This window comes from Papio anubis, chromosome 9 (assembly GCF_008728515.1).
Source record: "Papio anubis isolate 15944 chromosome 9, Panubis1.0, whole genome shotgun sequence".
Lineage (NCBI taxonomy): Eukaryota > Metazoa > Chordata > Mammalia > Primates > Cercopithecidae > Papio > Papio anubis.
In genome coordinates, this window is record NC_044984.1 from 10,149,669 (window position 1) to 10,221,757 (window position 72,089).

Below are 72,089 nucleotides of genomic sequence, written 5' to 3' on the forward strand. Positions count from 1 at the left end.
AGAAATATAATGATAATTAATCATTAATCAGGCCGCTTTTTGGCCCCCTTCCTTGTAATCGATAGTCAGTAGCATTAGACACTGACTATTTGCATCCCCATTGTTCCTATAGATAGGGTTCCTGACATTAGAATCATAAGGCTTTTGTCCAAGAATTACTGAAGATGTTTTTCAGACCCCAATGCCAGCGAAACAGCTAAGCTAACCAGTTTGAATACCACCCCCCTACACCCAGAGAAGCCAAAGCAGCTTGAGAATGCAGTTTCTTCCTGTGTCCCATGACTTCACCCTGAACTCTGACCTATCAATGATCTCCACACTGTGGCTCACTCCAAAACCTTTAAAGTCCTTAGCCCCAAACTACCTGGGGAGACAGGTTTGAGGTGTCCTCCTGTTTTCCTCGTTAGGCAGCCCTACGATTACACCTCTTTCTTTGTTGCAACTTGGTATCTTGGTGCATTGACTTGCCATGTGCATTGGTGAAAGGCCTATTATAGTTACATAAGTTAGAAGACCGCCCCTTTTCTTTCTTTCCTTCTTTCTTTCTTCTTTCTTTTTTCTTCTACAAAATGACCAATGCAAAAGTATTTATTAATACCTTTTATCTGGTTAAAAGGTTAATAGCTATTGTTTGGTTAAAGGCTGTTAGGTAGAAAAAACTTAAATAAGCAGAGTAGAGGATTGTCCCGGTTCTTTCTTTTCTTTTTTCTTTCTTCTTTTTTTTTCCACAAAATGACCAATGAAAAAGTATTTATTAATACATTTTACCTGGTTAAAAGTTAGTAACTATTGTCTGGTTAAAGGCTGTTAGGTAGAAAGAAACTTAAGCAGAAAGATAGATTGTATGATGATCAAAACTATTTTAAAAGTTTAATATTACAAAATAGCTATTTTATGCATATATGTCTAGATACAAGAATGGACAAATTAACAACCTATTATATTCTCTCTCTCTCTCTTTTTTTTTTTTTTCCCCGAGATGGGGTCTTGCTCTGTCATCCAGGCTGGAGTGCAATGACGCAATCTTAGCTCACTGCAACCTCTGCTTCCCAGGTTTAAGCGGTTCTCCTGCTTTAGCCTCCCGAGTAGCAGGGATTACAGGCGCGTGCCACTATGCCCAGCTAATTTTTGTATTTTTAGTAGAGGTGGAGTTTCACCATGTTGTCTAGGCTGGTCTCGAACTCCTGACCTCAGGTGACCTGCCCGCCCCGGTCTCCCAAAGTGCTGGGATTACAGGTGTGAGCCACTGCTTCTGGCCTATTTTTTCTCTTTTTAAAAGCTACCTAAAGTGAAGGAAGTCATGAACTCCTTGGATTTCCCCTCCAACAATCCCTCTCCATTCAGATATGCCCTTCGTGGCTCTTCTAGTCCACAAACCGGCATCCAGCCCCAGTAAAGATGAAAAAAAGAGTAGATACTTGAAGTACTGGCCTTCCTCTGAGTTCTTGGCCGTTTCTCATACTTGATGCAGTGGGAAGGGCGTGTGACCCAAAGACAGGTTCTGGGTACTTGCATTCTGTAGTTGAGTGTACAAGAGATGTTCCTACATTTCAGTCTATTTGGGTATTCATGTCTGCTTTATTGCTAGTTCTGTAAACCGAAATAACTCATGCATCCACATCCTGGCCCATAAAGACAATCACCAAATATTACTGATGCCTACAAAATCTGGGGAAAGTAAGAATGTCTCTCCTATTGATTTCATAAAAACAGTCAGAATCCTGGCAGGAACAGATGGCACACTTTACCTAGGAAACTTGAGAGGTGTTTAATAAAACAATGTTTGCAAAGTGAAGCTTAAAGGAGCCGAAAAGAAAGAGTGAAGTGTCCTGGGGCTAGCAAGAGCTCAGGAGCTGTCCCATCCCTTTGCTTGAGAAGCCTGGGGAAGGTGTGATGACCAGGATCAGGAGGTGTTGACTGTAGCGAGGGGGCCACCTTGGGAACTTGCCTGAAGTCACATGTCATCAGGGAGATAGGCACAAAGACTGGCTAGCTTGACGCATAGCAAGCTGTTGTAATCTTTGGACCATGAAACCTGCACAGCAGAAGTAACCACCTTTGAGTGCTAATAAAATCAAATCTGCCCCTAGGGTTTTAAACTTGTCATGGTCCATGAAATTTGTTTTTTTTTTTCCTTCTAATTTAAATCCTGTAGGGGCTTCATGTATCCTTTACCATAGATGAGATCTGGATACGAAATTAAGCCAAAAGAGATAGAGTACATTGAAATCTGTGAATTACAGAAGTTTGCAAAGACATTAACAAATATCTATGAAGTTGAATTAGTCTTAGGGGAAAAAAATCAATGATAAAATAATAAAATTAGAAGGAACCTGTGGTGATCATCTACTTGTATTACAAACCCCCACACTTATTTTTTCCTAAGAAGGTTTCAGTGACTATTTCTAGTAAGATGTGTCATATTGATTCACACAAAGATGAGATTTCATAAATATGTACCACAAGATAAATATGGCAATCACTTATACAGCAATGGAAACTTGAGCTTAAAATTCCATCTTCCGTCCCAGGATGCCTCAGTTGTCCCATAGTTTTAATTTTATGCAAGCTACCACGAATCTTTCTTTGACACTGTGCCAGTGTTTTCATTCAGGCTTCCCTGAACATTGGCAGCTATCAGCTATGAAACAGTGATTCCAGATGAACCAGTGTATGAAAGGTTGTAGCGTACTCTGAGAATTTAAGAACCTAAATTTGAGAAACACTGCCTTGGCCAGTTTCAGAAGATGCCAGTTCTCAGCCAGTACGGGGTCTCAGTAAAGCTAAGTGATTATCCTTGACACTAGACGCAGAAGTAGTACCCTTCTTATTATAGTCTGTAGGAAGTATAGACTTTCTACAGGCAGATCAAAGTCCAGCATCCAAGTCTGTACACAGATGTGCACATCTGTGAGTTCACTTGCCCTGAGTCCTGGGGATGAGGTAGGTATTCAGGAAATGACTCCAGTTCATCTGTCTCTGGCTCCTATTATATATATTTGTTTGCTCTGTAGTAATTAGGCAAGGAAGGAGGACTGTTAAAGCTCAAAGAGATTATTTTGTTCCAGAAAATTCGTTTTATAATTTAAAGTAAGAAATATATCTTTCATGATGGAGGATCAGATGTTTAAAAATAGTAAATCAGAAAACAAGTCACCATGAGGGTGTCGATTCCAAGTATAGAAAGGATGCATTGCTTTACATTAACTGGCAGAATAGGAGTCCACAGCTTGTTTCCTCCAGGGGATATTTTGAATTGTAAAATCTGAAAAAAAAATAGATGTGATATGTAAAGAAAGTTGTAAGAAATGCTTCTTTCATCACAAAAGACTGCTTCCTCTTTGGTGAGACGGTACAGTGGTGTGACAAGAAACGTAAACTCTGGAGATAGAGTGAATTAAAACTTAGTGGTTATGTTCCCTTGGCAAATCACTCAAACCTTCTGTGCCTTGGTTTTCTGATTTATAAAGTGAGGATAATAACAGTAGTTGCTTGGTGGGGCAGCTGTTAAGATTATACGAGTTCACACATATGAACACTTAGTACCTGGTACATGATGAGTACCCTATACGTGTTTTCTGTTTTTATTATTTCTACCATCCGACTCAGTACATATAATCAAGTGTATATAAAATTTATTGTTCCTGTTCGTTTAGAAGTCTACCTCCACTAATTATACTGAGAGTTCCTCGTAGGAATAAGCACTGATGGTATATTTGGAGGAATAAAAAATCTATAACTTTGCTGCTCAGGAAGAAAAAGGTAGTCAGGATTAGAGACATAGCTCTGGAATAATAAATAATAATAGCTATCATTTATTGAATACTTATAATATGCCAAACAGTTCTAAACGCTTCACGTATATTATCTCATTTGATTTTCATAATGACCCTGATGATGAGTTACTTTATTATGCTCGTTTTGTAGAGGAAAACTGGCTCACAGACAGGTGAAGTAACTGCCCAAGGTCACACAAGCAGGATGCCACAGTGCTAGAATTTGAGCGGCCCTGTGGCTCCAATCTGCAATCACAGTTGTCATTATATTATCATAATATTGATGTTTTATAGAATAGGCTGAAATTCAGCCAGTACAACAGAGTGTGACCAGACTGGTTGTCTATTTGGTTGATACCCTGTTCTGATTTAGTTGGTGCTTGGATGATATCAGTTGTTAAATAGATTATGACTATTACTCCTGATTATAAGTTGAAGCTGTGACAATAAATGAAGTCTCCTGGGAAGTGTATTATGAGTAAACTAATATTTAAGCACCAAGAAAGCAAAGATAATGTTTGTTTTTTCCCCTTCCATATTCTCAGTTCCTAGAGAAGACTATTTTTACTCAATCTATTGAATGAATGAATGATTAACAGATGATAACCTTGTAAAATATCTCTATTTAGGGCTGGACAGAGTAAAAGAAACCTAGAGAAGAAAAATAAGAAGACAAGATAGAGGACAATATATGTTATGCATGTCAAGGAGTTTTAAGAATAATGTCGGCCAGGTGCGGTGGTTCACATCTGTAATCCCAGCACTTTGGGAGGTCAAGGCGGGCGAATCACCTGAGGTTAGGAATTCAATACCAGCCTGGCCAACATAGTGAAACCCTGTCTCTACTAAAAATACAAAATTAGCAGGGCACAGTGGTGCATGCCTGTAATCCCAGCTACTTGGGAGGCTGAGGCAGGAGAATCTTTTGAACCTGGGAGGAGGTTGCAGTGAGCTGAGATCACGCCATTGCACTCCAAGCTGGGTGACAAGAGTGAAATTCCATCTCAAAAAATAAAATAAAATAAAATAAAGAAGAATAGTGTCGTCAAACACATGGATGCTACAAATAGGTAAAGGAAGATAACGATAGAAGAGAACCCATGAGTGTCTTTAGCAAAGGATTTCCAAAGGAGTGAGGAGCAGAAGACAAGGACATAGACTAAAGAGTATACACTATTATTATTGAGAAACTTGGCAGAGAAGAAAAGAACACACGTGCCGAGCACAGTAGCTCATCCCTGTAATCCCAGCACGTTGGGAGGCTGAGGCAGGCGGATTGCTTGAGCCCAGGAGTTCAAGACCATTCTGGATAACATGGGGGAGACCCTGTCCCTAAAAAATATATATATTTTTAATTAGTTGGGTGTACCTGTCCCTAAAAATATATATATATTTTTAATTAGCTGGGTGTGGTGGTGCACTCCTGTGGTCCTAGCTACTCAGGAGGCTGAGGTGGGAGGATCACTTGAGCCCAGGAGGTCGAGGCCACAGTAAACGGTGATCGCACCACTGTACTCCAGCCTGAACGACAGCGAGACTCTGTCTCAAAAAAACAACAAAACAATAGAAGAGGACACATGTGAGTAACACATACCTGGAGAATAGAGGGAAGATGATCTTTTTTATCTGGTTTTTAAAGTTCCATTAGTGACAGTTTGAAAATTCTAATAGATCTTAGGAACTCCACAAAATTCTTCTAAAGTTCACCTGATAGAAGAAACATGTAGCCAACACCAAAAAAAATTCTGTAACAGAAGAGCAGTGATGGAGCTTACCTTTTAGTTACTTGGCCTCCTCATTTCCGTGTTTCTCCTCTACCTCAGCTGGGACTCCCTTGGTCACACACTTGCATTTGTTATCGATTGTAACTACTTTGCTTTCCAAATAGTTAATCCATCCTGTGTCTGACAATAACATACTTATTTTAATTTTATTTTTTTTAAGATGGAGTCTTGCTCTGTTGCCCAGGCTGGAGTGCAGTGGCATGATCTTGGTTTACTGCAACCTCTACTTCCTGGGTTCAAGCGATTCTCCTGCCACAGCCTCCCAAGTAGCCGGGACAGGCATGTGCCACCATACCTGGCTAATTTTTTGTATTTTTAGTAGAGACAAGGTTTCACCATGTTAGCCAGGATGGTCTTGAACTCCTGACCTCATGGTCCGCCTGCCTCAGCCTCCCAAAGTGCTGGGATTACAGGCGTGAGCCACCGCGCCTGGCCTCTAATAACACTATTCTTTAGCTTGTTTGTTTAAGCACACACACTCCACTTATTTGATGACCTTATCAAGATGGCTGGTTCAATACCTTTCTGGCTTTTCCCAACATACCAGCCCTCTCCTTTCTCCATTTTCCTTCTTATCCAGCTCAGAGACTCCTTCCTACCCGAAGCTGGTTTCCTGTCAATCTTTTCATTGATTCCACCTGCCAAAATTCTAAACCTGGCTAGCCCTAACCATCAGCATTCTCCATGCCTGCACCTGAGCAGCTGAGCGCTAGAGACAGTCACACAATAGATCAGAGACTATAAAATTATAACCACTATGGGCTCACTGCTGTAATTCTAACACTTTGGTAAGCCAAGGCAGGAGGATTGCTTGAGGACAGGAGTTTGAGACCAGCCTGGACAACAACAACAACAACCACCACCACCACAACAACAACAACAAATGAGCCAGGTGCATGCCTGTGGTCCCATCTACTTGGGAGCTGAGGCAAGAGGATCCCTTGAGCCCAGGAGGATAAGGCTGCAGTGAGCCATAATTGTACCACTGCACTCCACCCTGGGCAACAGAGTGAGATCCATCTCTTAAAAAAAATTAAGACCACTATAAACTTATAACCAACATCCCAAATGGACTCATAACTCTAGAGTATAGTAAATCTGCTCTAGGCCAGGCTCTGTAATCTCAGCACTTTGGGAGGCCAAGGCAGGTGGGTTACTTGAGGTCAGGGGTTTGAGACTAGCCTGGTCAACATGGTGAAACTCCGTCTTCACTAAAAATGCAAAAATTAGCTGGGTGCATGCCTATAATCCCAGCTACTCAGGAGGCTGAAGCAGAAGAATCGCTTGAACCCAGCAGGTGGAGGTTGCAGTGAGCTGAGATTGCACCGCTGCACTCCAGCCTGGACAACAGAGCAAGGCTCTGTCTCAAACAAACAAACAAAAAGATCTGCTCTATTTATCTTGTCAGCTCACTCTCCCAGCCCCAAGTGGCTGGAGATGGAGATGAATAAGTGTACTTATTTATTATTTATTTACTTATTTATTTAGAGACAGAGTTTGCTCTGTCACCCAGGCTGGAGTACAGTGGCATGATCACAAATCACTGTAGCTTCAAACTCTGGGGCTCAGGTGTTCCTCTCGCCTCAGGATCTCAATCAAGTAGCTGAGACTACAGGCATATGCCACCACACTTGGCTAATTAAAAAAATTTTTTTTTGTAGAGACAGAGTCTCACTATGTTGTCCAGGCTAGTGGTCTCAAACTCCCAGGCTCAGGTGATCCTTCCAAGGCTGGTCTGGAACTCCTAGATTCAGACAATCCTCCCGCCTCGTTCTCACATAATGCTGGGATTACAGGAGTGGGCCATTGAGCCTGGTCCACAACTTCTTAAAGTTTCTTTTTCTTTTTCCTTTTTTTTTTTTTTTGAGATGGAGTCTAGCTTTGTCACCCAGACTGGAGTGCAGTAGCACGATCTCGGCTCACTGCAACCTCCGCCTCCTGGGTTCAAGCGATTCTCCTGCCTCAGCCTCCTGAGTAGCTGGGATTACAGGCATGCACCACCCCACCCGGCTATTTTTTTTGTATTTTTAATAGAGATGGAGTTTCACCATGTTGCCCAGGTTAGTCTCAAACTCCTGTCTCAAACCATCCTCCTGCCTCAGCCTCCTAAAGTACTGGGTTATAGGAATGAGCCAACATGCCTGGCCCACTTGTGATATTTTAATACAGTCATATAAAGTGTAAAGATAAAACAGGGGAATTGGGATATCCATCACCTTAAATAATAATTTTTTCTTTATGCTAGGAACATTTGAATTATTCTCTGCTAGCTATTTTAAAATGTACAATAGAGTATTGTTAACTGCAGTCACCAGACTGATCTATCAAACACTAGATCTTGTTTCTATCTAACTAAATATTTGTACCCTTTAAGTAGCCTCTCTTCATCTCATCCTCCTTCCTACCCCTCCCAGCCTCCAGTAACCATCATTCTACTCTCTATCTTCATCAGAGCCACTTTTTTAGCACCCACATATGAGCAAAAACATGTGATGTTTGTCTTTCTGTGCTTGGCTTATTTTATGTAACGTAATGACCTCCAGTTCCATCCATGTTGCTGCAGTTGCAGGATTTTGTTCTGTTTCATGGTTTAATAATATACATTTCACTTTTCTAATTTCAAATTTTTAAATTTTTTAGAGACAGGGTCTTGCTATGTTGCCCAGGCTGGTTTCAAACTCCTTGCCTCAAGCGATTTTCCCACCTTGGCCTCCCAAAGTGATGAGATTACAGGTGTGAACCACTGAGCTCAGCCCATGTACCACATTTTCTTGATCTATTGATGGACACTGTCCAAATTCCATTTTCATTTCTCCCTAGACATGCAGCTGGACTACATTTCTTAGTCTTCCTTAGAGTTAGTTGGAGCCACATGACTGATTTTTGGTTAGCAGTGATGGCAGTGGCTGCTGCCATCACACTGTCTGCAGCAGGGGCTGCACACTCCAGGGAGCCTGTGGAAGCCACGCCCCCTTCTGAGTTGAGGCCAGAGTTTCCCGGGTGTCGCTGCAGCTGCCAGAATGGTGGCTGCAGACCTAGGCCTCCTGCTCTAAGGAGCCCCACCTCCTAGGCCAGGCTGCAGCTGTTCAAACTGCCGCTGTTCAAACTGCCGCTGTGGATCTGAGCCTCCCTGTGCTCTTGGAGGGGGCCCGGAGCAGACAGGATCTGCTCTCCCAGGTGAAGCTGCAGCTGACCCTCCCATGGCTGCAGACCTGGGCCTTCTGATCCACAGAACAAGCAGGAGCTGGGGACAAGTGGGACCCCCACCCCTTCTGAGCTGGTGGGGTGGGAGCTCCCCGGGTGCCTCTGCAGCCACCCTCCCAGGCGCCGGACCAGGCATCTCTGCAGCCTGCACCCTTGGGGCCTGGGAAGACCCCCTATCCCTGCAGGATTAGGGGTATCTGCTTCCACTGCCTGGCCTCTCTTCTTGCCCATCACCTGCTTCGATCTCAGCGTGGGACTGCAGGTGAGCCAGGGACCATAAATGGCAGTGGGGAGGTGGATAGATTCCTGGGTGGAAGGGGGCTGCCCCAGTAAGGTCCCTCCTTCAGGCCAGGGAAGCCTTGAACGCTGGGGGCCCTGTTGCCAGTCCCACAGACTGGAGCAGAGACCTGTGGTGTCTCCTCTGGGCCCACCCATGGCCAGCCATGGACCAATCGACAGGCACTTCCTCCCCTCTGAGGTCCATAAAAGCCTAGGGCTCAGCCAGAGTAGAGCAGAGGGCAGAGAAAATCCCTGGGCTCAGCCAGTGAAGGGCAGAGGACAGAGGACTGAGAGAGACTGGACAACCAGCTGCAAAGAGGAGCTACCTTCTCTGTGAGAGCTTCAGAGACCTGCAGAGACATTGAATAACCTGCCTGCAGAGAGCAGTCACCCTCTCCAAGGTCTCCGCTCTGCTGAGAACAGCAGACAATGGGGCAACCAGTGGGCAGAGAGGGGTTATCCTCTTCGGAGCCTCCTCTCTGCTGAGAGCTGAACACTGGATTGGATGATCTGCTTACAAAGAGGAGCAACCCATTGTAGATTTCCTCTGAGCTGTGGTAACATTCAATAAAGCTCTTCTTCACCTTGTTCACCTTCCACTTGTCTGCATAGGCAGGACTTGGCACCATTGGCAGTGACATTGACATTGTAACATTTTGGGGGCTCATCTGGGATCTGCAAAAGGGTGAGTAAAAGTAGAACTGCTTTCTGTCCTTTCTTTTGGAGTCTCTAAACTCCACAATAGTCAAAATAAAAGAAAAATACTGGGTTTCTGTCAGCCAGTTAACAGCAACTAGCGGAGTTGCAGAACTTAAGACATGAAGGACAGGCTTGCTGAGGAGGGATACTGTCAATTCCTCATCAACCTCAGGTATTGGGAATGTTGACTTTGTTCTAATCCAGTTTCCCTTCATGGAGGTCTAGCCATCACGTGGGACTGGAAGGAGGTCCTGGGGCAACTGAGGGTATCTGGCCAAGGCTACACTTCAGTGTTATTCAAAGGCCCCTGGACTAACTCCAGTCCCCAACTGCCCATTAGGGTGTCAGTCTAGGACCTCCAGTCTTTCCTATTGTTCTTTTCTTTCTTTCATGGGTATCATGGTTCCTATCTCTTTTATATACAGTGTTAAATGTAAAGGATGTTGTTGCAAGCCAGAGATGTTACTGGGTAGAAAGAGCATTTGGCTTGGTCATCGAAAGTATAAAATGAAAGGTTAAGAGTAGCACAGATGTAGCAAAGTGTGCCTTGGTATCTGTATGTAAATTTGTGGTGAAAATGTTCTTGTAATTTACTTGGTTGCCAGCTTAGTGCCAAGCACTTTGAGGCACAGAAGAGAAGCATTGCCTCAGGAAGGAAGCTTTTCTGTAAACATGAGGGCAAAGGGTCCTAGGTCCCTTACGTGCAGGCCTTCTTTGCCTTGCATGTTAACCCGGATCTTTGCCAACATTGTAAGATTGATTCAGCCCTCCTAGTGGTCACCTCAGGAGAGGCTACAAGGGGCAATCCTGGGGAAATAGGGAAGCAAGCCCCAGAGGTACCTCTAGGTACGTCTAGAAATCCTCATTTTAGGCAGGTGCCAGTCTCACTCCTGCCCCTACAACAGATGCCTGGTGGATATGGCCCCATTAAGATCCAGGTGCCCTTTTCAGGATTTATTGCAAACTAAGGGGGATCTTGGCAGGTTTTCAGATGTCCCTAATAGGTATGTAGAAGCTTTCCAGAAAGTAACCCAAGTAACATGGAAGGATGCCATATTGCTTTTGAATCAAACCCTAACCACTGCTGAAAAGCAGGCCGCCCTGCAAGCAGCAGAGAATTTTGCAAGGGATGAGCTTTATGTCTTATATGGGTCCAGGGAAGAAGATGAGACGTATTTAATTGGAAGAATAGCAGTACTACTGGAGGATCCTAAATGGGACCCCAGTGACAAAATGGGAGAATAGAGGAGGAAACTCTTTCAGGTGTTCATATTGGAGGGCTTGCGAGGGACTGAGGCTAGGCCTCTTGATTGCACTGGGCTATCCATGGTAGACCTGGGATTGGATGGGAGTCCCACTGTCTTCCTGGAAAGGCTAAAAGGGGTCTTGGTAAAACACCCTCCTCTAGCTCCTGATTCAGTAGAGGGACAGATAGTCCTAGGGGATGACTTTATTAATCAGGTAGCCCCTGATATCAGGAGGAAGTTGCAGAAACAGGCCATAGAACCAGGCTGTACTTTAGAAGACCTCCTGAAAGTGTCCACCTTGGTCTTTTACAATAGGGATCAGGAGGCCCAAGAGAGGTAAAAGAGACACAAGAAAAATGCAGAGGCTAATAGCCTCCTTACAGGCTCACAAATCCCAGAGTCCCCGAGATACGCCGGCTAACTGCTATAAATGTGGTGAGCCAGGGCACTTTAGGAGGGTTTGTCTGGACAGCAGGGGGAGGCCACCTCAATTCTGTCCAGGTTGCAATGGGGACCATGGAGGGCAGACAGTCACTGAAGACATGGGTCGCCAGGTCTGGGGCCAATCTCACAAATCGTCCAACAGGACTGATAGGACCTGGCCCTCCCCTCCCCAGCTCCAGTGGTTCAGGCTGCCATTGCCGTCCAGGAGCCCTGGGTGATTCTGGGGATCGGGGGAAGGAGGATGGACTCCTCCTGGACTCGAGTAAGCCTTTCAGTTCTCCTCTCCAATCTAGGGCCCTCTTCTCTTAGCACAACCATGAGGGATGACTCAGGAAACCCAGCCTCTTAGTTGTCACCATATTAGGCCAGGTCCCTAATTCCTGGGACTCCCTTTCTCTCCCTTATTTGAGGAGGACCTGCCTTTACAGCTTCACTTGTTGTGATAGTGGGGCAATGGAGGAGCAGCCCCTGCCAGTTGCCAGCTGCAATTTGGCGAGGGCCATCTAGGATTAATTTAATGGGTTCATACACCCTCCGGAGGCACCTTTTTGTCCCAAGCCTTAGTTTGAAGCCCTGGAATGGAACACTAGACCTGAGGCAGATGTAAAAGCAGGAGTTGAGGGGCACAGTGCAGATGAGCATGACTGATTCCAGCTGATTGGACCCTCCTGCTTCATGGATGAAGATCATGCTCGCATCCATGGCACAGATAAGGTCTAGGGAACTCAAAAGTTACCAACAACAGCAGGAGGCTTAGACATGGCTAAGGTGAATGCAAATATTCCTGTTAGCTATGCCTCCCCGCTTCATGGGTGAAGGTTGCACTTGCACTCATGGTCGGCACCTGCACAAGTCTCTGGGACTTGGGGATATAAGATTAGAAGAAGAAAAAGAGATGTCTCTTTTCTGTCCAGGTACCCTGGGTATTTTCTGGGAAGAGAGAGGAACAAAGGGATGCATTTTTCCCCTTTTCCCAGGTAGGTAACAAATCAATCATTTTCAGCCTGCACTCCTTGAGTGCATCCTAAATCACTGGAACTCCTTTGACCCTCAGACTCTGGAGAAAGAAAAAAGCTTTTTCCTCTTCACAAGACTTCAGGGTCAATAGTGCTCTGTCGCTCAGGGTAAGGGAATCCAGAAGCCTGACATGCTACCAAAAGGATACAAGGTCTTACCAGTTGGACTTCTGGCTTCTCTCTGCAAACTGGTTGTGGGAATGATTGCAGGAATGATAAAAATCACTGTATTCTCTGCCTCTCCATGAGTTCAGTTGGCTATTTGTTATGGCTGAAGTTGGATAACAAGAGACTCAAAAAGACTTCTTAAAGGAGCACTGTGGTTAAAAGTTAGCTTAATTAAAAGTAGATGTCCATGGGTATCCAAGCTATCCTTATATTTAAAAGGCCTTTGTCTTTTCTCTTCATACATCTTGTTTTTCTACTCAATTGACTGAATTATTTTTCTCCATTTTGTCTTACTTATTGCACATATGAGGGGCTCCAGGATGGCTTCTGGTGGCCTGGGCCTCCTTGGGAAAAAGAGGAGGCACCACTGACCCATTTTGGGAAAAAAACCCTGTTTTCCTCATGGAGCCCTGGGGATTAGGAGCCAATGGATCCCTCTCAAAATCTGTTTTTGTCTTCCAGCTATGCCTACTCATTAGGCTTTAGAAACTGCATGTTTTCCTGGTCCTGGTTCTTGAAGGGCCCCAATCCAGGGCCAGCAATGCAATTAGGAGATTGGCACAAAAATAATCTTACAACTACTGGAGCTCTTTGTGTTTGTCTGTTTAGATATATATGTGTTATGTGTATCATGTTTATACAAAGAAAGAGCTCTAACTGATTGACTTAAAGAAAATAAGCACTTAGATCAAATATTTTGAAAGAAAAATAAAGCTGTAATGTCCTTTAGTTCATGGCTATCACTCTAGTGGAACAGGCAGCATGGGAATGCATGGCCTTATAAAGCTCATAGTAGGTCATTGTCTCTGGAGGGAAAACATAAAGGGGCACTGGGGCCCACTTAAGGTCAGAGACGTCTGACACTCTTAAGATGGAATCCCAAAGGGGGATACCCCGGGGCATCCTCTAGACCTCAACCACTCCAAAGGGGATACCCTAGGCAGAGGTTCTGAGATCTGGTACTAAACTCTCCTTAGAATTTTCTCTTGCATTTGCAATACTGTTCGGCCCCAACATTGTATGGAATCTGGAGTTTACTGTTGAATGGGAAAGTGCATATTTTCAGGCTTTTGTGCTGCTGTTCTAAGCATGGGTCCTGGTTAATGTGTGATGCTCTCCTTTGGTGCTGTTTGGTCCCAATGTTCTTTGGAGTCTGGGGATGTTTACCTTTAAAAATCAAACTGCCATGGAAAGTGCTTCATCAGAAATTTTAGTTCATTACCTTCATTGAATTATCTACTGGGGCAAACAAAGTAAAACCAATGAGCTTGTACTGTAATCTCATAGCTAGGGTTCCAAGCTATTAAATCTTAGTGTATATACATCTAGATGTGTTTATTTGTATGTAGAATTATTATTATATGCTGTGTCTACTAAATTGGCTTATAAGTAAAAGAGAGCTCATAAATTAAGTAGATGAGTCTAAACAATTTCAAATTCACATGACTTGAGTATAACTTAAATAAATAAGCTGGTTTTAAAATTATTGTTAAAATCAAAATAGAAATGCCTTCAGAATTGTCAGCATACATTTTTCTCTGGATTTTATATTTGTCTACTGTGAGAAACACACATTCACCCGTCCAAACCCAAAGAATGGACTTGGAAACATGAAGAACAGCAGAAACGAGACTTTTAATGGCGGTCTTGCAACATTGGGTGTAGGCAGGCAAAGGTTCAAACAAGTTATGAAAGGTTTGTAAAAATTAATCTTGAAAAAGAAATTCTGTGTGAACATATTGACTAAATTCAAAAGTGTATTAATTGAACATTGAAATAAAATCACAACAAGGGTTTCTTGAGGCACTGACATGCTCTTTAACAAAAATTTGTATTGGGAGGCAGAGGCAGGCAGATCACGAGGTCAGGAGTTCGAGATCAGCCTGACCAACATAGTGAAACCCCGTCTCTACTAAAAATACAAAAATTAGCCAGGTATGGTGGCACACATTTGTAGTCCCAGCTACTCAGGAGGCTGAGGCAGAAGAATCACTTGAACCCAGGAAGTGGAAGCTGCAGTGAGCTGAGATTGCACCACTGCACTCCAACGTGGGCAACAGAGTGAGACTTTGTCTCAAAAAAAAAAAAAATTATAAAGGGTTATAAAGCATTTGTAGGAATCTCAGCTCATGGTCAAACCGATTAAGATTGGGTGAATTTGTCTGTAAAGTTTTATTTTTAAAAATTGAGGTTTATGTTAATAGTCTAATGCAAAAGTGAAAGTTGGCTTTCTCTTGAACAAGATTTTTGTGCAATGAAAGATTATTGTTTGCTTTGTGAATAAACTACTGACAAAAGAAGGGAAGGACAAGAAACAGATTGGTTGGAAAAGTAGATCTTACCTTTTAGTGAATAAAAGGTCTTCCTTTGAGTCATTTAAATGGATGACTTAAGGTAACCTGAAATTCTATTAACTATTTTAAGGCTTTAACATATTTGATAGGCACCCCAAAGTCAAATTCCAGCTTCAAAGTTGTCTTTTCTGGTCCCTAACTTTTGAATGCTACAGAGGGCTCCTGGAGCATCCAAAGAGGTAAACAGGATTATCTGACATATTTAGTTACACAGGGTTGTTGAGATAAGGTGGAGTTTGATCTTCAGGTTATATTTGAGTGAATGATGTTAATATGTGTTCCAAAATGGTATGAGATTTCTGAAATTCTGGTGTTTGGGTATGTGTTATCAATCATAATTAGGATTATTGTGTTAGGTTATTTTAGACCATGGAGGTGACCAAATTTCTTTTGTCAATTGTGTTTTGATGGACCATCCTAGGATATTTTGACATTCAGAGACAATTGTTGTCTTACTTTGATCCTCTTCAAGAGATGGGTTGTAGTCCCTCAGTGCAGATTTCTGATAACTTTGGAGATTGTCGAAATGAGTTGACTGGAAGACTGAAGTAATCTTGTTTGACTTTTTGCTTGGAACATTGTTGATCCTTTTATTTTGTTTTTCAGAATCAATGAAGATTTGCTTTTGAACTATTTGTAGCTTTTGACAATTGTAGGGGTGAACTAACCAGTGATCTCTGACTACAGCTCAGAAGAAACACAAAGAATGGGCTGACAAACTACAAATGATCATGGAAATGGAGCCTTGGATGATGGCTCCCTTTTACTGGAGACCCTTAGATAGGTCTCTGAGAGAGACCTGACCATCATTTTCCCAAAACAACACCCCTTGTCAGCATGAAGCGGTTAAGAGCAGTCATCATCTCTATCCTAATGGTAATTATGTGTACCTCTTCAGAGGGGGATGGATGGCAGTGGCTGCTGCCATCACACCACCTGCAGCAAGAGCTGCACACTCCATGAAGCTGGTTGGAGCCTTGCCTCTTCTGAGTCAGGGGCAGGAGCTTTCCAGGTGTCACGGTAGCCCAAACTGTGGCTGCAGACCCAGGCCTCCTGCGCTACGGAGCAGGAAGGAGCCGTACCCTCCTGGGTGCGGCTGCAGCTGCCCAAGCTGCGCTGTGGATCTGAGCCTCCCTATGCTCTTAGAAGGGGCCAGGAGCAGGCAGTATCTGCCCTCCCAGATGTAGCTGCAGCCACCCAACCCACAGCTACAGACCTGGGCCTCCCACTCCATGGAGCAGGCAGGAGCCCAAACAAAGAAACCTCTGGTTTATGGGCACCCAATTTACTTTGTGGAATTTGTAGGATAATTACCCAGAACTAGCATATTGATCCAAATTTTTACATTACCAATCCTGTTTTGTTTCTTCAGAGCTGCAGGAGATCACTGTTTGATTCACAGTAATAAGCAGGGTTAGTCTAAAATATAGGCGCAAAAAAAAAAAAAAAAACAAACCGACAATAAACAAAAAGCAAAAAAACTTAAAACAACCAGTGAGACTAGAATTTAACGCCAAATGTATGATAAGTTTTGGAGCATAATTTTTCTCTCTCGAGTCCTCATTTTCAGTAAAACTGTGTTGCTTGTAGAATAAACTTTAGTTTTATACTTGATCTGATTATTTGAATAAAGAACAGCAAGAATAATTATCCTTCCCACAGGCTTTTAAATTGGCTTTGATGGAACTCCATTCCACTAGGAATCTTAGATAAGACTTTTTAAAGCTAAGCCCAGTCATGGGTTTGTACCTTCAAGTACCTGTGAGTTGGATAACCTTCTCTCTTCCTGAAGTCCCAAGCACATAGGGTTTCTGGGCCTATAAGAAAGTGGCATTCTTTACTCACTGCAGTTTAGGAATCCTGTACAGAGATTTTGTATGAGGCCAGTCTTCCCCAAAGGGCTTTTATTGGCTCTGCAAATTCAGCTTGATTCCTTAAAGGGAAACACACCCTTCTAGTCAAAGCCTTGGTAAAACAACCAGTTCTCCAATTGTGTCCTGTTGCAAAAAAAAAAAAAAAAAAAAAAAAGGATTCTTATTGCACTGATGCAAATAATTATATTGCCATAAGTTAAGAATACTCACAAATAGTTTCCAAATTTTAGAGGTAGCAGACAGTGAGAAACAAATATGCTTCCAATTTTGTTCACAGGAGTATACCTTACTTAATTGTTAAACGCTGTAGATAGCTTATGAGAAAAGTTTCCTTGACTTTGAAGAACAAAGCAAGGATTAGCAATGTTTTCAGGAAAAAAAATCACTTCAGACTTCTATTAGTGTAGTTCATGCAATTAACTCCTGTTTGACATTCATAAACATTTCAGCTCTTCATGAGTCCTGTACATTTCCTCTCTATTCCAATGTTATAGTCTTCGAAAGCTATTAGAAATCTGCATTTGAGAACACCTGTTAAAGTCTTACAGCTTAATTATAAACCATCTTTTGATAAAGAACAAAGCAAGACAACAATTGTCTGAAAATGACAAAACTTTCAGTGTAGTTACAGTTAAAAACATGACTGACAAAGATATTTGGTTATTTCTGTGGTTTTCAATAACTTCAACCTTAATTATGATTGATAGCAGATACTTAGACACCAGAATTTTAGACATCCTGCACAATTTTGGAACATATATTAATATTATTCACTAAAATATAACCTGAAGATTAAACATCATTTTGGCAATCTGATGTACCTAAACATGTTAAATAATCCTGTTTACCGCCTCTGGATGTTTCAGAGGCTTTCTGAACCATCTAGGAAGCCAGGCATCAGAAAAGACAATTTCAAAACTAAAGTTTGATTTTGGGAAGCCTGTTAAATAATATCAAGGTTTAAAACTCTTGATGTTATGAAATAGAATTTCAGATTACCATAAGTAATTTATTTTGCTCTAATGTTGACTCAAAAATTTTAAAAAGGCAAAAACCTTTCTTTGCCTTTACTATTACATGAAAATCCTGTTCAAAGCTGAATTTTACCCTTGCATTAGTTTATTATTGTTAATCACAATTTTTTAATGAAACCTCATAGACAGTTCCATCTAATTTTAGCCAATTTGACCATGAGATGAAATTTTTATAAACCTTTTATAATCCTTTTATTAAAGGGCAGACTAGCATCTTAAGACAATCATGCTATGCTTTTATTTCAATGCTCAATTTATGAAAAGACCATATAATACCCTTTTGAATTTAGTTAATGTTTACATATGGGATTTTTTTCAAGATTAATTTTTACAGTCTTTCCACAACTTGCTTAAACCTTTAGCTTTCTCTTATCTAATTTAAGGCAATCCTTTATCCGTAGGCAAAATTCACTTTTCTATGCCTTGTAATCTTTTATTTAAACACATTTTACTGTTTTTACATACCTCACATGTAAATCTATTTTTAGTAGTTTGAATTACATGTTATAATGGTAACTTTTAGCAATTTTTAACTAGTGTAAAACCTGATGAGTTGTTTTAATTATGTACTAGACACAGATAAACTCTGACTTTTTCCAGCATAGTTAGAGGTGTGATTAATTTCGTATGTCCCCAGGCCTTACCAAATTGTAAAGCAGGCAGTTTACAACCTTGAAACATTTAGCAAACCTAGGAGCCTCAAAATAAAAGGAAAGAGTTGGGGTCTGCTCCTGTACTCACCCTTCTGACAATCCCAGATGTGGCCCCAAAATGAAGTAGCGTTGTTGTTTGGGGTACACACCCGAGGTTTGTTGTCTCACATCAAAGGAATCGAGGATGCAAATACACGAGTAGTGAGTTTAAGAGCAGAGGTTTTATAGGTGAAAGAAAGAGAAAAGAGAATAACTCTCTCTCCTGCAGAGACGGGCGCCTGAGTGGGTCTTCCAGTTCTGTGGTGAAATGTACTTCCAGTTCTGTGGTGAAATTCACGAGGTTTTATAGATGAGGTTGAGAATGCAGTGTCTGATTTACATAGGACCCAGAGATTGACCGGACTAGGTGTGCCATTTACATAGTGGGTGAGGAAGCTGGCCATTCCACCCTAATCTTTCATTATGTAGATGGGGGTCTCTACCTGGCTGGTTAACGGTCAGTGTTTATTTGATGTGACATGGCTTACGCAAGAATTTTTCTTGTGACTTTTAACTGTGTTTCTTCTATATGCAAATAGATTAATTCAGTAAACTACTAAGAGTTTATTAAGATAATTGGAATTAAAATCATAGTATTGTTGAGCTTGAACACTTTCTTAATCAGTGGCTGCTTTTAGGCAATGTTTGGGCTAAAAAAATGATGCCCCAAAATATGGCACTTTGGCATGCTGAGCACTTTGAATGAAAATATTAAGGACTGAGAACCTGCCTCAGAATCAAGGCTTTTGTGACCTTTCCTGTCTCCCTTCCTCCCAGTGCAGGGTGGGAATTTTTTCTGAAATTCCCTAATCTGCCTTAATACTAGACCTACCAAAGAGAAAACAATTGCCTTCCATCCTTCTCCCTGAATTTGTATTATCCATCTCAGGTAGAAGATTGAGGAATGTAACTACACCTGGGTGGACTTTATCACATGATATTATCAGTTCTCTGGTCCCATTTAGTTTCCGAAGACAATCATTTACCAGCTATTGTCTGCTCTTCAGATTCATTCAATTCTCCTAAAACTTATTTACTACCCCTCAAAAATGCCTACATTCTGGCATCACCTCCACCCCTATTAAGAGGGTACTATTTAAGCTTCAGCCATCTGGCCCTTCTTTGAGTCTCATATTTTGTATGGCTTCCATGCTTATGCACATTAATACATTTATATACTTTAATTTCCTGTTAATCAGCCTATTTTCAGTTCATTTCAGCAGATTCCAACCTTCAGAGGGGAGAAAAAATTCTCTTCACCTTTACTGCAATCAGTGAGATTTATTTACTCTTTAGATAAGAGTGTTTTCTATTTCTAAAGAGTTGTTCCTCGTTAGATTAATATTTAAATTGATACTGAGATTAATTATTCTTTAAGTAAATAACCAAAATTTTATTCTGGATAACCAGTTGATAACAGGCTTTAATGGCATTTCACCTCCGTTTAAATATCTTCTCACTATTTTGCTACAGAGACAAATTTGTTCATTAAAATTGACCAGGAGTAGCTTGCCAGATTTTGGGGTTTTTATCTAAAGTTCTCTTTCTGAACATGTTCCAGCTAATTCATTATGCAGAAGACAAAAGGAATTAGCTTTGCTATTTTGCTATTTTGCACTTTTGATAATTCTCTCATCCTTCCCTTAAGATACTTCATGATAGTGCCTAAAGAAATTTCTATTTCCTATAGTTTTAATTGTAAATAAATAGCTTAAGTGAGCATAATTACTAAATTTTGTTTGTTTGGGCTAGCTTTGGTTCAAAGTAATTATTGAATGAGAAATCTTCTGTGTATAAGCCTGATGCTTTAGGTTAAGGTATACTTTGGTTTATCCAAGCACACTTTTCAGTATTCTTACTTTCCCTTATATGTGTATATCTGATTTAATAACATATTTAAGATTATTAAATATTTGAGGAGGGTGTGGGCAGTGTGTTCATGCTTTATGTGCCAGTTCAATTAAACTCTTTATTCCGAATTTAGTACGATAGTTTCCTTTATCTTTTAATTTCATAAATGGTTTCATGGAAGTATAAGCATGATCAAATTAGAAAATATAGCTTATTTTTCCATCTCATAAAGCTACACCTTGACCTAATGTTTTATGAAAATATGTATGATTACTCTAATACTTTGTTTAGGTTTGTTGAATATGGTGGTATAGAGGCTAAATTAGTAAGAGATGATGAGATTTATTGGGGTTAACCAATTATAAAACATGCTCCTTTACAGATATATAAAGCACCACCAACTCCTTTCAGTCTCAGACTATTGCTAATAGTGCTCTGGTAAATATCTTTGCTTAATTATTTAAGTTTATGGCTAAGCATAATGGGGTATGTAATCCCACTTTGGGCCTTAGCAATTATATACTCAGAATATATGAAAGTTACTTTTGTACTTGAGTATTGTTTTGTATGCATTTAAACTTAGAAGCTCACAGTGTCCTACAAATGCTACTCAAGAAACGAGATAAATAGTTTCAAATGACTTAAAAATGTAGATGGGCAGGAATATTTCAGCATTTGAATGCCTTCTGCATCCCTCCGTTTTTCATTTCAATGCATATTCCTCTCCAAAGCTGAGCAGCAGCTAAAACCTCCAATCCAGCAGGTCCTGGATTAAATAAATAAGGTTTCAGGCTCTGTGGAATGCACAGAGAGATAGTTTATGCATGCCTGCCACTTCTCTGTGCTAAATGATGGTTTATTTTCAGAAGGCTCTGGGGCAAGGATGAAGTATAGTGAATTGTAAAGTAACTGTGACCCCAGGGCTAGAGGGAGAATCCTGCTTACTCTGAGCATGGCTTGTTTTTTGGGCTTCAGCCCATCTCAGGAGGAGTGTTGCAGGCTGGATTTTTCACAAGCAGATGCTGAAACTACGTGAGGGCTGTCAAACATGTATTAGGAATTATTTTTTTGAAAGGAAGCAGAGTTAGGGGATGATGAGAGAACAAAAAGGGATACAGAAAGAATTTGAACCATGATGCAGGCACAACAGAGACCAAGTCAGCTTGGCAGGGAGGGCTGGAGAAGGTGGTGACTGTCAGTTTATTTTCATAATAAATCGTTCTTATGATGTATTTCTGGTTCATAGAAAGGAAAACAAATTGCAGGAGCCACTGAGTTCACAATAAATATGTTGGAAAAAACTACTCTTCACATCATCAGATGTATAATTCAAGGCAAGACTGTCTCATTCATTTTCTGCACTCAGAACTGTGTTTGCTACTTAAAATATCTGTGAACCAACGAAAATTTCAAATGAGCAGCAGAATGAAAAGCAAATGAGAAATTTAACCCGCTCTTCCAGTAGAAGGCAATCATTATTATAGATTTATCCATCCTGATTGGTTAACCAGAAACAGGTTTTGAAATTGGCGAAAGGCTCTGGAAATGTTGGCTTTGGGAATTGCCTGAGGTGATACCCATTAGTTCAGTTAACCATCTTAAATAAGTACTTCTCTGAGAGAAGTGGTGAAGACTCCCCTTTAAGCATCTGCATCCAGGTACCCATGGGGGTTCTATGACAGTCGGAGCTGTCATAGAACTGTTGGCTGAAGTGGGTTGCTTGGCACAGGTTGGTACCTAACTTAGAAAAAGAAGGATATGACACTGAGAATTTGTGATGAGAGAAAACAGGATGGATAACTGTTTAGAGGACTGAATAAATAAACCATGGGAAGAAGTTGGAGAATAAAATCAGCTGGGGAAGAAAGGCTGATAAGAGAAAATTAGAAGGATTTAGTACTTTATGGTAAAACATTACATGTGCACATACGTGGTTAAACATTGTATGTCCATTGAGCATAAATTAACACGTTACAGTGTATGATGTGGGTCAAGTTTATTCAATTTTAAGTCAGCTGCAAGTTGCTTGTATTAAGACCTTGACAGCCACATTGAATCACAGAATCCTTCCAGATTGAAAAATGTCAAATACATGATATCAAAATTATGATTATGGGCTGATTAGTCATTACCCCACTGAAATGTTTTATTTAAGGGAAACGAGTGATTTCAGATGATATGGCTGGCTCTTGAGTCACATGCAGATGCCGGGTATAATTTTATATTAGAAATTGCCACATAATGGACCTGGAGCAAGAAGAGAGTGGTTTGCTGGCTTATGGAAGCTTGGTGGAAAAGAAGTCATACTGGTGGTAATATGTATGTTGGTAAAGATTTATTGAATAGAATGTACTTGGTCTGATTAACAGTATGATACCTTAGGAGGCCAAGGCGGGCGGATCACGAGGTCAGGAGATTGAGACCAGCCTGGCCAACATGGTGAAACTCCATCTTTACTAAAAATACAAAAAAAATTAGCTGGGCATGGTGGTGCACAACTGAAATCCCAGCTACTCGGGAGGCTGAGGCAGGAGAATCACTTGAACCTGGGAGGCGGAGGTTGCAGTGGGCTGAGATGGCACCATTGCACTCCAGTCTGGGCAATAGAGTGAGACTCGGTCTCAAACAACAACAAAATAATAGTATGATATCTTATGTAAAATAAAGAACATAATGGACTAGCTGACAACCATATGGTAGATATGTTCATGCGGAAATGCTATACAATGTGTTATGTAATATAAGTAGTATAATGTACATGCCTTATATGTATGGGATATATTAATGTACAGTTACACATATACGCATTACATGTGATTAAGTGTGTATTGTCCTGGCACATTAAATGTTGAAGGGCATCAACGCATGATGTACATAGTGAAGCTATGTTTAATTTTTTGATACTGACATAGCACATGAGAATAATTTATAATTTCTGATGTAGAAAACGCAGGGAATAGTTTAAATGGAATTTCAGCTTCGGGGGCTGATAATGGAGTGTGAGCCTTTTTCTTTGATTACCCTGGGAAGAAATCTTCTCCATTTCTGGTATATGAAGCCATTAAAAAGAAACAATAAACACAAAAAGTAAAACATCTTAAACTCAGGATATAGAAAATATGTATGAGTAACATATTCAAAGAGACATTAGAGAATATCCTTTAATTTTAAACAGCTGTAGGTCGTAAGAATTGCCTTGCTGAAATAGAAAAAAAAAATACCTCAATATAGTAGCTGTGGTGAGATTTCAACACTAGTCGTAGTGAGTACACTCAATTTCCTTACTTTTAATTTTTTTAATTTTTGATTTTTAAGGCTATGTAGTGGGTGTATATATTTATGGAGCACATGAAATATTTTGATATAGGCATAAAATTTACAATAATCACATCAGAGTAATTTGGGTATCCATTGCCTCAAGGATTTATCACTTTTTTGTGTTACAAACATTTAAATTATACTGTTATTTTTATTTTTATTTTTATTTTTATTTTTTTTTTTTTTTTTTGAGACTGAGTCTGGCTTTGTTGCCCAGGCTGGAGTGCGGTGGCCGGATCTCAGCTCACTGCAAGCTCCGCCTCCCGAGTTCATGCCATTCTCCTGCCTCAGCCTCCCGAGTAGCTGGGACCACAGGCGCCCGCCACTTCGCCCGGCTAGTTTTTTGTATTTTTTAGTAGAGACGGAGTTTCACCGTGTTAGCCAGGATGGTCTCGATCTCCTGACCTCGTGATCCGCCCGTCTCGGCCTCCCAAAGTGCTGGGATTACAGGCTTGAGCCACCGCGCCCGGCCCTATTTTTATTTTTTTAAAGAGAAACATTTTTTTTGAGATGGAGTCTCATTCTGTCACCCAGGTTGGAGTGCAGTGGCACGATCGCAGCTCACTGCAACCTCCACCTCTCAGGTTCAAGCGATTCTCCTGCCTCAGCCTCCCAAGTAGCTGGGATTACAGTCGCCTGCCACCATGCCTGGCTAATTTTTTTGTACTTTTTTAGTAGAAATGGGGTTTCGCCATGTTGGCTAGGCGGGTCTTGAACTATTGACCTCAGGTAATCCACCCGCCTTGGACACCCAAAGTGTCCAAAAATTAGCCTGGCTATTTTTTTTTTCTTTTGTTTTGTTTTTGAGACAGAGTCTCTTTCTGTTGCCCAGGCTGGAGTGCAGTGGTGTGATCTTGTCTCACTTCAATCTCTGCCTCCTGGGTTCAAGCGATTCTCCTGCCTCAGACTGTGGGGGCCCACTACCATGCCTGGTGATTTTTTTGTATTTTTTTTAACAGAGACGGGGTTTCGCCATGTTGGCCAGGTGGGTCTTGAACTACTGACCTCAGGTAATCCATCCGCCTCAGACATGCAAAGTGCTGCAATTACAGGCATGAGCCACCGTGCCCGGTCCTAACTTGTATTTTTAGTAGAGACAAGATCTCACCATGTTGTTCGGGCTGGTGTTGAATTCCTGACCTCAAGTGATCCACCCGGCTCGGCCTCCCAAAGTGCTGGGATTACAGGCATTAGCCACTATGCCCAGCTAATTTTTAAATGTACAATGAATTACTGTTGACTGCAGTCACCCTGTAGTGCTATCAAAAACTAGATCTTGCTCTATCTAACTACATGTTGGTACCCTCAGATTCTTCATTTTAAAGTGATCTGAACCTTATTCCAACTGTGTTCTTTAGAATGAAGTGATTACTTATATAACAAGAAAGCACACTTGTTAAAATATGCAACTTCCCAGTTGCATATTTTTAAGATAAGGCCATCTGGAAATATCAAATAAGAATAAAGTATGTATTGCTTCAGTATAAGGTCACAATGGCCGTTTCTTCATCTGTTCCATACTTTGTCAGTGATGAGCATCAGGACTACTGTTAGGATTTCATGAAGTCCCTTTGTCTCTGACAGAATGCCACCCGTGAGTGAGCTCAGGGTGCACATGAAGCATATAAGACAGAGAGTCATGATAAGCGCTGAAAGTGTAATCAGCAGTATGACGGACATTATCTTTTCCTGTGTCCCCATTAACACACATGAATAAGGCCCAGGACACAAATGATCACTGCACCAAATGGGTTTTGTGGTCAGTGGTCGGTGACAGTGAGGAAGGATGGCCAAGAAGATCACCTGTTAGAGACGTGTCCCAGAAAGTAGACAAGACACTGTTTCAACAGGGACTTTTGCTGAGATAGGTCAAAAGTCATGTCTTCTTCCATCTTTGCATGGTCTGCATCGCCGACAATGTCATGGGATCTTTCTTCATCTACAGACTGCTTCTTATGCATTTTGGTTTGTTTATGCATATTCTGAGAGACAACAAACTCCATCACAAAAAGGATGGAGGAGAAGATAAAGCCAACCATGTCCCACACTCCTAGAACAGGCCATGTGAAGCGGTTCTCATAGCACTCTGCTAGACAGGCTTCCGCTATTCCCGTGGCACTGGAATTCTTCCTTGACATCGAGCCAGGGGATGTGCCCTACATGCACAACTGAAGCATGAAGAAGAGCAGTGCTGAACCACAGTGTTCACCCTATGTAGAAGTTGGTGGGATCTCTGCTCATCTGCAGTATGACAGGTGCCACACCCAAAACTTCTGATCTCTCAGCCATCTTGGAACCTAGGAAGACAAAAGCGAAGTAGTATCACGTGGAAAGAAAGACTGCATTTCAGCCCATGTATACGTACAATCTCTGCTGTTGTCATGATAAGTGCTCTCTGTGAGGGGACTCAATTGTCTTAGGTGAGAGGAGCACACCAAAGACGTTTTAGGAGACTGTCAATGAGAAACACACCTATTTCATAATATTTCTTATTCTCTCATTTACTCCTTTTTCTAATTTTCTCTTATCAATCTGTCTTTCCTACCTGATTTTATTCTCCAACTTCATATGGTTTACTCAGTCCTTTAGTTACCTATCCCGTTTTGTCTCATCACAAATTCTCAGTGTCATATCCTTTTTCTAAATTATGTATCAACCTGTGCCAAGCAACCCACTTCAGCCAACAGTTCTATGACAGCTCCAACTGTCATAGAATTTCCAAGGGTATCTGGATGCAGCTGCTTAAAGGGGAGTCTTCACCACTTCTCTGAGAAGATGGTTAACTGAACTAATGGGTATCACTTCAGGCAATTCCCAAAGCCAACATTTCCAGAGCCTTTTGCCAATTTCGAAACCCGTTTCTGATTAACCAATCAGGATGGATAAATCTACAATAATGATTGCCTTTTACTGGAAGAACAGATTAAATTTCTCATTTGCTTTTCATCCTGCTGCTCATTTGAAATTTTCATTGGTTCACAGATATTTTAAGTAGCAAACACAGTTCTGAGTGCAGAAAATGAAAGAGATAGTTCTTGCCTTAAATTATACATCTGATGGTGTGAAGAGTAATTTGTTTCCCAATGTATTTATTGTGAACTCAGTGGCTCCTGCAATTTGTTTTCCTTTCTATGAACCAGAAATACATCAGAAGAACAATTTACTATGAAAATAAACTGACAGTCACCACTTTCTCCAGCCCTCCCTGCCAAGCAGGCTTGGTCTCTGTTGCACCTGCATCATGGTTCAAATTCTTTCTCTATCCCTTTCTGTTATGTCATCATCCCCTAACTCTGCTTCCTTTCCAAGGTATAACTTCCTAATAACTGTTTGACAGCTCCCACGTAGTTTCAGCATCTGCTTGTGAAAAATCCAACCTGCAACACTCCTCCTGAGATGGGTTGAAGCCCAAAACACAAGCCATGCTCAGAGTGAGCAAAGCTCTCTGGGGTCACAGTTACTTTACAATTCAGTGTGCTTCATCCTCGCCCCAGAGCCCTCTGAAAGTAAACCCTCATTAACACAGAGAAGTGGCAGGCATGCATACCTATCTCTGTGAGGATTCCATAGAGCCTGAAGTCTTACATTTTACTACCAAGGCCATGTAAGGATTTTAGCTGCTGCTACACTTCAGAAAGGGAAATGCCTTGAAAGTAAAATTGAAGCGGGGGTGGGATCCATTCGGATACTGAAATATTTCTCACATGCTAGGTTACTTCAAACTATTTTTCTTGTTTCTTCAGTAGAATTTTTAGTATGCTTTGAACTTGTTTCTGAAGTTTAAATGCATACAAAAAACCATACAATTACATTGTTCTCTTCTACACCTTTCACAGATCGAATACACTCATGTAATTGTTACTCAGGTCAGGAAAAAAACATTACTGACACCCCCAGTCCCATTTGTACCAATAGGTAAACATATAACAATATAGTTTTCAATATGCTTTAGAAATACATACAAATAGATTTATAAAGGATATAATCTTCTCTGTTGGATTTTTAATTTTACATATTGTTTGTGCGATCTATGTAGAATCTCATTGGCTGTGGTTGTATTTTTTCATTCTTGTTACTATATAGCACTCCATTGTGTGAATAGACCACATTTTATGTATTCACTTTACTGCTGGTGTTTTCCAGTTTGGAACTATTATGAATACAGCTGTTATGACTATTTTGTACATGCCTTTTGATGTTTTAGTTATATTTCCATAAGCCTGGGAGATCTATTTGCTCCACCTCCTCAACAACACTTAGAATTTTCAGGTATTTTTCATTTTAGCCTTTATAATGGGGATGTAGTTGTATCATATTATGGGTTTAATTTGCGTTTATTTGATGATCAATAACATTGAGCAATTTTCAAATGCTTGTTGGCCATCAGAAAAATCACTTTGTGTGACATATCTTTTCAAGCCTCTTGCCCATTTTCCTTAAGTTTTTTTTGTTTTGTTTTGTTTTTTTAATCTGTAGGAACCTTTTATATATTCTGGATATAAGCCCTTCATAGACATCTGAATTGCAAAATCTTCCCTCATTATGAGAGATACCTTTCCAACATTTTTAGTAGTGTTTTTTCTTTGGGGTGGGGGTGGGGGATAAAGTCTCGCTCTGTCGCCCAGGCTGGAGTGCAGTGGCATGATTTTGGCTCAATGCAACCTCCACCTCCCACGTTCTAGCAGTTCTCCTGCCTCCGCCTCCCGAGTAGCTGGGGACTAGAGGCGCGTGCCACCACCCCCGGCGGATTTTTGTATATTTTGGTGGACATGGGGTTTTCATCATGTTGCCCAAGCTGGTCTCGAACTCCTGACCTCAGGTGATCCATCTGCCTTGGCCTCCCAGAGTGCTGGAATTACAGTCATGAGCCACCACGCCTGTTGAGCCACTGTGCCCCACCATAGTGCTTTTTAATGAACAGAAATTCTTAACGTTAATATTGTTGAAATCTGTGTTGACTTCCTGTGGTATTTGTATGCTATTTAAGAAAACTACTCCAGTATCATGATGTTCTATGTTTTCTTCTGAAAAGTTTATTGCTTTATCTTTTATGTACTTTATATTAAAGTACAATAGAGTAAAATTTACTCTTTTAGTTTATTAGTTCTGCAAGTGTTGACAAAGGGATACAGTCATGTAACCACCACCATAATTAATATATAGAACATTAAATCAGAAACAAAAAATTTCCCTATGATTTCTGTAATGGCTAATTATGTTAATTTCAGGTGCTTATTTTCCATCTGAATATCTTCCTTGTGGAAGTGTCTGTTCAAATCTTTTTGCCCATCGTTTACTCTTTAAAATTGAGTTATGAGAGTTTCTTATGTATTCTAAATACAAGCTTATTATTAAATATATGATGTGCAATTATTTTCTCCCAGCCTGTAGCTTGCCTTTTCAATCTTTTAAGGGTCTTTTGAAGAAGTAAAGTTTTTAATTTTCATAATATCTACATGATCAATTTGTTCTTTTGGTGTCAGTGTCATGTCCAAGAACTCTTTGCCTACCCAAGGTGACAAAGATTTTTCTTTTAAATTTTCTTCTTGCTAGTGTTGGTGATGAGAAATTTGAAGTCAATATAATTGTATTTCCTTTGAGTATTATCTGGTTTTTTGCTGTGAAATTTAGAGGAGGATTTATGTTTTAGCTAAATTCTAAAAATGTCTCATCTATTGTTGTTGTTATATTATTGATTGTCCTCTACTCCCTCGTTTAGTATTTCTACAACTCAGATGCATATTAAAATTTTTGTAAATGTATCTTCCATATCTCTTAACTTTTGTTTTATATTCTTTATCATTATTCCCCTGGTACTGTATTTTGGGAGAATTACTTATTTAGGTCTCTCAGGTCAAGAATCTTCTCGAGTCGTCCATTCTGTTCTTCACCTACTATCTTGAGGGTTTTCTTTCTAATTTCATAAGACAAATTTTTATTTTTATAATCTATGGCTTTTTTTATTATACTTTAAGTTCTAGGGTACATGTGCACAATGTGCAGGTTTGTTACATATGTATACATGTGCCATGTTGGTGTGCTGTGCCCATTAACTCGTCATTTACATTAGGTATGTCTCCTAATGCTGTCTCTCCCCTTTCCCCCCACCCCACAAAAGGCTCTGGTGTGTGATGTTCCTCACCCTGTGTCCAAGTGTTCTCATTGTTCAATTCCCACCTATTAGTGAGAACATGCGGTGTTTGGTTTTCTGTCCTTGCGATAGTTTGCTCAGAATGATGGTTTCCAGCTTTTCCATGTACCTACAAAGGACATGAACGCATCCTTTTTTATGGCTGCGTAGTATTCCATGGTGTATATATGTGTCACATTTTCTTAATCCAGTCTATCATTGATAGACATTTGGGTTGGTTCCAAGTCTTTGCTATTGTGAATAGGGCCGCAATAAACATACATGTGCATGTGTCTTTATAGCAGCATGCATAATCTATGGCTTTTAAAATTATTAAAATGTCATTTAATGTCTCTTTGAATAATTTACTTATACTTATTTTCTATATCATGTCTGTTTAAAAAAAAAATTGTTTCCTTAAGTGTAAAGTATTTCATTTGTTGTATTTGTTGTTTCGTTTCCATGGTCTTGCAAACCAAAAATGAAGATTTCTTCCTAGGGCAATCAGGGAAGAAGCCTCTCACTCAATTAAAAGCCCCCAAAGCTGAACTTCTATTTAAGCTATTTCCTGCATTTTCTACATGAGAAAACAAATTATTTTCATGTGCCATGTCACTACCAAAAATAAATATTAAATACAGTTCCACTATGGATGTTGTGCATTCGTGCTCTTCAACATTTAATAATATACTAGTACTGTACATACTTAATCATATGAATGCGTATATGTGTCATTGTACATGGAAGAATATACTCCATGCATGTAAGTGCAAATGCCTGGGCCCGGCAATTTCCAAAGCACCTTTTCAGGTAGTCAGTTTCCATCCTGGGGGCCAATGCCAGTTTTTATTTTGTTTTGTTTTGTTGTTTGTTTGTTTTAACAGCGTCTCACTGTCACCCAGGCTGTAGTGCAGTGGCGCGATTTTGTCTTGTTTTTTTGTTTTGTTTTGTTATGTTTTTTGAGACAAGTCTCGCTCTGTCACCCAGGTTGGAGTGCAGTGGCTGGATCTCGGTTCACTGCAACCTCCACCTCCCGCGTTCAAGCGATTCTCCTGCCTCAGCCTCCCGTGTAGCTGGGATTACAGGCGAGAGCCACCTGGCCCAGCGCCCAAGTTCTAGTCTTGATTCTACCACTTACTAGATGTGTGATTTTCAGCAAATCACTCAGTCTCTTGGAACGTTGGTTTCCTCATCCATTGGCGCTCCCCTTCCTCTTTGCAGGCTTGCTTTCGTTGCCTGGCAACGGGACGCGACGCCGGGACTGAGCGTAAGTGCGTGCTTTGACTGAGGCGGTTTTGACCGTTGGGCCTTGTCAGTTGCTTAGACTCACCTGGGTCTCCAGTCAGTGCCCGGCTCCTCCTCCTCCACCTCCTCCTCCTCCTGGGTGGAGAGTGGGGCGGCACCTGCCGGGCAGGGGAGCCCCTTCCACAAACCCGGGTAGGAAAACGAAGGTGGAGCGTTGCCAGATACAATACAGTACCGCATGCGCAGTCAACTTTGAATTTCAGATAAACGAGTTCCTTTTGAGTACACACATAGTATCATACAAAGTTATTCGTTGATTATCTGAAATTCGGAGTTACCTGGGAGTGCTGTGTTTCTTTGCTGAGTCTGGCACCCCGGCCCGGGCCGCCTCCCTCTCCACTCTGGCTGGGTCTCCCAGGTGTGGGCAAGGGAACTCCTTCTATCTCCTGTGGCAACTTCTTCAGGCTGAAAGCACCTGTTTCTGTGGAAATGGGCTTTCTTATGGTGAGCCAAGATGCCTATTGATGTATATGAAAAATCACACTTAAAACAGGAGAGATGGGTTATTCTCATCGTTCATGGAAACAGGTGCTGAGCGAGATGACAACCCTTGCCCGCGTCCACCGATGTGTCCACAATTCCCAGATAGATCCTTGACTTGGGCCGACCCTTAGGCTGGAAGCTTCTTAGGGCAAATTTTTATTTCTATAATCTATGCCTTTTAAAATTAATAAAATGTCATTTAATGTCTCTTTGAATATGTTACTTATACTTATTTTCTATATTTTGTCTGTTTTAAAAAAAAGATTTTCTTGAGTGTAAAGTATTTCATTTGTTGTATTTATTATCTCGTTTTCATGGTCTTGCAAACCAAAAATGAAGATTTCTTCCCAGGGCAATCAAGGAAGAAGCCCCTCACTGAATTATCAGCCCCCAAAGCTGAGCTTCTATTTAAGCTATTCCTTGCATTTTCTACATGAGAAAACATTAGAGATAATGGTCCCCTTCTCATGTTCATCTTTCCGGAGCAGCAGCAGGAGTCCGTTCCCATTTTTATGTTATTTCACTTCAAGTGACATTGAGATGTCTATGCAGTATTTTTGTCTTTGGAGTATATCATATTGAAAAAATACAGTGAAGATACTGTGTTCCAAAGTCAGTTACTGGCCAGGCGCGGTGGCTCAAGCCTGTAATCCCAGTACTTTGGGAGGCCGAGGTGGGTGGATCACGAGGTCAGGAGATCGAGACCATCCTGGCTAACACGGTGAAACCCCATCTCTACTAAAAATACAAAAAAATTAGCCGGGCATGGTGGCACGCGCCTGTGATCCCAGCTACTTGGGAGACTGAGGCAGGAGAATGGCGTGAACCCTGGAGGCGGAGCTTGCAGTGAGCCGAGATCGCGCCACTGCACTCCAGCCAGGGAGACAGAGCGAGACTCCGCCTCAAAAACAAACAAAAAAACAAAAAAAACCAAAGTGAGTTACTTTCCTCTGTGGGGTTAAGACAGCAATGCCAACTCAATAGGGAATTAGGTTTATTTGTGCCACTTTGTTTTCAGTTTTAATGACTGTATTTACATATACATGCAAGCACATACCTTTCCCTGCTGCTTTGTATTCCTTTCCCCAGTACAAGAGACGGCACACCGTGTGCAATCTTCGCTGCACCCTGTGTCCTGGAGTTCACACTCTATAGAGCTTCCACATTCTCTTGTATATCTGCATAAATAATCCATTGCGTTGCTCTGCCTCATCAGGCCTGAATTTGATGAATATTCAGATGGTGCTTCAGTTTGACTTTTGTAAATAATGGTGCAAATAACCGTGTGCATATGCCATTTCATATGTTTGCAAGCATATCTTTGTTTTGTTTTTGATTCTGTTTGATGCGAAGTCTTGCTCTGCTGCCCAGGCTGGAGTGCAGTGGCATTTTGTATCTTAAAGGTATTTTCTTGTATCTAGAAGACTACTTCTCTAGTAAGATTAGATAATTTTTTCTGAATTATTCTTTTAAACATGCTTTCCAGGTTGCTTATCTTTTCTTCTCCTTTTCCAAGAATGATTATAAGTCATAGGTTTGGTCACTTTACATAGTCCCATATTTCTTGAATGTTCATTTAAAAAAACTCGTTTTTCTTTTATTTGGCGGGGTTAATTTGAAAGAGCAGTTTTCAAGCTCTGAAATTCTTTCTTGACCTAATCTATTATTAAAGCTTTCAAATATATTTTGAAAATCTGTAAGTGAATTTTTCATTTTTAGAACTTCTGGTTTTTTTAGACATCTATGTCTTCATCTCCTGGATTGCTTTCATGGTTTCTTTGTGTTGGTTTTCAAGCTTTTCTTGGATCTCATTGAGCTTCCTTGCAATCCATACTTTGTATTTTTTATCTGTCGTTTCTGAGTGTTCGTCTTGGTTAAGTCTATTGATCCTTAGTTGGTATCACAGCATTCAGCTTTTTCATGGTGCAGGAATTCTTACTTTGGTTTCTTCTCATTTGGAGAAGCTGACACTTCTTATTTTAAAATTTATTTTCATTTTTTTTTTTTTTTCCCACTATTATTCCCCTTCCCCTGGGGGTGTGACTGTGGAAATGTTGGGTAGGATCTTCTGGTTTTGCTTCTGTAGATAGCCAGGTGCACTTTCTCTGCAGGTCTTATATTGGGCTGTGCAGTTTGACCTGCAGGCCAGTAGGTGGTGCCACTAGCCCATTTACGAGAGCGTTAATTGCAGTCACTCTGCAGACCTCTTTCTGATAATGGCCAATGTTATTATCTCTCCCCTACCCCTGACATGGTTCTCTCAAATTCCTATTTGGGTAGTGACCTTTAAAGGGAAAGAAATTGCAAAAAGCCCATGAATTAGTTGAGGAGCAATTAAAAGTCAGCCATATAGAACCGTCAAACAGCCCTTGGAATTCACCCATTTTCGTCATCCCCGAAAAGTCTGGTAAATGGAGACTTTCGCATGACTTACATGCTATCAATGCTAATTTGCAACCTATGGGGTCCCTTCAGCAGGGGCTCCCCTCCCCTGCAGCGATCCCTTGAGACTGGCCTGTAATCGTTATTCACTTAAAAGACTGTTTTTATACTATTCCCCTTGCAGAACAGGACAGAGAAAAATTTGTGTTTACAATACCAGCTATCAATAATGAAAGGCCAGCTCACTGATTTCATTGGAAAGTGCTACCCCAGGGAATGCTTAGCAGTCCTACCACGTGTCAGTATCATGTAAATCAGGCTTTGTTCCCCAGTAGAAAAGAATTTCCTAATTGCAAGATTATTCATTTTATGGATGATATTTTACTAGCAGCCCCAACAGAGCCAGTACTTTTAAAGTTACATGCTTCTGTCATAAGGAAAACACAGTTAAGAGGTTTAATCATAGCACCTGAAAAAGTACAAATTTCTTCTCCTTGGAAACATCTTGGGTACATACTAACTACCCGGTCAGTAAGACCTCAAAAGGTTAAATTAAATACTAGCAACTTACATACCTTGAATGATTATCAGAAATGACTAGGTGATATTAACTGGCTTCACCCAACCTTGGGCATGACTACTGATAAGTTACAGAACCTGTTGTCTATCCTAAAAGGCAATGCTGCCCTAGACTCTCCTAGGTATTTAACTCCTGCAGCATAAAGGGAAATTGAAGAGCTAGAGCAAGCTATTTCTCAGAGGCAACTAGATTGCATTGATCCATGGTATTCAGTTCAATTATTTGTTTTTCCCACTAAACACACTTCTACAGGGTTAATAGGACAGATGACTCCAAGGCTGTCCTAGAATGGGTTTTTTGCTCACATACAGGGACTAAAACACTCTCTCCCTGTATCCAGTTTGTTAATAAAGTCATCTATTCAGGCTGCAGACAAGGCAATCTATTACTAGGTTATGACCCGAAAAGCATCAGAATTCCTTTAAGTAAAAAGTTATTTGAAGCAGTATTGCCTTTATCTACGGACCTGCAAATAGCACTCTCTGATGACATAGGCCATAAAAAGCATGCCCTTCCTGCTGACATACTCCTTCTGTTCTTATCTCGTACTTCTGTGGTTTTTGCCTACAAAAATAGTTCAATCCCCCCATACCTAACACTTTAACACTGTTTACTGATGGCTCTGGCAAAGATGGAAAAACAGCTGTCTGTTGGAGACGGCATAATTCCCTCACTTGCTCTGGATTTACTAGCACTCAAAGAGTTGAGGTTGCAGTCTTAATATTGGCCTTGGAAACTTTTTCTGCTCACTCCTTCAATATTGTTAGTGACTCTGCTTACTCTGTTTATTGCAGAACCTTTAGACAGCCCTCATTAAGTGCACTTTTTCTCTGACTTCAGCATTTCCTAGATCAATGTACACATCTTATTTTTATCACACATATTTGAGCCCACAGCTCATTGCCTGGCCCATTGGCGTATGGCAATGATCAAGCAGACCTACAGGTTAAGACATCACTGCTTGACCAAGCCACCCAATCACATCAGTTTTTATACCAAAACTGGAGACACTTATCTAAACAATTTCAACTTACCCAGAGACTAGCTAAACAAGTTATCCTACAATGCCCAGATTGTCAGCTCACAGGTACGTCCACTCCTTCAACAAGTATTAACACTAGAGAACTAGAATCTAATCAGTTATGACAAACAAATGTTACACACATCCTTGAAGCTGGAAAACTTAGGTATGTACATGTATCCATTGATACCAATTCTCACTTGATTAGCACTCATCCCTTTCCTGGGGAGTCCACCCAATATGTCATTAAACTTCTTTTAACTTTTGCATTTATGGGGTGGCCCACAAAAATTAAAACTGACAATGATCTGGCTTATGCCAGCTCACAATGTCAACAATTTTGTCACACGTGGAACATCCAACATTCCACAGGCATCCTGTATAACTCACAAGGACAGGCCACAGTAGAATGTATCCATTCCACCCTTGAAAATATGCTCAGAAAACAAAATAGTGGGAATATGAGTAAGGACCCTGCAACACTACTAGCACAAGCCTTATTTACCTTTTTATTTATTTATTTATTTTTTTGAGACACAGTCTTGCTCTATTGCCCAGGCTGTAGTGCAGTGGCGCAATCTCGGCTCACTGCAAACTCTGCCTCCCGGGTTCACACCATTCTTCTGCCTCAGCCTCCCAAGTAGCTGGGACTACAGGCACCCACCACCACGCATGCCCGGCTAATTTTTTGTATTTTTAGTAGAGATGGGGTTTTTATCATGTTAGCCAGGATGGTCTCGATCTCCTGATACATGATCCTCCTATCTCAGCCTCCCAAAACGCTAGGATTACAGGCGTGAGCCACTGTGCCCGGCTACCCTTAATTTTTTAAATTTAGATGATAAATTTCAATCAGCTGTAGAAAAGCACTTTGCTAAAACTTCTCAAGATGTAAAACCCACAGTTTTATGGAAAGATGTTAACAGTAACGTATGGTGTGGTCCAAATGAATTGTTAATGTTGGGGAGAGGATATGCTTGTGTTCACACCCCCTCAGGTCCTGTTTGGTTTCCAGCACGATGCATCAAACCATACCATGGCATGACTAGGACCCAACCCATTACCAGAAATGAGGAAAATGAACCTACAGAATCTGCAGCCCCGGACGATGCAACTTCCTCAGATGACACAAGCCCCAGACATTACCTAGGGGATGCTGAAGAGGATAACTCAGGAGGCTAAGCGAATCCTGCTCTGGACACAGACACCATTCACTCCAGATAATTTGTTCCTTGCTATGCCCTCTGTTGTACATCGCAACTCACGTAGGGTATTGATCCTTTTTATGCTCTCACTTTGTCTTTAACCTGTACCTGCTATACTCTATTGGGCTCATACGCCTTTCTTTCACCTGGGCAAACACCCTCTTCCCAGCCTCTAATAATGTAATTGCATGGCTGGGAAGGATAGACTTACTCCTAGCAGGGTCCCTCATTAATGACACACATTGGACTAAGGTGCCAGACATGTAACACTACATATCACTCTGCTATCCTCCCACTCTGCGCAAATTATAAAAGTTCTAACCCTTACTGTGTACCTGCCCAAACACAATTATGGCTACATCATGGCAAAGGAAATGCCTTAACAGCCTTAGTTGCAGGTAGCCTCAAACAGGGCAATGCAATCAATGCCACTTTCCCAAACACTCCTGCCTGTGCTAAAGAACAAAGCTGGGAAAATAATGGATTCCACTTTAGCTAGGAGGTCTGTCACAGAGAACAGGCCCATAGCCTCTAGTTAGGCAATTATAACATTTTAGACTGGAACCCCCACAGCCATTTGCAGGGCAGTCGTACTGATGTTTGCACCTATCATGGCATCAATGACAGTTTCACAGCCACATCCCGTTCCTCTGTAATTTGGGCTGAAAGGGGGATGGGATATCTCAGACCCCAAGTAGTGTCCATGCCATCTCAAGACACTTTATGGCACCTGGGACATCTTAGCACCCCCTTAACACCTGGCATGGGACATATCATAATTCCAGTCACAACTATACTATGACCGTTTTTCATAATCACACTGATCAGTGCCTGATTTGCACTACCCATCCATATGTTTTCCTATGGGGGACCAATATTTCCATTACACCCCAAAACTCCATGTTTGTGACCAGAGTGCAGGGACAGACTTGGTTTGCCTCTTGTATCTCTAATTATAATATATCTAATTTAAATATTCCTCATGTCATGGTATTGAGGAGACAATCTGAGGTTTTCCTACCAGTCAATTTAACACGATTGACAAAGTTCCTCTGCCCTTGCCACCTTAGAACGTGCCCTGTCCCAGGTCAGACACAAGAGATTCATAGTTACACTTATAGCCTTTATAGTCTCAGCCATAGTCATCCTAGCAACTGCTAGTGTTGCTGTAGCATCTATTACTGAATCAGTACAACAGCTACTTTTGTAGACGGTTTGGCCAGAAATGTGTCTAATGAACTTCTTTTACAGCAGGGTATAGATAAAAAGATTCTTGCACATCTGCAAGCCCTCAAAGCTGCCTTGGAATATGTGGGGGAGTGACAAGATGCACTGGCATTCCAACAGCAATTAAACTGTGATTGGGAACATAAACATATCTGTGTCACTTCTCTGCCATGGAATCAATCAATACATAATTGGGATGAGGTGAAACACTACCTCTGGGGAACCTTACATGATAATTTAACAGCAGACAAAAGCAACTCAAAACTAAAATTCTAGAAACCCTAAACGCCATGTACCTACCCGCCCAACAAACAGCCATATGGACAGGTGTGCAAGATCATCCCTCCTGGATAGACAGACTCCCCACTCCTGGGGGGGGTCACTCCTTGATTGAAAAATAATGTTGCTAATTATACTCCTGTTTGTCTTATGTTATTTACTAATTCTAGGATGCAAAGCCAGAATACGAGCAGTGACCACCACACCTGACGAACCTGTTGTTGCACACATTTGTACTCTTCAATAAACAAAACCTGATGCAAAAAACAGAAAAGGGGGAGATTTAGGAGTTTGGGCAGGGTGGTGGGAAAAATTGTAGAAAGATGCAAACCTTCTTGGAAGGCCAGGCGGTTTTACAAAAGCTTCGGGAAAGGATTTGGTTAAAGGCAGCCTGATTCTCTTATCCAGTGCCTGAAAGCTTATGTTAGATAGCAAGGGGATGTAAAGAAACTGATCTAGATAAGTTAGTTTACTTAGGCCTCAGAGCCTGGCCTTTAATCATCTGCATGCAGGATTGCTCTCTCTGGGGAGGGCAACCGCGTTAATTACCCACAAATGTGTTGACTCAAAGCCTTTGTCATTAAATCTGTACTGAATAAATGCCCACAGCACTAGCTTGTCAGGGCTACAGCTGCTGACTCTTTATAGCACCCTCCTCAGGGTCTGTAAGCGGCCCGGTCCCCGAGCCTGCCCTTTCACTGGATACCTGTGTCTGAGTGCATTCTTTCATCTGTCGTTCGGCCAGAGTCTGTGGGTTGGACACAGCACCCATGAATACCCCAGTGATGAGTGGGCACCAGTCCTGATAGGAGTGGCTAAAGGAGCTCCTTGTGAAATGTACTGAGGTCTTTGCAGGTGTTAGGGGAGTAAGTGATCTGCACCAGCTCCATATCCTAGTTAGGCAACAGTGTGCTCTGTTTCCCTATTATGCCCCAGTCCCAGGGCTTATGACTCTCAGCTCAGATGTACATTGTTGTCCATCTCCAGGCCACAGTATAGCTGAGAGCCACAGAAAACACCTGTCCCATGGCTCGCCACAGGAGTGGTTTCAGGGCAGAACCTGTCCACTCAGCCCAATACAGACAGCTTTATGGTCCAGCTATTCTCTGATGTGGTAATGCTGCTGCTTCATGTCGAGATGGGGAAGGGCTTTACCTTTTGGCTCATGTAAGATGGGTGTCAGTTGTGGTGGTGTTGGCTGGTTGAGTTGTCCTGGGCTCAGGTCCTGGTGGGAGTGGTCAGGTGCCGGGGGTGTTGGATAATTCCCCAGTTCTTAGACTTCTAGATGGCCCACTAGACAATATATATGAGTTCTGAAGAGGCTGGACTAGGATCAGGCTCGTGGACTTGTTCTCAGGGCCCCAGGGTTCAGGTGCTGGTTGTGACTGGGAGGGATATTTTAGTCCCCCAGGTCATTGCAAGAACTTTCAAGTGGGGCCAGGCAGAACACTCAGGCAGTGGGAGTCTGAGTCCAAATCACAGTGCTATGGTGACTGGGCTCTCAGAAGGGCTGTGGCCTGCAGCTGAAACAGTCAGGCGGGAGCAGGGCAGCTGTGCTGTGGGCCTTTCACTTTAGAGGGCAGACCTCTCAGCTGGGACCATGGAGACTCGCAGTTGGGGGCATGTGGCCCACCCTCACTTCCCTCCCACAGAAGTGGCACTAGACATTGCTGTTGGGGGTGAGCAAAGATGTCCACCCAACTCCCTGGTCCTGGGGCAGCTGGGGAGCAGGGAGCAGTGGCTGGGACTGTTGTGGGAGCTGAAGGGCTTATCGGCGTTGTCAGACTGAGTTGCAGAGGAATGCCAAGTCACAGCTGTACTGCTCGGGTGGGAGTGGGGTGGCTGCCCTGAAGGCCTGTTATCTAGATGAGGGAGCCCATTTGGCTCTCTAGTCGAACTGCATCTCCAAAACTATCTAACATCAGCCCAAATCCTATAATAAATTATTTCTAACACGCTCTTATGAAGCACCACACGGTCCTCCATGGCATGCATTTTCCCTCACTGCAGAAAGATATAAACACAATTTGTTTAACTACAGATGTGTTCCTGGTGGTCTTTGAATGAAGACATTGACAGAAAGTAGCATAGCATGCTGGTTAAAGACTGTTTTTATTCGAATCCTAGCTTTGCCAATCAACAGCTGCATAAATTAAACTCTCGACCTCAGCTCCCTTATTTGTAAAACAAGGATAACAAAAATACATTTTTTAATAAGGTTGGGTTGAGGATTAAATGAAATAACAGAAGATTATCTCTTAACTAATTTTAGCTGTAGAAAACAGAATATCTAACCAAATTGGATTTAAAAATAAATGTTAAAAACCGGTTAACGTTTATCTCACATGATGTTAGTTTAAGATGGCCTAAGAGTTTGATGGGTGGTTCGCTGATGTCAAATGAATCCAAGTGCTTCACACCTTTCCACTGTAACCTCACCCTCGGTCCTGAGCACTGCCATGCGCATGGCTGCAGGATGCTGTGGCCTCAAGTGTCACGCCTGCAACACTCCAGTCTTAAAAACCAGGAAGTAAGGAGGACAGCAGCCTTCTCTTACATCTTTCTGTTGTGGGCAGAGAGAAAACCCTTTTCCAGAATTCCTACCAACAGATCTTCCCCTTTTGTCTCCTTCCTGAGAGTCAACATTGTGCTAGCTCCCAGCTGGGATTCTAGAGCTACACTGTCTGAAATAAAATCCCGGCTCCACCACTGACTGACTATGTGACCAGGGCAAGTTTCTTAAGCCTCACTATATGTTGATTTTTCACTTATAAAATGGGAATAGTAGCATCTACATCAAGAGTTGGTATGAAGATTGATTACAGATGTATGTAATATGTGACAGAGCACTTAGAACAGTGCCAGACACATGCTAAGTGTGAGTGCTAGTTCTCACAGTGTGCTGTGTCACATGGTCATTCACACAGAGGAGGCTGTGAATGGATGGACGTGGCCTTTTCAGCGTCTTTCTTAGATGGGAGCCTGTGCTAACAAAGAAGAAATGGAAATGAATAGGTTCTTGCATAGGCCAACCGTGTATGCCACTACCTGCAGAGTAGTTTGAAGAGTGCTTAGCACAGACTAAGTTCTAATAATTTTCATGATTTGTCATAATAGTCTTTCCTCATCTAGTGACAAAATACTCTGAAACAAGTGAGCATTTAATAAATAGATCTCCAAATCCAGCAACATTAATGTACTCCTTTGTGTGGCCAGCCAAATTCCTGCACCACCCTGCAGACCCCATGGGCCCAAGTGGCTATGACTCAGTGGCAGGAAATGATGCCACGTGATGTCTAATGATGCAGGTAGGTCATTCGGCTCAAAGAAAGTGTTTCTGCAGGGACTGATCTCCATCTGTGGAGATGTGCTGAAGGCCTTACTCCTCCTGCTCAGGCACCTGCCTGCTCAGGCGAGGCACCTGCCATACTTATTCTGCCTCTATGGTGGCCCCCCATTGCTGTAGCAAATGGTCCCCAAAAATATCCACTGAGGGAAGAAACAGGGCAGCTTTCTCTATCAGTCATCAGTGTTGGTCTGTTTACTCAATTTAATTTCTGAATTTTCTTTATCTCACTATTTAGGTTGCTTGCTCAGCAAATTCCTGATCTATGACTCAGATTCCAGGACCTCAGACCATTGTCTTGAGCTTCAGGCTCTGATTAGTTCATTTCATAGAACTATTTTATTGGTTAAAAAAAAAAAAATTTCCCCACTAGGTGGTAAGCATACTTGGCCATCGGGCGTTATGGATTCTAGCTACATCTGGACCACAAATTAAAGGTGTGATTAGATTAAATTAGTTATTTAATTAATTAATTTGTTTATTTTTATTTTTATTTATTTATTTTTTTTTTGAGATGGGGTTTCGCTCTTGTTGCCCAGGCTGCAGTGCAATGATGTGATCTCGGCTCACTACAAACTCTGCCTCCCAGTTTCAAGCAACTCCCCGGCCTCAGTCTCCCAAGTAGCCAGGATTACAGGTGCCTGCCACCATGCTTGGCTAATTTTTGTATTTTTAGTAGAGATGAAGTTTCACCATGTTGGCCAGGCTGGTCTCGAACTCCTGACCTCAGGTGACCCACCTGCCTCAGCATCTCAAAGTGCTGGGATTACAGGTGTGAGCCACCGCTCGGCCAAATCAGTTATTTTTTATTTGTAAAATGATGAGTTTAAACCTGATGAACAAAAGTTTTCTTATTTATCTATAATTGTAACCTTTGGAGTATATTCCACTCAGTTTTCTAAGGGTCTCAAAAGTCCAGAAACTCTCAGCAGAACTGCATGTGTCTTGGTTACTTAATAGATAATTTATCTTAAAACATCTGATCCTCTATTTTTTAAGTAGTGAAAAACATAAATTAGGAATATCTGGGCAATATTAACAACTAAAACCCAATCCTTGGATTTCTGAGTAATTATAAATTATGCAAAATCTACTTAACTTCATGTTTACTAAACAAAACATTTTGGAAGGTCCCCTCAACAGGTAAGTCATTAGACTCATCTTCAGGTAATCAATGACAACCTTATAAATATAGGACATTCAAATTCTTGCATTCCTGGGATGGACATCCACAGAATAAAAAATTTCTGGGTTGAGTTGCCTCAACCCACCTGTCAGAGTGAATTTAATCCTGCTGTTAATCCACTTCTCTTTGTCTTAAAGACTTCTTTAAAATATAATAGCTGAAAATGTAAAAGGAAATCATCATTAATTTCTAACAAAATCATGCCTCAAATGAGGTCATGGAGGTAGAGTTAGGTTGGTAGGAAGGACAGATGTTACATAGTAACAAGAAACAGTTATCTCTTAAGGTGAGCTAACTGTCGTGATCCACCAGAGGCGGTGCTAGAGGGTGCCTGGCAAACAAATGGAAGTGGTATGATCGACAGTCTTGGTTGAAGCGTCAGATGTGGACCAGGAGAACAGTGACAAAGAGCAGGTGCCACTCTAACAAACTAGCAACTTTCTGATTGTGCTGAGCAACAGGTCTCCTAACACCCCATTGAGACCAGATGCCAAAGTTGGCATCTCCTAAAGGTATTATTGTTTTTATTGCTGTGATAAAAAGTTTGAGTTCATTCATTAATATTGTTATTACTTTTCTCTCCTTTCACTCTCAAACAGAAATTACAGACCTTGAGATGTTAATGGCCTCTGGCTGTGCACCTGCCTCCAATTAGTACCAAGGCAATATGTGAAAAATATGTTTGGAAGCACGCAAACCTCCAGGGGCTGGTTAATGCCCTTATTAAACCTGAGACTTTAGGAAAGTTCTGAGCCATGGAATTGTATTCTGTTTTTGGATTGTCAACAAGATCAACACCTCTGGCAGTTCAAATAATTGCCTGGCCCAAGAGGCTAAATAAATTAGAAAAGTTAAAAAGAAGTAAAAAGTAACTCTGACAAGTTCTTGCAAACAAAATAGCCTTTCAGGTTCATTGATGTAACAAACTGAGCCTATGAAGAGCAGCAAAATTAAAAATCAAACTGCAGATTTCCCAGAATATTTTGTTTTAAAAGTCTCCACGGTAAGCTTTTTAAAAAAGATAACTTTAGAGTTATAAAAGAGTTGCAAAAATAGCACAGACTTCCCTTCTGCCCTTTATACAGTTTCCCTTATGTTAATATCATACATAATAATAAAATATTAATAATATTTTACATGTTATATGTAATAATAAAATAAACGAAGAAATTATCCTTTGTATGATACTCCTAGTAAATGTAGAACTTTTTTTGAATGTCACCAATTTTCCCGTCATTTCTCAGCTTCAGGATCCAATCCAGGATTGCACTTTGGATTTAGTTGTCCTGTCTCCTTCGTCTCTTCCAACCTGTGATGGTTCCTTAGCTCTTCCTTGTCTTTGTGACTCTGACACTTTTGAAAGGTGCTCATCAGTTATTTTGCAGAGTGCCCCCTCAATATGGGTTTGTTTGAGGTTTTCTCATCAATAGATTGAGCACAAGAGCTGTTGGGAAGGATGCCACAGAGACTGTGTGCTCTTCTCAGTGCACGCTATCGGGACGTTCTCAGTGCACCCTATCAGGACGTTCTTGACGTGGATATACAGGTACTTGGTCATTTTAATCTTGATCACTTTACTAAGGTCATGAAAAACTTTTTATCATTATTTTTGTAGGTGAAGAAAGAAAGGATTAATGAGAAAAACAAATTAGATGGCATAGCCTGGATGCAGAAAGTCTGACTCCAAAATTCAAGAACCTTCCAAAATTTACCATGTTGTCCCTCTTCACTTGGAACTCTAGTGACACACAAAGATTTTTTTTTTTTTTAATTTGTACTTCCTCCGCTAAGATCTCTAAGTGAGGGGAAGGGACTAAGCTGTTGTCTCTTATTTGTTTCCCTGTTCTTTCAAAGCATGTGAGCATAATTCAAGTAAAAATATTGGAAGCTTAAAATTTGTGGTCTGCTAGTATATTAAATATTAAATCTCAATGTCATGTGCTTTCTCTGAGCCAGACATAGGTTTTCTGAAGGTCTTGGACAAATATAATTTTGAGTAATGGTTAACCAAAAATAACAATGCTGTGAATGTGGGTATTAATATCTTAATTATTGAGATATCTGGACATTGACAGACTGAGAAACAAAATTTCTAGAAAAAATTTCCAACACAAATTTCAAGAGAAAGTTCAAAAATTTCCAGAGAAAATCACTCATAATCTTGAGATAATGATTGTGTTAGACTCTAATACTGGAAAAATGGAATAAATTTTCCTTACTCTCTCTCACTCCCCTTTCTCTCCACGTCAATTCTATACTTGAGATATCTGTGTCCTTAGAAATGTGTCACATATAATAGACCTCATATTTTGTTGGAAAGAATTTTAGTCAGTGGTGTAAAAATATTATCCAAAACAATCTAAATATGTGGTATTTGGGGGTGGGGGGTATTGAACTTTTTTCATTATTGTTGTTAAAGAATCCACTTCTCTGTTTGTCGTGATGCCCAGGTTGAGTTGACAGCAGTGAGTTCTGGAGGGTACTACATCCACTCTAAATTTTCTGGTTACAATCCCTGTCTTCTCTCTTGACCTCAACTGAAAGCCCAGACTCATAAGGCCTCACTCCCTGCCCTCCTATTCCTAGAAAATCACAAGGCAACTATGTAGGAGGCTTTCTCAGAGGGGAAAATAACTTTGTTCTCCTGGAAGACAAACCCTCCACTTTGCATCATGAGGCAGATAGCAACCCCTAAAGCTAACTAACTGAAAAGCTAACTGTTTGGTATGCTAAACATAAAATTGCTTTCAATTAATCTGTATCTGTTTTTATATTTACCCACACCTAGAACAGATTTATTTGAATGAGCTAATATATGAATCCATTGTGAGTACACCATTTCACATGAAGCTCCAAATTGCTCTCAGATTTTTCTTTCATTTGGACAGAGCTATTAATGTGTCATGTAGTTACGCCATTCTTTATGGAGGAAAAGAGTGAATAAACTCTTTTCAGAATATCCTGATAGAGAGAACTTGAAACAATAGAATATCAGAGAGGACATATCTGGCTCATTCTTTTAAGCTGCAAATATTTTTTTCTATATCAGGATAATCATGAGCACTGAAGCCTGATTTCCTGGACTCAAATCCTGGCTTCCCCAAGTACTACTTGTGTGACCTTAACTAAATTATTTAATCTGTCTATACTGCAGTTTCCTTATCTGTAAAACAGGAATAACAACAGTAATTACCTCAAGTGTTGCAATGAAGATTAAATGAGGAAATACATGTAAAACAGCTAGAATAGTTACACACAGAGTGGCCACGCATCCTAGTTTGCTTGGAACAGTCTTGATTATTTCCATCATTCTGATATAATTATTAATAGAGCCTTCTCTTCACTCTCAGAACTGCCCCACTTAGAAATATAAATTACATAATCATCCTAGTTACAAAGCACATAGTAAATGCTATACAACCACTAGTTATTATTATAACTTTCTTCTAGGTGTTGCAAATAGAGCAGAGTAAACGACAACAACAAAAAAACAATCCTGACTTGATGGAGTTTGCATTTTCTTTTTCTTTCTTTTTTTTTTTTTTTTGAGACAGAGTCTCACTCTCTTGCCAGGCTGAAGTACAATGGCGTGATCTCGGCTCACTGCAACCTCTGCCTGCCGGGTTCACGGCATTCTCCCGCCTCAGCCTCCTGAGGAACTGGGACCACAGGTGTGTGCCACTACGTCCAGCTAATTTTTTTTTTGTATTTTTAGTAGAGGTGGGGTTTCACCATGTTGGCCAGGATGGTCTCGATCTCTTAACCTTGTGATCTGCCCACTTCGGCCTCCCAAAGTGCTGGGATTACAGGCTTAAGCCACCGCACCCGGTCCAGAGTTTGCATGTTAGTTGGAAGAGACAATCAATAATCAAAATCAGTTGGTAAAATATGTATTAGATGATGATAAACACAGTGGAGTGCAATAGCAACTAAGTTCCTGGAAACCGCCTCAAAGCCTCTCGTCTTGGATGTGTCAGTAGGATCGTTAAACTTGTCTGAACAGAGAAATATAATAGGGTCCACGATTAAACAAAAATGTTATTCTCAGGACCTGACTGCTAGATTGAGTGAGAGAAAGGGCCAAGAAAGCTGTGAATAGAACCAGTGTGAAGTCATCACAGTAAAAGATTCCTTCCAGATGGGAGATTTCCCACAATGTGTAACCTGACCCCATCCCCCACCCCACCAATGACTCCAATTCTGTGGTAGACTGTTGGTTATATTCCAAAATCCATTTCTCCTTCTTCCTGACAGTTGGCCACCCAGGTACAAACCCCATTTTACGATTGAGTGCTTTACAATACCTTAGTAGAGAAACAAATATAACCTTTTCCTGAAAGGAAAGTGTTTGTCCTGCTTTCAGTTCTTCTATTTCAGTTTCCTGTGGGCTGGACACGGCAATGACTGTGCTTTGACCAGTAAGACAAGGTTAACGCATTAACATGGCCTTTCTTAACATGGCTCCCAAAGAATTCCCTTAGGAAAATTATTTGAGTGACCATTTTCTCAATTCTCCCAAGGACAGTACATAGTTGCTACTACTTTATGTGCATGGAAAATAATGCATCACATCACATAAAATAAATGTATTGTACATTAGGGCTTAATTCTTTCCCAGAATAGATTAAGAAGAGATGGCAGAACTACAAGGTGGAGGGAACCTGAATCCCTGAACTACCTTGTGGAGCAAAGCTACCCAGCCAGTCTAGATCTGCTAGACATTTCATTAGTCTTTTTTTTTTTTTTTTTTTTTGAGACGGAGTCTCGCTTCTGTCTCCCCAGGCTGGAGTGCAGTGGCCGGATCTCAGCTCACTGCAAGCTCCGCCTCCCGGGTTCACGCCATTCTCCTGCCTCAGCCTCCCGAGTAGCTGGGACTACAGGCGCCCGCCACCTCGCCCGGCTAGTTTTTTGTATTTTTTAGTAGAGACGGGGTTTCACCGTGTTAGCCAGGAAGGTCTCGATCTCCCGACCTCGTGATCCGCCCGTCTCGGCCTCCCAAAGTGCTGGGATTACAGGCTTGAGCCACCGCGCCCGGCCCATTTCATTAGTCTTAAGGAAAAATAACATTTTTATCTTAATTAGTCCTCTGTATTTATGTCATTTTTATTATAACGATAGCATTTATTTTCACTTCTATATATCCCTTCTTATCTCTTTTAAGGAGCATACACCTTATTGCACTGAAGTATATTGGGCTAGGGTAGATTGATTGATCATTAGCTCATAAGAGGTTTGGATACTTAGGTATTTTTACTCTCAATCAACGATTAATTTTGAATGATGACTGAGTATGGACTCTGAATCTAACCTGTTCTCTAATAAATCACAGCAAGATGGCGAAAGTAAATTATTTGTTTCTCTTACCCATCTTTTTCTTTAGCAACACCTCCACATTTGCATCCAGTGATAGGCCTTGGTAGCATAACTGGTTGTGATATCACAGAAAATGACTGCATGTATGTAGAAGGATGAAAAAGATGGAGAAAAACCACAGAGTGCATAAGAGGGTAAGATGGAAGGTATGAGGAAGTGGTGGTTATGAGAACAGAAAAGACAGAAAAAGTAAAAAGGGAGACAGGGGAGGAAAGTAGACTAAATCTCAGGAAACATTGTGAAAAAAATAGTGAGAAGTGACAAACTCTTCCAGCGTGGAACTGTATTCAACAAGTGTGTCTATGCTGTGGCAACAAATAACTTCAAAGTCTCAGTGGCTTAAAACCATAGAAAATGTATTTCTTGCTCACATTACACATCCAACATGAATTAGAGGTAGGAGGTGGTATAAAGCTCTGTTCCATAAAGTCATCCACAGACTTGGGTTAACGGATGTTTTATTATCCCTTGATGCCAACATCTCAACAGGATGATTTATATTTTGCTGTACTCGGGTAAGTAAGTACTAGAGGGCATAGTGCCAGAAATGAAATTATCTTTTTGGGGGGTAAATACCTAGGAATGAAAAGAATGGATCCTATGTATATATAATTTTAGGTGTGTTTAACTTTTTAAGAGACCATCAAATGGTTTTGCAAAGTGGTTGTACCATTTTACACTCCCAGCAACAACATGCGAGAGTTCAGTTGCTCTGCATCATTTCCAACACTTGGAATGGCCAAACTTATGCATTCTAATAGATACATGGTGAGATCTCATGATTGTTTTGATTTGCATTTCCCTGGCAACTAATGATGTGGAGCTCCTTTCCATGTACTTATTTGTGATCAGTATATCTTTCTTGAAGTGTCTGGTTCAAGTCCTTGTCTCATTTTAAAAACAGCATTATTTACATTCTTCTTACTGAGTTCTAAGAGTTCTTTATATATTCTAGGTACAAGTTCTTTATTAAATATATAATTTGCAAATATTTTCTCCCTATGTGGGGCTTATCTTTTCATTTTCTTTTTTTAATAGTGTCATTTGAAGAGCAAATATTAATGGAAATACTTTTTTTGAGGCTGCTGAAGTGTTAAAAATGTGAGCAATTTTGGAGTCCTTATATAATTATGCCAAGCTTTTTCATAACTCTGTGCCCCACCCTCCCCAGTCAGGTGATGACTGATGCTGCGATAAAAGTGCTTTTACTGCTTGGGCACCTTATTTGATTTATTGTTGGAAAGACCCCATGATGTGGGGGAAGCTGTCAGGGATCTCCTTGCTCAGCTCTTGAGAATGATAGGGAGTTTTCAATTATTAAGAAGAAAGGGAACAATAAGAGTAAACAGAGAGGAAAAATATGGGGACAGTTATACTGAGTGAAGTGTTCAGATGGTTGATTTAAAATGGTATGAACTATTTAGCACTGAGATCTTTGTTTCTAATACTAGTCTCCAAAAAGGTACCAGAGATCCTCGACAAAATGGATGATTCTTGGACTGGAACAGAACATATATGGGAAGAGACTGAAGCATCTTATAGTGGCAGAAAGTAAGAAAATGCTCAAACGCAATGATGGGCATATGTCAAAGGGACACAGAAGCTCATCGAAAGAGCTCCCAGTCCAAAGCTGGAACAACTTGAACAACAAAGTAAATAATGTGGCATTGGATTACACACCAACCACAAAACAAATGTCCATGAGTCTATACTGATGTCAATAAATGAATAAATCAGTAAATGTGGGAAAATAGACAAATCTTTCCCATACAGAAGAATTCCAAGTAATTTGTGTAGATATTTCACTTTTAAGGAGGTAGAGCATAACTCCCCACACCCTAAATATGAGTCATGTATAGTGACTTCCTTCTAAAGAGCACAATTTTAAAAGGGAGACAAGAGTGAAGAAACCTGACAGATGCTGCCTCAGTCGAGTGTTCGAGGTTCACATTAACCATGATGTTGTATTAATAGTAGGTACCCTTGATACTCTGTGATGAGAATGGCACTTGCTTTTGTGGTCTTCCTTCCCAAACCCATAAACCTAGACTAATCATGAAAAACCATTAGACCAACCCCAATCGAGGAACATTTTACAAAATACCTGACCCAACCAGTACTCCTGAAAACTGTCAAAGTCATCAGAAACAAGGAAAGTCTGGGAAACTGCCATAGCCAAAGATCCTGGATGGAATCCTGGAACAGAAAAAAAAATAGGCAAAAACTAAGAAAATTTGAATAAAGGATTTTAGTTAATAATAATGTATCAATGCTAGTTCACTAATTATGGCAACTGTGCCACATTAAAGTAAGATGTTAATAATTGGGAAACTGGATGTGGGCCATATAGGGACTTTCTGTACAGTGTATTATTGTCACAAATTTTCTATATATCTGAAACTACTCCAAAATTTAAAGTGTATTTTAAAAGTTATTTCTAATATTTTTAAAATGGCATGAAGTGGGAAGAGATAGATGGGGGAAGCACTAAAATGTTGATGGATCACTGTGAGAGATTAGGTTGTTCGGCTGTCCCACTAACTCAGACTGTAAGAAGGTCCACAACAGACTTGTTCAATTTGTCCTAACCTGAATTTTAAAATCTGATGATTACACACACACACACACACTCTCTCTCTCTCTCTCTCTATATATATATATATATAGTCTCTTGAGAGTCAGTGCAGACTAAAACAGTACAAAGTAAAGGAGAGGATTATGAGGAAGGTGAGTGACATGTGGTCCAATGCCTCTTGGCACAGTCCCCAGCAGAAGACACAAGGCCATATGCATCAGTATGAGTCAAATGGTGAGGGATGATGAAGAAACATTATTGGGATTGCTGGACTTTGGTACTTAATCTACCATCACACCTAAACCTGCCAATGAAAAGTGAAAGGGAAATATGATTAAATACAGAAAACTTGCAGGTAGTAGTATGGCCAGAAGTAGATACAATCATCCCTCGGTATCACTGGGGGATTGGTTCCAGGACCCTGCTTTGAATATGAAAATCTGTGGATTCTCAGGTCCCTCGTATTAAATGGATTCTCAAGCCCCTCATATTAGTACAGTATTTATGAGTGAAAATAATGCATGATTTGTCTCCATCCAACTCGAATATATTTTAAAAATGAGCATGATGTCCGAATGGAGGACTCTTTCCTTACCCAAACCACTGGAAAAGACTGTGCCAATCTTCTCTTCATCCAGTTTTTAATTGGACCTGCTAGATGGGAGCCCTTAGAATTGCTTAAGCACATTCAAATGATTATTTTAAAACAATATAGGATAGGGGGGTTCAGTTTTAATTAAGAATAGGTTGGAGGAAGAATTTCAGTTTTAATTAAGAATAAGACACAGTCATGTTAATGTCCACGGATTCCTTGTTTAATAATCCAGTATGGCCTAGAAGAAAACTTGGTGGATCCTGGAGATTAATTAGAGAGGACTGAATAAAATCATGCTTCCAGCAGCATCAGCTGTGCCCAAGATGGCATCACAATTCAAGCTTTGCAGAAAGCTAAAAGAGAGTAATATTCTGTTATCTATTTGCCTAAAACCTTATTTTCTAACTCTATTTAGGGAGAAAATCGAAGCTAATATACATTCACATGGGATGGATTCCAGTATACATTTACCATGTTCCCATAAGGTTATTGAAATTCTCCTTTTTAGCACGACACTTGGCAAGAAGATACTTAGATCTGATCAACTGGAAAGTAATATTATTAATTGCATTAATAACATAATATTAACTCAACTTGAAGACCTAGCAAAGATCGAATTACTGTATAATGCTTGTTAATCATATGAGGCTGATTAACCCAACTAAAGAACAGGGTCCAGGGGAAATGGTAAAATTCTTAGACATCACTTGGACAGGGGAGATTAGAGGGATCCCTCAGACAACCAGAAATACTTAATTGTCTCTGTCAGCTCCAAAATGAAAGCAAGAGGTGCAAGGAGTGTTGGCTTATTAATGTGGTGGAGAAACGGCATACCCCTGTTAAAAAGTTATCAGGAAAAAAGCTAAATTTGACTGAAGTTTTGAGCAAGATAATACATTTGGAATTTTTTTTTAATGTTTTTTTGGAAATTTAAAAGCCCTTGTAAAGCCCTGTGGGGCCTCAGGAGTCCCAAACATACATGATTTGGGAAGTTTCTGCAATACACAGTCAAGCCCTGCTGACTGGAGCCGCAAAAGCCTGTTCCTGCCACCTAGTGGCTACCTGTGGAATTTCATAATAAAAAGCTACCTGGCCGCAGCTTGAAGTAGCAACCATTTAAAAGGAAATTGCTAGCTCGTTACTGGGTTTTAGTTGAAACTGCTTTTCTTACCGAAGGACATAACATTATTTTAAAACTCATAACATCCTGTTTATATCATATTACCATTCCAACAAGAAATAAAGTGCACAGAATTCCCTCCTTGAATGGAAAGGAGATACTCAAGGATGTGTGATGGGGTTATCCAATGCATACATAGTCAGGTGACTGACAGGTCAACGTAAATTTGGTTCCCCTGAGGAGCTGGTTAAACCTATAGCTGAATAGTCCCCTCTCTCTGGTCAGTTGTCAAGGCAGCAGTTTGGCTTACAGATGGTAGTTCAAGGGTAAAGGGCTGGCCATCAACCTGGGAAGCAGCAGCTCTGGGATCAGTTAGTGATTGCACGTTAGATGAAAAGACAAAAAATAAATCTGTCCAAGGCTAAAATTGAGTGATGTTTCTCATGGCATCAAAGAAAAATAGATACTAACAATACTGGTATGGCATAGATGTTTACAGCTTTTACTGATTCTTTTTCAGTTGCCTGAAATATTGACAGGCAATGGAGTTTAGAAAAGGGACTTAGGGAGTTAGATGAAAAGTTCCTGGATGATATTTAAAAAGGAAAATCAAAGAATCTAGTGTGGTGCACTATTGTGGAAAACTCTGTGTACTCGAGAGGGGAAATTAAAGTGGGGGCTTGTTGACCCCCTTCAAAAGGACTCCCTTACAAATTCTCAAGAACTCCAGAATCAAAAAGCAGATGTCCTTGCTAACTCTTTGGAAGAGATTTCTTAGTTAAACAAAGTGAGTTGCCAAGAAGGCACACAAGCAGTTAATGAAACAATGGGCAAAAAAAAGCATGTATGTCGTTATTACCTTCAGAAGCTCAAAATGTTATACAATTGTTCCACTTGGCAACAGGAATATCGAAACTAAAAATGTCCATGGGCCACAAACAGGGAGGATTTGAGGATCCCATAGATAGCAGAGGGATTGCACTGGCCCATTACTCACAGCTCTGGGTGGATAAATCACAGGTGTTGACTGGGTAGTCAAGAGAGATATTCATACTGAATTTGGGATTGCATGTCCAGTAACTGGAGGAAATACCTCTAACATTAAACTTGGATAGTTTCTGTTGCTGTGCCTTCAAGTTCACTACTCTTTCCTTCTGAAGTGTCCAATCTAATCTGCTGATAACCTTATTCAGTGTATTGTTCATCTCACACATTATATTTTTCATCCCTAAAAATTTAATGTCTTTATATTTTTTGTATAACTTATTAACATGTTTTTATTTTATCTTTTTGAATATATGTAATAGAGAATTTTTATTTTAGTGTCTTTGTCTATTAATTCTATAATCTGTGTCATTTCTGGGTCCACTTCTATTGATTAATTTTTCTCCTTATTATGGATTGTATGTACCTGCTACTTTGTATGCCTCGTAAATTTTTATTGGATGCAAGACATTTTAAATTTTGTATTCTTACATGCTGACTCTTTTGTATTTTTTTAAATAATTCTGACCTTTGTTTGAAATTCAGTTAAGTTACTTGGAAACAGCTTGATCTTTTAAAGGCTCTTTTAAAGCTTTGTCAAGTGAGAACAGAGCAGCCCTTATTCTAGAGCGAATCTGTCCCCACCATTGAGGCAGTGCATTTCTGAGTACTTCACGCAATTTCCTGTGAACAATGAGGTTTCTTCATTCTAGCTATTGGGAACTTGACGCATTCCTTGCCCTGTGTGATATCCAAGAACTGTTCTGCAAGGTCTGATGGATCCTGGTGAATTTCACCCTGTCCACAGGTAGTTTTTTCACACACATGTGCTGATCAGTACTCAGCTGAGGATTTGAGGTCAATCTTCTGTGGATCTTCAGAGCTTTCCCCGTGTGCAATATCTCTCTGCTGCCTGCTCTGTGAATTCTGTCTGCTTTGCATTCTGAATGCTCAGTTCTGTCTTATCAACTTAGGGAGACTACGGGGTCCTGTTTTGATTCTTTCTTTCTGTGCTGCCACCTGGAACCTCCATCCTTCCAGTACACAGGGCTGAACACAGCACTCACGTCATCTGTTTCTCTTCTTTCAGGGATCACTGCCCTCTGCTGTCTAATGTCCAAAAACTGTTGTTTTCATTTATTTTGTCTGGTTTTTAATTTGGGTAAGGTATGAGGGTAAATCTGATCCTGTTAGTCCATCATAACCAGATACGGAAGTCTTGTCTTTAATTTTCATCGCTAAAATACACTCAAAAACTTTATTCTTAACCCATAATTAATAAAGGTATGTAATTGTTCATTGGATTAATATGTTTTGTTCTGTATCTTGTCCATTTAACCCAGGTTGTCCAAGATATTTTCTTTTCTGTTTCTCTTGCTATTACTTGTGAGACCAAAATATGTATCTTATTAACGTTTTTCAGCCAGACCTCGATAGCTAAAGACACCTTGTTAAGGAGGTGTCTTATTTACTCTTTTTATATTTATTTACTATATTTGTAAAAATAAGGCCATCAAGATTTAGAAAAAACAAAAGGAAATAATAAAAGACCACCCAGGTAAATAACAAATATTTTATATTTTATTCATTCTCTCATTTTGTAACATACAAAAGTAGACTATCTAATAAAATAAATTTAAAATCAATTATTTAAAAAATTTTATCTTTACACCAAGGTTGAAGTTAAATCTTTTTAAATTTATGTATGTATTTACTGCTTAGGACATATGAAAATTCAAGAGCATTGGTAATAAAAGAAAGCATTAGTTACCCAGTAAAATAGCAAAAGGTATAAGTAGATAATTCATTATAGAGGAAAGAAAACTAGAAATAAAGAGAAAATTGGATAATCTTATGAAGAATTAAAAACACAAAAATTAGAAGAGTATCAAAGACTCAGTTTTTATGCAAGCTTGACTACTGCCTATGAAAAAAAGAGAAAAAAAGAATCAGTTTTTACCTTGAACTTTGAAGGATAACTACTAAGTGGCAATGTCAGTTATGTGAAATATATTCAGATATATAGATTGTAGGGGTGAAAATTTAAACAAATACTTGCAAAACAATACTATAATTTTTATTGAAATTAAAAGTATTTCTGCCTTTTGAATTAGCAAGGTAAACTGCATCCAAAGAATCATGCTAAATAAATAATTTTAAGGGCAGGCATGTTAGCTCATGCCTGTAATCTCAGTGCTTTGGGAAGGCAAGACAAGAGGCTCATTTGAGGCTAGGAGTTCGCCACCAGCCCAGGCAACATGGTGAGATTGCATCTGTACAAGAAATTCTAAATTAGGTGGCCATGATGGTGCTCCTGTAGTTTTAGTTACTCTTGACGCTGAGGCAGGAAGGTCGCTTGAGCCCTGGAATTGGAGGTTGCAGTGATCTATGATTGTGCCACTGCACTCCAGCTTGAGTGACAGAGTGAAACCTGGTCTCAAAAAAATATATATACATATATGTGTGTGTATATATGTATATATGTATGTATATAAAATTTTAAGAACAATACATCTATATTCATGAAGTTATTCAGGTTAACATTTAAAACTGTAATAAAAGCATAAGTGTATAAATTTTGTGTGTATATTCATGTACGCACACAGAAAAAACAGAGAATGTATATATATTCTGTTTTGGGCTCTTTAAATTAATCTGACTCAGCCAAGATGCTGTAGGCTCATATCCTAATGTAGATACACTGATCATTACCCGAGGCTATTTAAGGCAGTTACCTTGGACTTGATTTTGCTCTAACATTGTCTTTGAATGTGAGGGACTGGGTCCAGTCTGTCTCTGGCCCTGTAGTTGACTCATGTTGTCCCATTTTCTCACTTACTTCATCCTTACACCACTCTAGAAGTGCCTAGTTCAATCTGCGCGTCTTCCACAAAGCTTTTCTGGGGTGATTTAGGCTGCATGTATTTTTCACCTCTAGCAATTTTTGATAGCATGAACACTTCAAGTCTCGCTAGAATATGTTGGCTGGTTTAGATGTTTGTGTTTAAGACTCTTTTCAAACTAATATATCTAAATTAATTAACATAATTCTCATACGATCTAAAAGATATCTCCAATGTTATACACACGCCAGACTCTGGAAATGTTACGAGCTATTCACAGCTCACTATTTTAACAGCTGACTCTCAGATAGGGAGCTGCTAATAGCTAAGGAGGTAGGGAAACAAGTTCTGTCCCTTTCTTGTGATATTACTGATCCCCTGTATCTAGGATACTTCAATAGGCTTTACTATCTTCTGTCCTTAAAGATCAAATTCCTAAATTTAAATGTTTCTTAACACAAGCTACAATTGATTATAAGACTTGTAATTAGAATATATAAATCTTAGTGATAGCAAAAGATGTAGGAAGTCCCTGAAGACTCTGAATTTCCTTATTTTAAAAATGGAAATTAAAATGCCTGCTTCATAGAGATTTTGGGAAGGATGGTAAATGAGATAACGTGTGAAAGTGTTTAGCATCTACTTGGGGCCTAGATTGTCAAATAGAAGGTTTGTTTAATGTGTACATTTTGAATGTATTTTTGTAATATGTACATATTGAATGTATTTTTAAATGGTTTGGAAAAGATACAGGATAAGGAGAATGAGTTGGTTGTAAGTTCTGTGACTTAAGAGAAAGGGCCTTTGTCTATGAATGAACTTATATTAGCTTTCAGTGTGAGGGAGGAAGGACACCTATGTGGGTACTGTGGGGAGGAAGAAGGGATTGTTGACATTTCATCATTCCTACCCTCAATTTCTTTAGCCTAGATGCTATTTTCATATGGCTGTCTCCTCACTGGGTCTGTTTTCCTCAAGGTCACTGAGGATCTTACCTTAGATTATCCCCTGTGGAATAGCTCTTCTTCTGTCAAAAGCCTATGATTTATTGTGGACCAAGTTCAAGTCTTGCTTCTTCCAAGACATCTTAACTTACTATGGCAATCTTGTTTTTTGTCCTCATAACTATATGTATTACTTCTTTGGAACCTTGCATTATAGTATAATAGAGAGAAAGAATATGAACTCAAATATTAGTTAACTTACATCTGCACATCTGGCATATCTGAAAAAAAGCAGAAAATCTGGATTTAAATTCTGCTTCTATCATGTACAAGCTCAAATACCTAGAGCAGGTCTTATCTTTTCTACCTTGGTTATATGTAAACTGTTGAGCTACCCTTAATATTCTTTTTGTATTTCTCACATAGTAATCGCCAGCATCCTGGTTGATCTGATAAGAACCCAAGGAAGAGGAAACTAACATTGCTTATATATCTATTGCCAGGTTCTTTCCTATGTGTGCCATTGATAAGTAAAGGGCATCATTTCACACCAAGCTCTCCTTAGTATCTAGGAAGGAAGGAAGGAAGTTCTATGTCAGTGCTTACTGATTCCTGCTCCAGTAATATTTCTCTGGCATCTGGGTTTCTGTGTCAGCCCTTCAGCTGCCAGTTGAATAGATGACCATACCGTTTAGAAATGGAATTATTTCTATTAATGGCAAGTGGAGTCATTTCTCTAGAAAGGGATATTTAATACAATTATAAAATTTTTGGCTTGGAAGGAATTTAGAATAACATATCTGAAGATTCATTTTCTGTGTGAAAAACCCTAATTCCCCAAAAGACAAGGTCACTTACCCTATGTTTTCCTAGAGACAGCTGAGAAAGAAGGAAAGAAATAAGGTTACCTGAGATGAATCCGGGCAATTCCAACTAAGTCTGTGATATTAGTCAAATAATTTAATTTCTCTAAGCTTCAATTTCTTAATATGTAAAGTAAGACTAGTAACACTTTCCTAAGAAAAAATATGAACTCAAACATTAGGTAACTTACATTTGCACATCTGGCTATTGACAAGGCTTGCAAAATAATTTAGGTTTCATATTTATTGTTGCTTTCAACTCAATTTATGAAAAAGATAAGTGTATTTTTTTTACTTTATATGTGTCTTATCTCATATTTTAAAATTCATTTCCTTTTCTTTCTCCAGGCATGCTTCTTCACTAAATTCACACTCTATCACACAGTCTCAAGATGCTATACAGATACTTCTTTTTAGACTTTGAGCCTTCATGAGAGGAACATTGAAAGGTACAAGAAAAATCTCTGCGCGTGTCTTTTAAATAAATATTCTGTTTCTTTGTTTTTTCCTCAAAGATAAACCTATATCCTGGTAAAGCTCTCTTTCATTTCTCCCCAGTTTCATAAATCATTTCCCTGCACCCAGAATTACAGTGGTTTGTGGAAGGAAACATAATTAGAAGCCTCAGTAACAGTAATATTTCATTAAAAAGAAACAATAAATGATGACACATTACACATGATTCATATTTATCTAACTTTCAGTCTTTTATTCATAGGAATGTCGCTTTAGAAGCAGAAATGTCCACAGGTTCGTGGAAAATCAGTTACCGTGAGTCAGTTTATATCCAGTTCAGAGCACGTGGGGAGAGAGAAACGCCCTGTGTAAGGGGAGCAGACTTCAGCCAAAGGAATATGAGTTAGTTTGTGCCACAGCAGGTTTCACTAGAGAAATCCTTACATCCTACCAACCTATTGGTGTGGCTGACATTTCTGCAGTTTTTTGTTTTGGCCTTTCGAGGTCCTATAGTAAATGGGACATACATAACTTTGTGTGTCTGTAACAGTGAAGGACACCTCAGCTTAGTCAGTGAATGTAGGCCAGGAACAGAACATGCAACCAGTAGGTTCAATTTAAAGGCTTTTACAGTGATGTGGAGGACTGGATCAGGCAGTGTTGCCCCAAAAGGCAGGGGCTGCACATCTATGAGGCATTAGAAAGGCATGGAACAGGAACAGAAAGTCTCCATCCAAGTTTCTAACAAAGAGAAAGGAAACAGTGACAAAGTAATGTTTACTGCTAAAGCACACTTCAGCAATTTCATAATTGTACCTAGGAATAGGCCTCCTCTGAGAATTTATAGCACTACTGAAAACGGATGCAAGAGTCTCTGCTTCCTATGGGGTCTGTGATTTCCACTGTTACTGATGAAAACTTTTAATTACTTCATTAACTTTACTCTTTCTTTTTCCCTCCCTTCAACTTCAGACAAAAATTATAGTCTTTAAGAAGTTACTGTCCTGAGGCTCTGCACCTGCCCACAATTACAATGGAGACAGTGGATGACAAATATGTTTGGAATACGCCAGTCCCCTAGAGGGAGGCAGCTGCTTCTGGCACGTAGGAGGCCCAGGGAGAGTTGTGAGTGGGAATTCCTGCCTCTTCTCCCAAGCGGGCAAGTCTTGTCTGGGCGATGCCTAAAGTTTCAAATTGCTGCCTGGAGGTTGATGCTGAATAAAGTTAAAAGGTCACAAAGTAAAAGTTAAAGGCTAAAAACTCTGACTCCCCAAGCCAAAGCCATGGGTTCATTTTGTAAATTCAGTCAAAAATAGGGTCAATCTGGTAGAATACAAAAACCAAAACAAAACTAGACAAATACTTTGTAGACTACACTATTCATTTTTACTGACTGGTAAATTTATTTCAAACAGAAAAATATTTTCAGATACTATTTCAGTTGAACCATTCTGGAAGCACAAATTGATAAAAACACCAATTCTCTTTCTCTTTGAAAAAAAACAAAACTGATAAATGAGATAGTCCATTTTTTCCCAGTCCTTCAAAGCAGAAGCTCCAGCAGACATTCATGCATTCTCAGAGTCCAAAGGGCTACAAGTTCACTGTCAGAAAATTAACTCTCATGAAGAAAGTGTGTTTGGGAAAGGTACAATGGTGATCATTTCCATTATAAAAGAAGTCAGGACATCACAAAGAAACTAGGCATCTCAAAAAATAAATAAGAGGGACTGAAAGGAGGAAAAAGGAAAACGTTTACCTACTTTACAATTTGTCCAGAGTCTTTGGAAAAAAAAAAATTTGTGGACAAAGGAGGGATGAATCCTATTATGGGGATTTGAGAATACTGTTCTCACACCCAGTGAAATTAAACTGTGTTTTTAAATTTTAGAATGTGATAAGGTTCTGGAAAAAAAATTCTGCTATAAAAGAGTTTTTTTGTAAAACTCTTTTTAATTTTTGTTAATTGCCACAACAAAGGGGAAATGGAAAAACAAAGAACTGTTGTAAAGCTAAGTCTTTGTATTCAAATCTGACTTCTGAGTATGTCAAGCTAGGTGATAGCGGTGTGCTGACTAAGCAGCCTAGACATTAAGACTCTTGTTAAACTTTCTGTCATTATCCAGTTGAGCGTTCTTAATAAACACAATTCAATTTCCATATTTACAAAATATATATACTTTCCACCTCATAGGAATGGCACAAGCATTGAATAGCAAAAGATTTATAAAAGAACTTAGAAAGTTAAACATCTCGTAAAAAGATAAGACACTGATATTGGTCTCAACATTCATAATAATTAAGTCCTTATACAAACTACTTCATTTAATCCCATAACATCCCAATAAGTAATAGATTATTATTAATCCTGTCTTAAAGGTGAGGGAACTAAGGTTTAGATTCTCTGGATTTTAAGACATTACCAAATATGTAACACTATTAAGTTAGAAATTAAGATGATTTTGAAATATCGTTCTCTTTCTCTCTCTCTCAAAAAGTTGTATTTGTGACAAAGATAAAATTTCTGTTTAAGAAATCAATCTAAAAGCTTAAACATCATTTTTAAATTTATTGGATTTTTAAAAAGCTACCGAAGTGATGCACACCGGTGTGTCACAAGTGAAACAATACACAAGTGTACAAAGGTAAGCTTAATAATAATGATAATAATAAATAACACATAAGTTTGAGGTAAACTGTGTTCTGAGTGGTTCTCCCAACTGAAGAGTGGTAAACACTGTTTTGTAGGTAAAATTTTTATTTCATTTTCAATACATACGCAAAAAGTTTGTCACAAGTGTACAGATGATGAATTTTCATGAAATTAATATACCTGCACAACCAACATGCAGGTAAGAACAGAGGTGCCATCACTATGGAAGCCTCTCTTGTGCCCTCAGGTACCCCTGCCTCCCAAGGGTGACCACTATCCTGACTTTCTATACTATAGGTGGATTTTGCCAGTTTCTGAAATTTATATACTTGTAATCATGCTTGCAATACAGTATTTTGTGTCTACTCCCTTTTGCTTAATGTGATTGTGATATTCACTTCGTGGTGCTCTCTGTAGTTGGAGTTCACTCATTTTAATTACTGTATAGTATTCCACTTGTAAATCTGCTACTTTTGATGGACATTTAGGCTGTTTTCAGTTTGGACTATTACAAGCAATGCTGCTATGGACATTCTTATCCATGTTAGGTGAACATCTGTGTGCTTTCCCATTGCATTTGTATGTAGAAAACCGTCAAAAGCTATTCTGGTGTTCAGGACCGAAGATCTTTCCAAAATGACTGTACCACCATCAAATAAAAAATTGAGTCATTCCACATTCTCTCCAACAGTTGGTAGTGTTTACTTTTTGTTTATTTATATATTGCCATTTTTGTGGGTAGATATGGGTATTATGTTGTAGTTTTAACTTACACGTTTTTGATATCTAATAAAGTTGAGCACATTTTATTATTTATTGGCCACAGAAATATTTTCTTTTGTAAAATGTCTGTTCAGATGTTTTGCCAATAGTTTTTAACTAGGTTGTCTTACTGATTTCGAAAGTTATACTGATATATTGTGAATATGAGTTCTTTGTTGAATATATGTTTTGCACAATCTTCTTCCATTTTGTTTTTTTCACACTTTTAATGGTACCTTTTGATTAATAGAAGTCATAGATTTTAGTGAAGTCCAATGAATTAAAATTATTCTTTGTGTAGGTGATTTTGTGTATTTTTTATAAAAATACTTTTTTGTACATCAAGTTTATGAAGGTATAATCTAATTTTTTCATCTAACTTTATTTTCTTTTTCCATTTTAAGCCTATTATACATCTGAATTTGATTTTTGTATAGGTGTAGGGTAGGCACAAGAATTTTTCTTTCTTTTCTTTTCTTTTTTTTTTTTTAGACAGAGTCTTGCTCTGTCACCCAGGCTGGACTACAATGGTGCAATCTTGGCTCACTGCAACCTCCACCTCCTGGGTTCAAGCAATTCTCTTGCCTCAGCCTTCTGAGTAGCTGGGATTACAGGTGTGTGCCACTATGTCTGGCTAATTTTTGTATTTTTAGTAGAGACAGGGTTTCTCCATATTGGTCAGGCTGGTCTCAAACTCCTGACCTCATGATCTGTCCACCTCAGCCTCCCAAAGTGCTGGGATTACAGGCATGAGTCACCACACCCGGCCAAGAATTCATTTTTTTTATATGGATATCGAAATGATCATATATTGGAAAGTTTATTCGTTCCTCTCTGTATGGCAGTATCACTTTTCTCATAAATCCATTAAATATGTGAGTCTTTTTCCGGATTCTATAATCATCTATTGCTTTACTTATCTATATTTATGTTAATACTATACTGTCTAAAATACTGTCATTTTATAATAGGTCTTAATATCTAATATTATAAATGTCCCACTTTGCTCTTATCCATAAAGATCAACTTGTCTATTTTTCACCATTTGCATTTACATATATATTGGAATAACATTGTCAAATACATATACAGACACACACACACATGATTTTCCAGAAACTTTAAATGAGAATACTTTGAATTTACAAATGAATTTGTAGAAAATTGATATCTTTAATATACCGAGTATTTTGATCAGTAAGCATGTATATTCCTCTATTTCAGTCTTCTTAAATCTGTTTCAATAATAAATTGTTTTGTGTGAGGAAGTCTTGCAAATACTTCTTATATTTTTTCTATGTATTTTACCTTTTTGATGCCAGTGTAAATGATGTCATTAATTAACTGTTATTTTCTACTTGCCGGTGTGTAGAAATATGCTTGATTTTTAATAGTTCTATTGAGGTATAATTCATAGACCATACAATTTACCAATTTAAAGTATAGAATCCATGTTTTTTTTTCTAAAGGGTTGAGTTGTATAATTATAGTGCAAACCAATTTTAGAATATTTTGCCCCCCTCAAAAGAAACCACGTACCCATTATCAGTCAATTCATAATCTTCGTCTATCCATCCACCCCATCCCTCTACCTAAGCCCTCAAAAGCTACTAATCTACTTTCTGGCTGTATAAATTTGTTTATTCTGAATATTTCACACATATGGGATCATATGTGAGCTTTTCTGTCTTTTTTCACTTAGCATACTATTTTCAAGGGTCACCTACATTGTAGCATGTACAGTACTTTATTTCTTTTTATTGTCAAATAATATTCCATAGTATAGATCTATGATATTTTATTTAAATATTCATCAGATGTACATTTTGGTTGTTTCAACTTTTGGTTATTATGAATAATAATAATGCATTCATGCATACGTTTTGGTGTGGATATATGATTTTATTCTTCTTGGCTATGCAGGTAGGACTTGAATTGCTAGATAATATATTTATTCTATTTGAAATATTTTGAAGAATTGCCAAACTGTTTTCCAAAGCGACTGCACCATTTTACATTCCCACCAGCAATGTGTTTGGGTTCCAATTTCTCCACATCTTCAAGTATCTGTCTTTTTTATTATATTAGTATCTGTATATTAGTATTTTATGATGTTAGTGTCTTTTTATTATAGCCAATAAACGGGTGTGAAGTGGTTTTCAATTGTTTTGATTCGCTTTTCCCTATGACTAATGATGTTGGGCACCATTTCTTGTGCTTGTTATCTATTTGCATTGTTTCTTTGTTGAAATGTCAGTTCAAATCTAATTTTTAATTGGGTTATTCGTCTTTTACTATTGAATTGAATGAGTTCTTATATATTCTGGGTACAAATCCCTTATCACATGTGTTGTGCAAATGTTTTCTCCCATTCTGTGGGCTGTCTTTTCACTTTCTTTATTGCATTGTAATCAGTTTTCACTTTGATATGGTACAACTTCCTGTTTTTGTTATTTTTACTTGGACTTTTGGTTTTGTGTCTAAGAAAACACTAACACAAGTCATGAATACTTAATTTCTATGTTTTCTTAATTTTTGATTGATAAGTAAAACCTAAATGTTTATGATGTACAACAGAATATTTTGAAATATGTATAGATTGTGGAATGGCTAAGTCGAGCTAAATAACATGCATTATCTCACATATTTATCATTTCTATGGCAAGAACACTTATCTACCCATTTGCCAATTTTCAGGAATTCAATATATTGTTATTAACTAGCCACTACGATATACAGTAGACCTCTTGAACTTACTTCTTTTTTCTAACTGAAATTTTGTGTCCTTTGACCATTATCTCCTCCATGTCCTCACCTCCCAGCTTCTGATAACTGCTGTTCTAATCTCTGTTTCTATGTGTCAGATGTTTACAGATTCCACATACAAGTGAGATCGTGGAGTATTTGTCTTTTTGTGCCTGGTTTATTTCACTTAGCATAATGTCCTTCAGGTTCATTCATGTTTTCACAAATGACAGGATTTCCTTCTTTCTTTTAAAGCTAAATAGTATTCCATTGTGTAAATATGCCATATTTTTTAATCCATTCATCCAATGATGGGCACTTAGGTTGATTCCATAACTAGAAGTGTAGATATCTGAAGAGAGATTCTGATTTGATTTCATATCCTTTGGAATATATATCTAGTAGTGGGATTGCTGGATCCTGTGGCAGTTTTGATTTGTAACTTGTTGAGGAACTTCCTTACTAGTTTTTATAATGGCTGTGCTAATTTGCATTCTCACCAACGGTGTACAAGAGTTCTCTTTCTCCACACCCTTAGCAATACTTGTATTTTGTATTAGCCAGTCTAACAGGTGTAAGATAATGGGTCATTAATGTCCAATTAAAATTCATTATTATGGTTTTAATTTGCCTTTCCGTGATGATTAGTTATACTGAGCTCTTTTTTTTTTTTTTTTCCCAGATAAACCTGTTGACCATTTGTATGTCTTTTGAGAAATGTCCATTCAGGTCTCTTGTCCATGTTATTATCAGCTTTTTTTTTTTTTTTTTTTTTTTTTAACCTTTGGGTTGTTTGAGTTCCTTATATGTATTGGACATTAGCCCCTTAACAGATGTATGGTTTGCGAAATTTTCTCCCATTTCATAGGTTGTCTCTTTACTCTATTTATTCTTTCTTTCTTTCTTTCTTTCTTTCTTTCTTTCTTTCTCTTTCTTTCTTTCTTTTCTTTCTTTCCTTCTTTCTTTCTCTCTCTTTTTCCTTCCCTCCTTCCTTCCTTCCTTCCTTCCTTCCTTCCTTCCTTCCTTCCTTCCTTCTCAGACGGAGTTTCACTCTTGTTGCCTAGGCTGGAGTGCAATGGTGCCACCTTGGCTCACCACAAACTCCACCTCCTGGGTTCAAGCAATTCTCCTGCCTCAGCCTCCTGAGTAGCTGGGATTACAGGCGTGCACCACCAGGCTCGGCTAATTTTTTGTATTTTTAGCAGAGACGGGGTTTCTCCATGTTACTCAGGCTGGTCTCGAACTTCTGACCTCAGGTGATCCACCCACCTCGGCCTCCCAAAGTGCTGGGATTACAGATGTGAGCCACTGTGCCCGGCCTCTGTTGATTGTTTTCTTTGCTGCACGAAGCTTTTCAGTTTAATGTAGCCCTCTTGATTATTTCTGCTTTTGTTGTATGTGCTTTTGGGGCGATATTCAAAAACCTCTCTCTGGATCAATGTCATGGAGCTTTTTCTGTTTTCTTCTAGTAGCTTTTCATTTTTATGTCTTATGTTGAGATCTTTAATCTCTTTTGAGTTGAGTTTTATACATGGGGTAAGGTGAGGGTCTAATTTCATTCTTCTGCATAAGTATGTCCAGGTTTTTCAGCACCATTTATGGAAGAAACTGTCCTTTCCCCATAGTGTGTATTTGGCATCTTTGTGGAAAATCAATTGACTGTACATGTGTGGATTTATTTCTGGGCTTTTTATTCTATTTCGTTGGTCAATGCGTCTGTTCTTTATGTCAGGAGCATGCTGTTTTAATTACTATAGCTTTGTACTAGATTTTGAAATTAGGTAGTCACAGAGCTGGGTTTGGAGTGTGGGCACGTGTGGGACTGCAGTAGCTCAGGGTCAAAGCACATGTGGGGTTGGGAGAGGTGCCAGCTCCAGTACTGAAGGAGCACAGCAAGGGCTATTTCTTAAGTTGGGGTTGGGAGTGGCGGTAGGGGTTGCAGCCACACCTCACTCACTCCTGCTCCCCAGCAGGAATGGCTGTTAGTTACTTCAGTGACAAAAGATGTCGGTGTCCTCTGTGGAGCAGGCTGCTGGGGACCATGGTGGTTCCTTCTGTGTGGTTGATGGCAATGGCCTCTACTTTTCTTCTTTGTTCACAGCTGTCTCCTGGCATCTCAGGTGTGCTGATCTCACCAATCAACCTCTCTATGTGGATGTTCCCCATTTGTGGTGGTTCTTGTTCCGGTGTGTTGCTGTAGATTCTTTCTTTAGCCTTGTCTGTGGATGGCTGTGTTTGTTTGTTTTTGGTGGGGAGGAGATGAAGGCTGGTATCTCCTACATTGCCATCTTGGTCACTCTCCTGTTTCTCTTCTGTGTTTTTCAGAACAGTTTTGTAATTTAGCTCTTCTTACATTTAGGTCTATGATCCTTTCTGTTTATGGTGTGTACTAGGAGTTCAACTTCATTATTTTACACTACCTTACCACCAGTTGTTGAAAAGGCTATTTTTTCTACATTGAATTTTCTTTGTATATTTGTGAAAAAAATCAATTGACCATAAATACAAGGGTTTATTTCTTGATTCTGAATTGAATTATATTGACATATATGTCTATCTTTATGCCAGTGCTATATTATGTTGTTTACTGTAGTTTTGTGACAAGTTCTGAAGTCTTGAAGTGTAACTCACTGAATTTATTCTTTTACAAGATTGTTTTGGCTATTCTGGGTACCTTGAATTTCCACATGAATTTTAGACTTGGCTTTTAAGTTTCTGGAAAAATTTAAAAGGTAGCTAGATATCTTTTAGGAAATGTACCAAATCTGAAAATCAATTTGGGGGAGTATTGGAAACTTTACAATATTAAATCTTCTAATCCATAAATATAGAATGTCTTTTAATTTAGTTATTCTTTAATTTATTTGAGCATAGTTTTGAATTCTTTAGTGTATATATCTTGCACTTCTTGTATTAACAGTATTGTGTTTTATTCTTTTTAATACTTTTATAATTGAAATTGTTTTTCTAATTTTATTTTTAGACTTTTCATTGTTAATTTGTTGAAATACAATTGACCTTTTTGTGTATTAATCTTTTAACCTTCAACCTTGCTAAACTCCTTGATTAGTAGTAATAGCTTTTTAAACAGGTTCCTTAGAATTTTCTGTGTATAAAATTGTATCATATGCAAATAGAGATAATTTTACTTCTTCCTTTCCGATGTAGATGCTTGTTACTTCATTTTCTTGCCAAATTTCCTGGCTAAAATCTCCAGTACAATGTTGAATAAAAGTGGCAGGAACAGATATCCTTGTCTCATTCTTGATGTTGGAAAAATATTCAGTCTCTCACCATTAAGGAGGATGTTAGTTGTGGTGTTTTTGCAGATACCCTTTATTGTGTTGAGAAAAATTCCCTGTTACAACAACAAAATTTTTTTTTATCATAAAGGCTATTGGATTTTTCAAATGCCTTTTATGCATCTATTGAAGCAGTCAAGTGTGTGTAAAGTTTTTAAATTACTCATGCAATTTTAAAAAACGTTTTATTGGTGCGTTTTGATTTTCTATTTCTTCTTGAGTGAGTTTTGGCAATTTGTCTTTATAAGACTTACCCATTTATTCTATTATCTAACTTTTTGCATAGGGTTGTTCATAGAATTCTGTTGTAATTATTTCTATTTCTGAATGATTAATAGTGATGTTCTCTCTTTGTCTCTCATTTACTAAATGTTTGTAAATTTTAAACATCTTTTCAAAGGATAAGCTTTGGGTTTTGTTGTTTTTCTCTGCTGATTTCTATTCTTATTTCATTCATTCCCATTCTCATTTTTGTTATCTCCCTCCTTCAGCTTGCTTTGCATTTAATTTGCTCCTTTTTTTCAGTTTCTTAAGGAGGGAAATTATTGATTTACGATCTTTTTAATATAGGCTTTACAGCTATAGATTTTACTATAACACTGCTTTAAACTGCATCTTGTAAGTTTGGGTACGTTGTGTTTTTGTTTTCTTCATCTCAAAAGTATTTTTTTTCTTTTGGTAACATTTTATTTAATGCTGGTCTCCATCTGTTTTGTGTGTTTCATTGGCACATAAAATTCATATACATTTATAGTATACAACATGATGGTTTGAAATATGTATACACTGTGGAATGGCTAAATTAAGCTAATTAAAATATATACATTACATCACATATTTATCTTTTTGTATATGTGGTCGGAACACTTGAAATCTACTCTTTTAGAACTTTTTAAGAATACAATATATTGTTAACTGTAGTCACCATGATCTATAATAGACCTCTTCAACTTATTTCTCCTGTCTTACTGAAATTTTGTGTCTTTGACCAACATCTTCCCAATTCCCCCATCACCCAGCTTCTTATAGCCACTATTTTATCTGTTTTTCTATGCATTAGATTTTTTTGAATTCCACATATAAGTGAGATTATGCAGTATTTGTCTTTCTATACTTGGCTTATTTCACTTAGCATAATGTGTCCAGGTTCATTCATGTTGTCACAAATGACAGAATTTCCTTCTTTTCTTAAGACTGAGTAGTATTTTGTTTTGCATATACACCACATTTTCTTTATTCATTCATCCACTGATGGGCACTTAGGTTGATTCCATATCTTGGCTATTCTGAATAATGTAATAAACGTGGGAGTGCAAATATCTTTTCAACATTCTGATTTCATGTCCTTAGGATATATATCCAGTCATAAAATATTTATAGGATGTTTTCTAATTTTTCTTGTAATTTATTCTTTGACCCATTGGTTATTTGAGAATGTGTTGTTTCTTTTCCATATTTGTGAATATCTCACATTTTCTTTTGTTATTGATTTTTATTTTAATTCAATTTTGATCAGAAAACATGCTTTGCATGATTTGAATCATTTTAGATTTATGAGATTTGTTTTATTGCCATGCATATTCTCTATCCTGGGGAAAGTTCCATGTGCCATTGAGAAAAATTGTATTTTTCTGCTGTTGAGTAGAGTGTTGTATAGATGTCCATACAGTTTAGTTAGTTTGTAAATTGTTCAAGTCTCTTATTTTTTGTTATTGTTGTTGTTGACCTTCTGCCTATTTATTCTATTCATTATTGAAAGTGGGATATTGGCTGGGTCCAATGGCTCATGCCTGTAATCCCAGCACTTTGGGAGGCTGAGGCAGGCGGATCAACTGAGGTTGTGAGTTTGAGACCAGCCTGACCAATATGGAGAAACCCTGTCTCTACTAAAAATACAAAATTAGCTGGGGGTGGTGGCACATGCCAAAATTGCCCCACTGCACTCCAGCCTGGGAAACAGAGTCTGGATCTGTCTCCAAAAAAATAGGAATAAAAAGAGAAAGTAAAATAAAAAGAAAAAAAAACAGTAAAAAAAAAATGCTAGCAAACTGAACCCAGCAGCACCTCAAAAGTGAAATCACCATGATCAAGTAGGTTTTATCCCTGGGATGCAAGGTTGGCTCAACATATGCAAATCAATAAATGTGATTTACCATATAGACAACCCCCCCAAAAAAACCATATGATCATCTCAATTTACGCAGAAAAGGCCTTTGATAAAATTCAACACCGCATGTTAAAAACTCTCAACAAACTAGGCACCGAAGGAATATACTTCAAAGTAATAAGAGCCACCTACGACAAACCCACAGACAATATCCTACTGAACCTGCAAAGCTAGAAGTATTCCTCTTGAAATCCAGAACAAGACAAGGATACCGTCTCTCACCACTCCTATTCATCATAGTGCTGGAAGTCCTACCCAGAGCAATCAGGTAACAGAAAGAAATAGAAGACAACCAAATGGGCAGAAAGGAAGTCAAAATATCTCTGTTTGTAAAACAAGACCAGGATGCCCTCTCTTATCAATCCCATTCAACATAGTACTGGAAGTCCTACTCAGAGCACTCAAGCAAGAGAAAGAAATAAAGTGTCCAAATACGAAGAAAGGAAGTCAAAATATCTCTGTTTGCGATGATATAATCTTATACTTAGAAAACCTCATAGTCTCTGCCAAATAGCACCTAGATCTTATAAACAACTTCAGCCAAGTCTCAGGAAATAAAATCAATGTACAAAAATCAGTAGCATTTCTACACTATATCCAAGCTAAGAACCAAATCAAAAATGAAATCTTATTCGTCATCGCCACAAAAAGAATAACATACCTAGGAATATGGCTAACCGGGGAATTGAAAGATTTCTACAATGAGAAGCACAAAACACTGCTCAAAGAAATCAGAGATGACACAAACAAACAAATGGGAAAACATTCCACGCTCATGGATAGAATCAATATTGTTAATATTGTTAAGATGGCCATACTGCCCAAAGTAATTTATAGATTCAATGCTATTTCTATCAAGCCAAGCTACCAATGGCATTCTTCAGAGAATTACAAAAAAACTAACCTAGGGAATACCATTCTGGACTTAAGCCCTGACAAAGGTTTTATGATGAAGATGCCAAAAACTATTGCAACAAAAACAAAAATTGACAGATGGGACCTAATTAAACTATAGAGCTTCTGCACAGCAAAAGAAACTATTAACAGATCAAACAGACAACCGACAGAATGGGAAAAAATATTTGCACACTATGCATTCATCAAATGTCTAAAATCCAGAATCTATAAGGAACTTAAACAAATTTACAAGCAACAAACAAACAACTCCATTAAGAAGCAAGCAAAGGACATGAACAGGTACTTCTCAAAAGGAGATACACATGTGGCCAATAAGTATATGAAAATATGCTCACCATCACCAATCCTTACAGGAAGGTAAATCAAGACCCCAATGGATATCTCACACCAGTCGTAATGGCTATTATTAAACAGTCAAAGAATAACAGATGCTGGTGAGGTTGCAGAGAAAAGGGAATGCTTATACACCACTGCTGGGAATGTAAATTAATGCAGCCACAGTGGATAGCAGTGTTACTGTTTCTCAAAGCAGAATTACTATTTAGCAACCCCAGCAATCCCATGATTGGGTATATAGCCAAAGGAATATAAATCCTTGTGCCATAAAGACACATGCACATATATATTCATTGCAGCAGTCTTCACAATAGCAAAGACATGGAATCAACCTAAATGCCCATCAACAGTAGACTTGATAAAGGAAATACGGTATATGTACACCACAGAATACTACACAGCCATGAAAAAGAATGAGATAATGTCCTCTGCAGCAACATAGCTAGAGCTGCGGGCCATTATCTCCTAGGTTAAGTAACACAGGAACTGAAAACAAAATACCACATATTCTCACTTTTAATTGGAAGCTAAACATTGAACACATACAGACACAAAAAAAGGGACAAAAG

At 39.3% G+C, this 72,089-nt stretch overlaps 3 long non-coding RNA genes across 3 annotated transcripts; all 3 read left to right on the forward strand.

Annotated features, from left to right (window-relative positions):
- Positions 1-8,301: 8,301 nt before the first annotated feature.
- LOC110740642 lies at positions 8,302-14,510 on the forward strand. The gene is made up of 3 exons (XR_002515522.2): positions 8,302-9,026; positions 9,656-9,728; positions 12,348-14,510. It is a non-coding gene; the product is annotated as an uncharacterized LOC110740642 (long non-coding RNA).
- Positions 14,511-30,884: 16,374 nt separating this feature from the next.
- Positions 30,885-46,406, forward strand: LOC110740639. Its single transcript, XR_002515518.2, has 3 exons — positions 30,885-31,619; positions 43,484-43,887; positions 44,500-46,406. It is a non-coding gene; the product is annotated as an uncharacterized LOC110740639 (long non-coding RNA).
- On the forward strand, positions 36,424-40,539 carry LOC110740641. The gene is made up of 2 exons (XR_002515521.2): positions 36,424-36,911; positions 38,523-40,539. It is a non-coding gene; the product is annotated as an uncharacterized LOC110740641 (long non-coding RNA).
- Positions 46,407-72,089: the final 25,683 nt, after the last annotated feature.